Source organism: Nothobranchius furzeri, chromosome 3 (assembly GCF_043380555.1).
Source record: "Nothobranchius furzeri strain GRZ-AD chromosome 3, NfurGRZ-RIMD1, whole genome shotgun sequence".
Taxonomy (NCBI): Eukaryota; Metazoa; Chordata; class Actinopteri; order Cyprinodontiformes; family Nothobranchiidae; genus Nothobranchius; species Nothobranchius furzeri.
In genome coordinates this window covers 54,459,345-54,526,428 of record NC_091743.1, presented here as the reverse complement: position 1 = coordinate 54,526,428, position 67,084 = coordinate 54,459,345, and the positions used below count along the sequence as shown (strand labels likewise).

Here is a 67,084-nt window from a genome sequence, read left to right as displayed (position 1 = left end):
ATATATATATATATATATATTGTTTTTTTTTTCATCAAGTTGACGCAGTGATAGGTAGATCTTGTTGTATTGTTGTTGTGTCCCTTTTTTGTGTCCTTTTTTTTTTTGTCTTTTTCTGCAGGTTTAGAAGCAGACTCTTGTTCATTGTTTATTTTTGTGGACCCCCCCCCCCCACCTCCTCTCTCTCCACCTTTTCTCTTCCTTTCTCTTTCACCTCTGTCTCCGTGTCTGGTCGGAATTACAAAGCATTCAACAACAATAACAATAAAGTTTTAAGTATCAGGCGTGACATTAAAAGCAAACACTTTGATGCTCCACCTGAGAATAAATCTGTAAGGCTTGTCACCAGCATTCAGTCATCAAGTCTGCTTGCTTCACAGCCAGACAGGACACGGTAAAAAAAAAAGAAAGCATCACTTTGACTTCCCCAAACATTTGTTCTCTGAAATTGGATAAAACACTTATCTATGTCTCTTCAGGGGCACTTAGCCTGTCCACGTGATCAGCTGCAATAATCAGTGGAGCTTAAAATGTCTCTCTTAGAACAGGAGCTTCTTTCTTCACCTTCTCTGTGGACAGAGACGCTGGTGCTCCTGCAGAAAAACAGTGCAATAAATTCAACCTTGTGCTCCCAGTTCTTGCTCTTAAAAATATTGAAAACGATGCTTATGGTGAGTTGTTTCCACTAGTTTCAATAATATTTGAAATAATGCATTAATACATTGTTGTGAAAGGAATGAATCTGTTCCAGGTGTTTATTTGCAAAATCTTCCAGATTGTGCACAAACAACAAATCTTGAAGAATTTTTTAAAAACGTGTTAATATTTTTAACCTCGATTTCGCATCAGAGACGAAAACACAAGCTGGTTGCTGCTTTAAGCCCCATTCCCACCTGTACCGGGTCGGCCCGGGCCGAGTAGCCCCAGTCGGCCCCAGCCTGGCCCGGTTGATTCCACACATCCTTGCCTTAAGCCCATGTGGGCTGATTCTACCCACCAATCAGAGGCTTGCTCTAATGGAAGGTGTGAATTTGCTGTCAGCAGTGGGCGTGTTGGCCCTGGTCGGCCTGAAGCAGTACCCCTCGGGAAGAGGGCCGAGAATGAGCCTTGGTTGGCCCGGGAAAATTCCAGGCCACCCAGATATGTAAACAACCTATGCTACCCGGCCCGGGCCGACCCGGTACAGGTGGGAATGGGGCTTTAGATGCTCGCTACAGATGATCTCCGGCAGCTGATTGCAGAGCGCGTGCGTGCGCGTGGTGAGGCTCTTACATCACCTGCAGCCAGCAGCAGCATCTAGCTCGAGAGAGAGAGGAAAGGAAAAGGAGGAAGAGGAGGGGGCAGCGCGACGCACAAACCCAGCTGGCCATATTGCACACCAGCTTCTTGCAAATCGGCTGCGTCACATGCAAAAAAAAAAAAAAAAAAAAAAAAAAAAAAGCGCACAAACGCAACGCAGCAAAGCTGGAAGGATAAAGTCAACAACACACGCTGGTTCACAACGCGCCTCGGCTGAGCTGGTAAGCGTCTGGATGCGGTACATGATCATTTTACATTTTCTATCTTCTCTGTGGTCCGTTTACGTCGAGTCCTTCCTGCGCTCTGGTGGTCTCCAGGCTTTCCCTTTGGCCCACAGATCGCCGGAGACCCTCCACACCGTTTTGTTGGATTTGTGCTTTGTTTTTCCTAAATGATTCCTCCAACCAATCACGAGAGGGCCAGGTGTCTGTTATTAACGAGTAATTAGCGCTTGTTTCCGTGCAGGGAAAATGGTTAAACTGGGGAATAATTTCACCGAGAAAAATAACGGGAAGGTGGTTTCTGAGGACGGATTTGACACTATCCCGCTCATCACACCGTTAGATGCCAGCCAGCTGCAGTTCCCCCCACCTGATAAGGTGAGATATTTTATTATAATTAGATGTTTATACATATTGCATTCTCAGTTAAATGCATATATGTTTATCGTTAAACATTTAATCTGCTTATTGATTAGAATGAGATAATCTGCGTGTTACACCCTTCTACCAGGTGGTGGTGAAGACAAAGGCAGATTATGATGGGGAGAACAGGAAGGGAAAGCTACGATCTCCCAAAATTGCTGAGTTCTCCATAAGCATCATATCTGAGCGACTCAAAGTAAGAATTTAGTGTTTGCCATTTCCCTCCCACACATGCATATGCTGAAGAGCAGATGTCCTGCAGCTCAGGACACCGCTCAGCTGCAGCTTTGCATCTTTCACCTTGTTGTCTCACACTCCTTCATGTCCTGCTCATCTGGTCTGGATACACAGAAACACATAATGATTCACTTAACCCCGCCCTGAAGCTCTCACTCTGCTGCTGCCATGGCGATGGCCTCCACATCCTCTCCCTTTCACACCACCCACTGTTCACACCTATGGGTAAAACCTGAGCTTTTTGTAAAAGAAGCAGCACCTGTTTAGGTCCATGTTAGCGGAGCTCGCCTCTCCTTTTTGTGAGAACCAACTGATGACGGCACCTCTGTGAGGATTGCCACGCTTCTTTTATGAAGCTTTATTCCTGGGATGTGTGAAAGGCAGAGAGGCACGCCACTTTCTTGGAGAACACAGCTTTCCTCGGAGCTTTGAAGCCCTGCTGGCAGACCTTTTCTGTTTCTTTCATAAACTCTGCTTTGTGTATTTCATTCTCAAGTGCTGCAGGATTCAAAGAGACAGCTAATAAGTTAAACGCTTTAAAAGAACTAAATAAAAGCAAACATTGCGGACATTCAGATTCTTCAGGTTTTAAATGGAGATTATCGACTGCTTAGTTTAAAGTGGCTCATAATTTGTGGACAAAATTAGATGTGCATAATTAACTAATCCTGTTTGTTTATCCCGCCATTATTAACCAAAACATATTAATCTACAGCTGATTAATGTTTGGAATCACCATTCAAGATGGCTAGCAGAGCTAATCAACATTATTATGGTTAAAACTGCAGTTTTATGGATATTGAGCTAAACCCTGGCTGAGATTCAAAACAACTTTTTTCCTGCAGTTTTCTCCGCCTTAAAAAAAGCTCATAACTCATATGATAAATACAATGTCAACAATGAGAGGTTCTCTAATTGTCTCCTGCCCCTCAGCCGTTACTCCAGAAAAAGCCAGTAGCTGTTGTGTAATCCTCATGGGAGTTCAGAGCTCAGCTTCACAGATGGTCACACGAGCCATTCACTGGTCCAGTTAATATATTCACATTATTCAGCAGCTCGGACGGGTTTAAACTGCCGCTGTTTCATGCATATTGTTAATTTGGTTCATGTCCTGCTCTGTGGATCTATACACTAATTCTGCTTGAGTTTTAATTGTTAAGAGAAATCAACAGATTTGCATGAAACACCGACTGTGTTGATCTGATTTATTACACACACACACACACAGATTGTACAAATCTGGGATGTATTTGTCTCTTTTTGAATCTGAAAGAGTTTGTTTAAATAAATCAAATTTAACCAAATCTCCATGCGACCAGATGCGACACAGCATAGCTATTAAATCAGAAAAGGTGCAAAAACTGCAAATCTTTGATTAGTTAGATATCAATGACTTGTTTATGAAGCTAAAACCCGAATAAACATGTTCTGGGTCAGTTCTGGTTATAATTAAAGGAAAGTCTTAATGTAAACTTAATGTTTTACTTATTATATTAGAATATTAATTTATTTGTGTTAGTTAGAATATTTGACATAATTTAGATCCACCCATGCATCTTCCTCCTCTTATCCAGAGTCGGGTCACGCGGGCAGCGGCCTGAGCAGGGAGGCCCAGACTTACCTCTCCCCAGCCACTTGGACCAGCTCCTCCGGGGTAATCCTAAGGTATTCCCTGGGCAGCTGAGAGACATTGCCCCTCCAGTGTATTCTGGGTCTTCCTTTAGGTCTCTTCCCAGTTGGACGTGCCTGAAAAACCTCACCAGGGAGGAGTCCAGGAGGCATTCTAACCAGATGCCCGAGCCATCTCAACTGGCTCCTCACGATATGGAGGAGCAGTGGATCTTCTCCGAGTCCCTCCCAGATGACTGTGCTTCTCACCCTATCTAAGGGAGAGCACAGCCTCCCAGAGAAAACCAATTTTGGCCGCTTGTATCCATGATCTAATTCTTTCAGTCACTACATAAGTGACCATAAGTGAGGGTAGGAACGTAGATGGACCGGGCTGCCATCTTACCATGCTGGATGGGTTTGAGTGTCCCAATGATCCTAGGAGCTAAGTTGTTTGAGGCTTTATGCCTCTTGTAGGGTCACCCATGACAAACAGGTTCTAGGTGACGATGCAGCCCACAGACCCCGGCTTATGATGATCTCAGTATATATGGATGATGTCTTACCTCACCCAGACGTGGGTCACCAGGGCGCCGCTCTGGAGCCAGGCATGGAGGCGGGGTGCATTGGCAAGCACCTGGTGGCCGGGCTATCACCCATGGAGCCTGGCTGCGCACAGAGGAAATGTGAGTCCCCCTTGGGCTCACCACTCATGGGAGGGGCCAAAAGGGTCAGGTGCAACGTGAGACGGGTGGTAGCTGAAAGTGTGGTCTGACATTTTATATTTTGAGCCTGTGACGCCAACCTGCCAATGGGTTACCTGAAAATTAGACACGATAGTTTATGTGCACGGTTCTGATTAAATACACTCAGATCAAGGCCATGTAAAGACATGTTCCTTGAGTTCATTGGTCAACGAGTGTAGACACAAAGAACCTAGCACTAACCCTAACCTAAGGGTGTAATTTGTGGTGTTCTCCAAATAGATGTGGACCTTGAACTAATTAATCCTTTGTTGTCTTTAGGTGACCTTGCTGGTAATCTGTGCTCTGGCTTTCCTGGTGTGTGTGGTGTTCTTGGTCGTGTACAAGATCTACCAGTATGAGCAGCCTTGCCCTGACAGCCTTGTTTACATGGTAACTGTTTCAAATCATTTCAGCTTGGGTTGGACATTATGTTCTTGAAACAACTGTAGTCACCACATTTTAACTTTGGTCTGATTTTATTTCACTGAACTCATCGCCAACTTGCCTCGTTTTACCATCTCTTTCTTGAGCAGCAAGGTCGCTGCATGCCGACCGGGCTGTATGGCAGCTACCCACCTCAGGGCCCTGGAGGCAGGGGGCGCCTCTTCACCTACATCAACCACTACAACATGGCCAAGCAGACCATCACTCGGTCGGTATCACCGTGGGTGACCATCATGTCCGAGGAAAAGGTAACCCAGCAGGAGACGGAGACCGCGCAGAAGCTGGCTTAAGCAACCTGGGATTAGGAGGAGGTATTCACTGCTGCAGAAAAATTAATAATATGGTTGTGCCATTCAAGCAAACCTCGAGTCCCATCGCCTTCTGTGGGTTAAAACAAAACAAACAAAAAAGTGTATCTTGCCTGAGGTGCTATGCTGCCTTATTGATGTAGTTTGGTCAGTTGATGTGTACAGTAGCTGGAAATGTGTGGACGTGTTCTCAGCACAGTGAGGCTCAGTTTGGTGGAGTCACAACTTGTTTGAATAGCATACATCATTTATTTACAAAGTAACAGTGGCTGATATGTAGAAAATGCCACCGAATCGCTGACACCCCCCCCAAAACACACCGTCTTTGTACATACACATATATGAAGACTCTCACTTTAGTGCTCAGATCAGACCGTGAGCCTTCTTGTGTTTCACCACACACACGCACAACTAACAGCAATCACCCTGCTTTCAGTTTCTTTTCTTTGAGAGCTGATTGAAGCATATCGGACTAAAATTATCATGACACTAATCTTGTAAAATATGTGAGCTCATCTGTGCAGAAATGTTCTGATTTTATGAGACAACGAATGAAAATGTACCAGCAGAGAAAAACATTTTAAACAGTGTTGTTTTGGGTCAGGTCATTTATTAATGATTGTTTCCATCAATTAAGAACAAAACAGACTTTCCTTTGCTGGCTTGCATCATGCTTACTTTTCATAGCATAACCTCTATTGTATTGAATGTTTTTGCTAGTAAAGACACTGTACTGTGCGTTTGAATCATGTGACCACAGACGGTTGTTAGCAGCCGTCAGGTAGTGGATGTAGACTAATGTAGTGAAACAAACTGGGTAGTTGCTTGTCTTGTTGCTTTTTCTGTATTTGTCTTTTAACTTGAGCTGTTCCCAAAAAATAAACCTACATTTTTTGAACTATGTAATGATTACCATTAAAGTGCATTTGCTAAATGAAAAATGTCATGATCAACTGAAATAAAATGCTCACATTCCAAATGTCAGATTATTTTTTTTAATAATTTAGAGAAACCGTGTTTTCAGTGCTGCTGAAACAAATACATTAATCAAGGAAAGATTAAATCAGACTAGGGTCAACTTCTTATCTGAGAAAACGACGATATGCAGTGGATTTCTGCAGAACTGAAGTTTATTGAAATCCTAAACTTATAATGTGTTTAGTTTTAGTAGAACTAAAGGGGTGCACAGTTCAGTTCTAATGTACCAGATGCTATAAAACGTAAGTGCTGTAGCATTCAGTAGGATGAAATAATGTCACAGAACAATGAAAGCATCTATCACTTGTTTTCTTGACGGTTTCACAGCTGCAGTCACTCAAACCTTTATCCCTCTTCTAGTGGTAGAAAAAGGTAACTGTCCATCCTCTGGATAAATGGTGGATCTGCACACGGTTCCCCATAAATCTTACATCCACAGAAGTGCACACAAAGATTAAAGCTACCCTGAAAGCAGGGCTGTGGTTTTCCATCCTGGAGAACACAAAGTGTCCAGCGACTACAGCAGTGCGCGTCCGATCTAGGTGTTGTCATGGAGTCTTGATGGGATCACCAAATTCCCCTTGTGTTAACTGTCATACCAGTCCAGGAAGAGAAGAGAGAATGAGCACATGACGAGGAAGAAGAGGATCCAAACTCTGAAGCCAGCATTGTTTTTGATCGCCTTGTAGGAAATATAAAAAACACCAAAATGTCACTTTCTTAAATTTTCAACAGAAGCAAAACATAGATATTCATTCCCTCTAAGCTTTACCTCTCGGATATCCTCGTTGCCTTCTTTGACGTTTTCCGTCGCACCCACAACCAGCTGGTGAATACCATCTATCTCACTCTCCTGTCACAGCAAGGGGAATATAGAAAATATAAAATATCTGAGTACAAGATGTCCAACAAAAAACACAGGAAGTGTGGGGGTGAAACACTTTCTCACTTGTTGCAGGACTTTCTCAGCAAAGATCTCCTGGAGTCGTGAAATCTCCATCACACTTCCTTCAATTTGCCTGGAAAGTTAAAAAAAAGTCAAATAGAATTGATTTTAATGTTCAATTATTTATTAAACTCTTTAAAAAAGGGGCTCACCTGACTTCATCCACCAGGTTGCTCATTTCACTGACTAATCTCTGGTTTTCCTGTTCAAACTAAGTAAAAACACAACACTTGAGTCTGTGGACATGTGATACCTAAAGCACAGATTATGTTAAACAGATTTGACATCATCTGACCAACAAACAGTATGGTATGCCTTTAGCTTTTAAAGTATCAGCTACTTTTTGCCATTTTCAACACTTTATTTGACACAATACACGAGCAATTCTTATGATTAAAGCACACTGAGTCACTAAAATAGCTGTGTATTTATAAGACACATTAAAGGTGCATTACCGTATTTTCCGGACTATAAGCCACTACTTTTTTCCCCACGCTTAGAACCATGCGGCTTATAATGAGGTGCGGCTTTACTGAAGATTTTCCTTCACCTGCCAGGGCGCGCTTTAGCAGAAAGTGAAACAGGTGGAAGTCAAAAGTGGAAATCGAAGAAAGTGCTCATTTTAATTTAGCACATGTAAGCAGGCGGCACGACGAAGAACTTTTTTCAAATCCATACCCCCTCATCATGGTAACTACACGTATGAGTTCATATGATGCCGCATTTAAGCTGAAGGCCATCGATCTGGCAGTAAAGGAGGGAAACAGCGCTGCCGCACGTAAGCTTGGCATGAATGAATCCATGGTTCGGCGCTGGAGACGGCAGCAGGAAGAACTCATTCAAGCCAGCTTCACCCGGGGATGATGACAGCAACACGGACAGCGACACTGACATCGCCACAGAAAAGGTATGTGACGAAGCTCTTCTGAGGCTGTTCAACTCCGACACTGAAGAAGAGGACTTTAATGGCTTTAGTGCGCAAGAGGAAGATGAGAGCAAATGACTTTTTCTGGTAGGCAAGTGTGTTTTATTTACTAACCAGGCATGTTTTGTGTGCAGTTTTTATTTTATTATCATCCAGGGCTTATTAATGCTGTGTCAGCGCTGTTCTTTTCTTCTAAACATGCATGCAAATGACCGGTAATAACGCGTCAGTTCTGTTTTTATTTTATAACTATCCAGAAATATGAATGCTATCAGTGCTGTTTTCTTTTCTAAACTTGCAGGCACGTTCACCCGTGTTTAAAATTTGATTTGTTGAATTAAAACAACAACGAAAAACCTCCGTGTAGCGTCTTTCTGTCTAATTATCTTATGGTGTGGCCGTACATGCGCTGTGCGCCGGAGACCTGCATGTGGCTGCTGCACCGCAGCTTGTATTTGAGTGTGGCGTGTGTAGAAAACCTTTTTGTTGTTGGTGCGGCTTATATTGAGGTGCGCTCTATAGTCCGGAAATTACGGTATGTAAGAATGAAGTAAGAATGACATCCTGTGGTCAAATTTGGTTACTGCAGCCCATTTTCCAAACACACAAGTGACTCATTTCCATCTCTTGAGTTTCCCGCCACGGTTCAGCACCAGAAGATTCTAGATGACAAGCCATTGAGACATACACAATAAGTTGATACGTAGATAAATATTGTTTAATATTTTAATATTGAGTGGTTGATAATTGAAAAGGTAGATTGAAATTTTTAGAGCTAACCATTTGCTTCTAATTCTCCGTTAGGATTGTTAGCTCAATGTTAGCCTCTCGCTTTCTTTACCAGATATTAGCGAGAAAACAAAAAGATACTTTGACCTCTTAGAGGTACAAGTAATAACTTATGGGTCACTCCTGTTTGCTGGCTTCAGTTCTTTAAAGAGCAAGTCACCCCCAAATCAACTTTTTTTGGCTGATAAACTATATAAACGAGTGTCTAATCGTGCTGCAGACACGTGTAGTCAATAATTTGGCACTTCAGTGCATCATAGTTAAAATTTAAATATTCTACCTAAAACTGTCAGTGTTGTGCCGTCGTCGGGTAAAAACTCTGCACTGTATTTGAATTTAAATCTGCCTCCGCTATTGGCTAAGAGGTATGCTATGATGTAAACTGGGACATTATGATGTCACAATGCTGTCGTGAGTCTGTGTGTGTGTGTTTGTTAGCAGCTCCGCCCTCTCGGTCTGCCTGGCAACAGCATTTGTTGCATTTTTCAAACATGAAGTGGGAGTGGAGTTAGACTCTGGTAGGGGGTGACTTGCTCTTTAAACAACTTTGGGGCTTTTTGCCTGCCGGTGTTGAATTACAAATGCTGGAGCTGCAGCGGTAGCTCGGCACAGGCTCTGCAACCTTACGGCCTCACAGATAGTAAACAAAGACTGTGCCTCTCTTCAGCCTTATTAAAAGGAGAAAACCTGACAATCCTCCAGCTACCTGAGAATGAAATCTGTGTCCATGTAACCTTCCTGCCAACATGATTAGGACATTGGACAGTTCTGTGATTATTGCATTGTTGAATTCTTACATATTGCTCCTTTAACCCATTTTTCTAAATTTAATGACCAATATCTGATGTTGCACACCATCTGAATCTCTTCAGGGGAGAGCTCATCCTCCACTCGGCCCTCCTCCCACAGGTTAACAGATCCGCTCTGGACCTCTGACACATTCTTCTCTGCAGAAACAAAGAAATACCAATTTAAAAAAATCATAAAGCAGAAACACCTAGCAACAGAGAGAATTTTTCAATTCTATTTAGCGGATGTGATTTTGGCCAGGTATTTTTGTGTGTGATCTGATTTCTTCCCTGTATCTCAAATATTAGTAAAGTGTGAGTGTGAATCTTGGTGAAACTGTGAAAACAAAACTAACAACTAATGGTGAGCTGAGTAAAGTTCAAGAATCAAATATATTTGTGATTGCAAAAAAGAAAAGGTAAACAAAATTTTGTTATGCATGAAAACAAAAGTTTATTATGTATTTTTTTAATATCTCTTATTCTTATTAGTCATTGTTTCACCAACATTTTTAATTGGGCTTTATTTTACAAAAATAAATGCAAATTAAAGATGGTGGTATTTTAATGGTGTTTTATTTGTTTTAAGGTTTTAAGACAACAGATGGCTGTGGATGTCCGGCGGGTGCTTCTGGAGGCCCTGCCCCCGCCGGAGGATCCACTGCTGGATGGCCTCTCGGAGCCTACGAGCCTGATCCAGCCAAACATGAGAAGAGGAGACGATGGATCCGGAGATGACCCCTGCAGGCAGGCTCAGAGGCCCTTCCCCTTTAGGGAGGGACCTTTTTGTTTTCACCTAGTGTTGCGGTGAGGAGGGTAGTGTTGGTGTCCCTTTGGGCACCATCTTGGGAGCAATTTGGGACATTTCTTTTTTGTAAAATGTAAAAATGTAGCTAAAACCAGCTAATAATATTTCACAGTATAGACACTGCCACCATATGACGGCAGGTTCACTTTTCCTGGAGCTTTAAGAGGAATAAAGTCCAGTTTTCTGAGGGCAAACACACCATGACTCACCAGAACTTTCCTCCTTTACAGTTTTCTCCTCTGTGGGCTCTACTTCTATTGTTTTCTGAGTTTTCTCCACCCTTACTGGGTGCTCTGGCACCAGTTTTGATCTGAAACAAAAAGAAAAAAAGTAACAGAAATCATATGAAGAGTCTCTCAACAAGTTGAAGGTGAGGCCAGAAGATACTCACAGTCTCTTCTTGTCCACCATTCTCTTGACTCTAATGGCTCTCTGCTCCGAGTACAGATTACAAACGTCTGAAATCACAGGTCACTGGTTTAGTGACGAAGCATGAAACAAATGTGAACTTTTACATAACATGACATCACCTCTCAGATACATGTCTATGATGTCCAGCACTGCACCCTTATGCTCCTTCATCTGGGCTGAAGTCACCTGTTTCTCCACTGTGAAGATGCAAATAAAATATTTATTTAATAACGAAGTCCAGATGCTTTAAAACATTAATCGAAAGTCTGGTACTTTCTAGTTTTTACATCTGAAATAAACACACACCTTCAGTGCGTAGCTGCTTGATGGCTTCCGAGCAGGTCCTCATGAAGATCTGAGCATCCTGGTCGATCTGGTCTCGTTCATTTTCCGTCATGCGATTATGATCGGATGAGATGAGACTATGAAACACACAAAAACCATAAAACTTCTCCTCTGCTAACCTGGGTCAGGGTTGCAAAAAAAAAAAAGGACCAAAATATTCAGAAAAGGCCTCACCCTAAACATAATTCAGTTCTAATTGTTTTCTACACACCTGAACATCCTGCATCGCGGTTATGTTAGGATGAGCATTGCATCCTTGTGAGCTGACAGTAACACAGTAAGCAGGTTTAGATTTAAATGAACCTGGATTACACACACAAAGAATCCCCAACAAAGAAAGCAGTGTAAGTAAACATCCCTTAAATAAAATAACATTAAAATATTGAACATGCAAAATAACATAATGCTGATTTTGGAAATATTTGTCTTAACATGAAGTTGTAAAAATTAGGATTCATGTTTTTAAATTTGCAGACTGGTAACAGTAATGTGCCCTAAGATCCAGCAGAGGGCGATGTGATAGTTCCTCTCCCACACTATTATGCAAAGCTGAAGGCCATTTATGTTGCAGTCTTAACCCAAGGTTATTTTTTTTATTAATGTATGATTTCATTTAGTTCAAATCTATTTTCCATCATGAAAAATGTTGGCTTAAGACTTTTTACTTAAAAAAAAACAGAAGAAAGTTGAAAGAAAAGAGCACCTAATGGTTGGAAGTTAAATCCCTGGATTTGTCCAAACACTTCATGCTACAGCACATCAACCACTTTCATCTCTAATATTTCATTAATGTTCTCCACTGAGGATTTATACACAAATCTGACAGAAGCGGGGGGAGCTGATCTGAACTGCCACACCAACAAAACACAGAGAGCCCCTTGAGCAAAGGAAGGCCAGGATTAGTCCCTGGGCGTGATTTGTTCTACACTTGGTTGCAGCTCAATTATTCCAGACAATTAGACTGGAGCCTGCCTCAACAGACCACCCTACATGCCGCTGACCTCGTGCCAGCAGCCATCACATGCAACTCACGCAAAGAGCATTTGATAATAACCTTGACCTCTGACCTTCTCTGTTTTCTTTATAATCCCATGGTCAGTTTAGAAGCGCTCTGTTGCTACTGTTGATGACTCTTACTCTTTGGAGGGACTTACGTTCCAGCACTCACGTAATCTTTTCGATGTTGCAGCAAAAAGTCTTTTAGCTTGGTGATGTTTGTGATCTGTTGAGATAGAGAGAAAATGCATGACTGGATTTTCTTCCTTTCACATCACTGCATCAATTTAAAGCAACACAGAGCTTTTAACACTTTAAGCTGTTGCTTTCAAACTGGTTTCAGTGATTCTTGAGCCAGAAACTTGAGCAAGTTCACACTGGGTAGCATTCTCCTGATCAGAAACTGCACTTAACAGTTTTGTGGTTCGATAGATACACTGGTGGGAGGTCTCTATCTGCTTTACAGCAATAGCTGCTTACTGTGCCGGTAGCTCATATGAAGGCTAGAGGTTAGCTTCTTTAGTTTGCCAACTGTTAAAAATAGCACAGGAAGAAGAACAAGAAGAACTTTTTTATGTTGGCATTGTGGTGGATCCTGGAAGTAAAAGTAAGGGAGTAATGCCTTTGGAGGCAAAGCTAAGAGCTAAAGCCAGAGTGAACATCAGTGCAGCCTAAACGAGCTAAAGGAGGCTATGAAATCATGGACTGATGGTAACCTGGCTTTGATGCAACTGGATTTGTAAGTCATGATTTTTTTTTGTCAAACAGTGTGGATTTTTTTTTATTTTGTGGCTTATTTTAATATTAAATGGCTTGTGTTAGCAATAGCTCGTTGTTAGCGCTAGCTACAGTAAACAGTAAACCTCTTTAAAACAGTAGAAAGGGGAAGCAGGAAACATATTAGGTGTTGCTTTAAAACAGTTCCGCTCTTTCAAACAGGTTTAAGAAATTATATTAACGGTGTAAACAATTTCCTTCCTTCTGCATTCAAACTCAAACATGCTGAATGTGTCCTTTAATGCATACCAGATCTGACGGGTAATCACATTTGGTCAATCTGACATCTATCTGTATTCTCAATATTTACTTAAGACGACGCATAAACTCCCCGACATGAAAAACCCAAACTAACAATTTCCTTGCGGAACAGCTCTAATAAATAAAAGTCTGGACTGCTGCACACGTAGGACTGACAGCGCCATCTCTAAAAGGCTTTAAAATCACAATCTGTTACTATTTATCACACAGAAAATGTCCAGGTTCATGAGTGTGTACAGAGGAACCAGAGGAAACTTGATTCAGTCCAATATTTACTGTTGCAATTTGGTCAAATATTAAAAAAAGCCCAAATTGCTTCCCAGTCCGCGGAGCTGTGCTGGCAGGACACGAGTATGCATGAGTACACACACAGTGGGCTCTGTTGGATCCGGAACACGAAAGATCTCAAGACAAGCCTCGGATTGAAATGTGACACAATGACTTTGACTGTGACAGAGACCACGAAGCGTGGGGGATTATTTGTATGATGTCTTCAGCCTTTTTCGCTCTAACAACCTCAATTATCAAATTGCTTTGGCTGCAAGTAGTAACCTGGCACCTACGTTTAATGCTCTCTAAACATTCATCCATCATGACTCAGTGACTTAATGCAGTTTTATTAAAGCTGATGTCTGAAAAAAGAAGAAAAAAACATTGTTTTAAATAAACAGATGAAACAAATTTGTCTGCTTAGACAGATAACAGAGGGAAAGGGTCAGTTGGGGTGAGCCAACCCTTGTAATAATACTATTAATGCAGGTCAGGAGTTAATTTAGCGCAATAGAGATTAGAGGAGTTCTTATAGTTCTGCCTGAAGGATTTGGAGCTTTTCTAATATATCGTATTTTCCGGACTATAAGTCGCACCAGCCATAAAATGTATAATGAAGAAGGAAAAAAACATATAAGTCGCAGTGGACTATAAGTTGCATTTTGGGGGGGAAATTTTACTTTTCTTACAAAATCTGAGACCAAGCACTTCACATCGCAAGACAAGTACCGGTCACAATAACAGAATAAACAATCAGGGCACAGCAGCGTGCCATGTTCTCCAGCAGAGGATTGCGGTGTTTCAAACCCTCCCAGCGGGCGGGGAGAGCGCCCGCAGCACCCTGTCACAGGCTGCAGCAGGTGATGGCAGTGTTTGAAACCCTCCCAGTGGGGCAGAGGAGCTGAAACCTGGACCAGAGCCGGCCCGCAGCAGCGCGCAATGGTCTCCAGCAGGTGATGGCGGGGCAGAGGAGCTCATTCCTGGTCTGAAGCCGGCCCGCAGCAGCACGGTATACATTATTTGGTATACAAGTTGCTCCAGAGCATAAGTCGCAGGACCAGCCAGACTCTGAAAAAAAGTGCGACTTATAGTCCGGAAAATACGGTAATGGAATGAAAAATAACATTTTAGCAATGACTGACTGCTCCAGCTGAATAGGAGAGTGTGATATAACCTCAGACTAATATCATGTAGGGGTGTATATTGGCAAAAATCTGACGATACCGTATATAACTCACTACACTGGAGACGATACATATATTGTGATACTAAAAGCCAGATGAAATTAGCAATTATAGGGCTGCACAATACATCACAAATGTAACATCCAGATATCAGCATGCGCAATACGCTTATCGCAAAGAAAAAAATAATAATTATGCAACGAATGTTTAGCTTAATGTTTGCTACACATAACGCATTTTCTCACTGAAACAAAAGCATGCCGTTTTTGACAAATCAAATAGAGCCCTTCACTCATTTGGCCAATCGGGTGTTCTCATAGGTTAGATGCCCACCCTCTAGGTGGACGGCACTTAAAATGGATGGCTAGTAAACACATGAGTTAGCTTCGTTCTGCTCTTTCTGCTGATTCTACTTTTCCCAGGATCCACTGATTGCCTTTTCTTGTTAATTCTATTTTTCCCTTTCCTCACATCTTTTAAAAACAATTTTTTGCATTTTTATGATTGTTAGTCATTAAAAAATTTTCTTTGCTTTGACTTTTAGTTGAGTTAAGTGTTAGTTTATTTATTGCAAGTCATATCGTCATCACAATTCTAATCACTTATCGCACATTGCAGGTTTTCCTAATATTGTGCAGCCCTATTAGCAACTCAAGCCAGACGCTTCCAAGACGGATCCAGTGTGATCACGAAATGTCATTGTTCTGTCAGAATGAAGGCTTAAAAGTGCTGCCACCTAGCAGTCAGAGTTTGAATTACACCACAAAAGAAATACAGTAAATGTTTGCAAGTAAATTCTCTATAAGAAATCAATACACATCCTAAATATCGATTCAGTTTCACAACATGAAAAATCACAATATTTCAGAGTATTGTTATTTTCCTTAAATCTCTAATATTGTTTTTCAAGGAAATTTGTAATATTTATGACAAAAAAACTTTAACATGCTTGTGTTGTGATGTCATACATGTATTATAATTTACATTGGTTTTATTGTGAAGGATTCCATACTTAAGAGGTCATTTGGAATTGGAACTAGTTGAATTTTACTTCATTTAACAAAACAACAAAGTATAATGGTTGGCACTGAATGTAATAATTTTTTAAACTGAAGTTGAAACTTTCTTGTTCTTAAAGTATGACAGAAACATTTGTGTTTTGTAAAGTATGCATAACGATGTAAAAATAGATTCTTGTTATAGCTTGTCCTCTCTGTACATCATCCTCAGCAACATTACTTCAACTCTGTCCCAATAACAGCAGGATTATGACTAAAATAACACATTCTTCCCTTTCATTTTTAGCAAATGCCTGTTTCACTCACATGAGTAAGGAGCAAAATTCTAATAAAAATACCATGGCTTCCTAGGACTTTATCTTTTAATCTATTTTTATTTATTTACAAAATTTTAGGAGGATGAGAACCACCATTTCGTTTTTAAATATATGATTTATGCTTTATTTAATGCATGCTTTCTGCTAGTCACTAGCACCTGGAATAAGCTAACTTTTACACACAGTGTAATAATTTCCCAAGTAGCTGCTGCACCTTGTTGACCAGCAGGCAGTGCTAAATCCTCAGTGGAAGAACTTGCAAAATCAGACCGCAAACATGAGCGCAGAAAGTGTGCATGTGCGTATTGTGTGTATATTGGGTAGTGCTGGGCCTGCTGCTCTGGGGTTTGAGCCGTCTCCAGTGTGTGTGTGTGTGTGTGTGTGTGTGTGTGTGTATACATTGGAGCTCAGATTCCCAGCACAACCTCAAGGGTTTGCAGGGGGTCAGTGGGATCAATTGCTCTTGTAACTTAAGACCTTAAAGAGCAAGTAATTCCTCAACAATGAGGAAGGGGGTGGCCTTGTGCATGTGGCTAACCATAAATGTGTGCACCTAAGTGTGTGTGTGTGTGTTTATGAACAGCCGCTGTAGGTGGGTGTGAGCAGAGCTTGCAGCGGAGGCAGGAGGAGACAGTCTGCCGGGCTATATCTAATCTCGTCATCATCAAAGACCCCCACTTTAACTCCTCACTTTCTCCTTCCCCCTGCAGCCCCGAGTGAGCCCAAACAAACCATCAGGAGGGATTATTATGAGGAAGAAAAGGGAAAAGGCTTAGCCAGCAGATTTCTAAAGAGTCTGGATGGCTCTTTGTTTGGGTAAATCCAGGTAAATGACAGAATTGGATGATGACTGCATTGCTTCGGTATAAGACCCTGCCTGTGCGTCCTGACCGTGGGCTATCCACACTGACGCCATGCTTAAATACACTGGCCTGAGTTGCAGGACTGTGCAACATGTTGACTTTATTATCATGCTTATTTGTGACTCACTAAACAACTGCATTTGTCATCTCATGTCTATTAGGCTAGAAGCCTTCAGCCAGTTCAAACACAAAGAATTAAAAAAAACAATCTATTTAAGAATATTCATCCATGGCATTCTGATTCGTGTGAACACAACAGAATGGAGGTAGACCCTACCTTTATGTTTAATTAGCCTTGATGAATACAAACTGGAAAAAGCTCCAAATCCAGCATCGCACCGGGCTGCAATGGTTGGTAATAATTTGGATACATTTTCAAGGTGAACTGAACAGAACTGGTATGTTAGGTCAAGGTTAAGCTATAATAAGTTGTTTCACCATTGCAGTTCAGTAATAAAAATGATTACTTGAGCTACAATTTGTTTAACGACCACTTCGCTAAGTGGAGAGTTGTAGAATATACGTTAAAGTCCCATTAGTCATCATCACACCCTGATCTCACTCATACCACTAGGCCACTGAGCAGGTTACAGTCACATGCAATGACTGAATATTTCAAATCAAATCAAACTTTATTGATAAAGCACTTTTCCTACAAGGAATGCAACTTTAAGTGCTTTACAGATTAACATTACTCTGCATAACCCTCATTCCCATCCCTCCCACACCAATTTAAAAGCATTTGCACAGTCGTACCATAAGCCCCCTCCCCACCCAGGCACTGCCCGGAGAGCACCCAGGCAGCAACAATCGACAACCGCCCCCGAGGCACAGGGCCCCATGGAGGAAACGCTGGAAGAAAGATTAATATAAGATGAAATATAAAAATAACAAGAGTTAATATAATAGTAAAAGTAAGTAAATAAATAATAAATAAAATTCTAATAAATATTAAAATAATATGGATGTAAACTAAAACTGTGACACAATGTCATCAACTAAAATATGTAAAGCAAGTAATCAAACTATAATAAATAATAATCAGTTAAAAGCTAAGCTAAATGGGTCTTGAGCCTGCTCAAACATGAATGTTCTCTGCGGCCCTGAGGTTCTCCGGAAGACTGAGGGCCATAATACTGAAAAGACGCCTCGCCATGAGTAACCAGGAGACAGGTGCCAGATGAGTGCAGAGGCCACGAAAGTCCATGTGGTAAAAGCAGTTCTGAGAGATAAAGTTAAAGTCCCATTAATTCATCCCACACTGGTGAAATATTCTCCACATTTGATCAATCCCCGTGGGGAGCGGTGAGAAGAAGAAGAAGAAAAGATCTCGAGCTGCAGCTGTGCTCGTGAACCATTTGGTGGTTTAACTCCCCAATCCAACACCTTAAAGCTGAGCGTCAAGCAGGGAGATGTTGGGTCCCATTGTTAACCAAGGTCTTTGGTATGACCGGACCAGGTCTTGAACCCCGGTCTCCCGGTCCCAGGGCGGACACTCTACCACTAGGCCACTGAGAAGGTCATAAAGACACTTAAAAACAATTAAAAGAACCTTGAAATCTTAAAACTGATCCTGAAATATACGGGAAGCCATTGCAATGAATATAAGACTGGTGTAATGTGCTCCCACCTCCTGGTCTTCATCAGGATATGTGCTGCTGAATTTTATAAAAGCTGTAAACCTGAGATGCACTTTTCATTTTGATAGAACATCTGTACATTCTGAATGTTCACATTTCCTGCAACAAGACAGTGACCCCTCCTTTCCACCAGCTTGGGGACCGGATGCAAAGGCCTGGCAGGCTGGATGTGGTTCACTGCTGTGCAGCAATGCTAATAATAAAGCCTAATTTATACTTCTCCATCAGCTCCACAAGGGAGAGACACGCACGGACAAAGACATTTTGCTCTGGACTTCTTCGTCTCCTGGGGAGTGTTGCAAAGCAATTCCCCACCAGGGCAACAGAGGGCGTAGTACTGTTCTGGGGTATCCTGTCATGTATTCGGTCCAAGATGGTGCATTTGTTATTGTGTTTATGTTGTGTTTTTTGTATTTAAGAGACTTTTTAACACAAACAAATTTGTCTCTCATTCTCCTCCACCTCTTCATGCGCTCGCCACCTCTAAACCCACGTTTCCTGTCATTTCCATCCACAAATAAAATGCTTGCTGCTTATTTTTTCAACCTTCCAGTCATGGGTGAATAAAACGTTCATAATTTAGAGGTATTCTTCAAACTGCTCTGTATCTGCTGCTAGATATCTTTGGCTCTCTTTATGAAGAAGAAGAAGAAGAAGAAGCAGACGGTCTTTTATATAGTGCCTCTCAAGATAAAAATTGCGAGGAGCATCAAAAAAAAGTATAAAAAGATTTTAAAATGATTAAAATATGTTTAAAAGGAGAAAATAACAAAAAATATGTCAGGAAAGGGAGAGAGAAAATGAACAAGAAAGAGGGAATTCAATGGATCCTGGAAAAGGTGGAATAAGACTAAGGAGAGGGTGGTGACAAAGGTCACGCAAAAACCAGCTTGAACAGATGAGTTTTCAGCTGCTTTTTTAAAGGAGACCTCTGAGTCCACTGATCTCAGGCTCAGGGACTCAAGAACATGCAAACATAAATTTTGTTCTTAAAATTGAATCCCTGCTTTATGAAAATCTCCTTAAATTCAAATATTTTAATTTCCGGAACATTGTTATTTTGTAATGAGCTGATTTCGTTAATTCAAACAAAACATGATATGTTTAAATATTCTGGAGCTAGAAACATAATTGAAATAAACGTTAAGCAGATGAATAAAAATCCAACTAAATGCTTTGAAAATCCACAAGCGTGCAGAGTTTTCCCAGGGAAGAGGACTTCTAATAACACAACATAGTTTTAAGAGCTGGCTGATGGCCACACTTTTCAGGCTTTCAAAGAAAACACTGTGAGAAGGAGCAGATTTCGGAATATCAATAATGATGGCACAATGGGGAGCCAAGCACTATTTTCTACACCCAGTTTAACAATTTCAGAGTGACCTCTTCCATTTAAAGTTGAGAAGGGCAGCATGCTGTGGGGAGTGATGAGGTGAGCTGTGAAATGGAGATCACAGCGGTCAAAACCAGCCCCTATGAAGTAAAAGATTCCCCCGTCCAAACCCCATGCTGCAAACACTGGCTCTCTTATTAGCCAATCAAAACCCTTTTTCTTTCTTAAATCGCTTTGAAAGAAGCTACATTTCCCTTCTCGCTATGCAGATTTAGTTGGGAGGGGGAGAGGGGAATCTCAAAAGACCAGTGTGTATTTGTCAACTTTGATGTTTTCTTTCTATTTTTGTAAAGCTTCAATGGAAACTTGGGAAGGAAAGTAAGTGGGAGAGTTATGCATGTCTTGAAGGGCACCCACATCTGTTGTGCATTAGGTGCTGACCGTCAACATTGTTACTGGGGACCTAATTTAATATTTTCTCTGTTTTGATCTTCCACCTTTAATCACTGGCTCTTGGGAGGATCGGCTTTCCTCAAAAATTGTTTGAGAGCCGAAAGAAAATGTTATTGTAGCATGTTTATGGAATCATACATGGGAAGAGGCGACTTGGGCAAAAAGGAGGAAAAAAATGCTGCATATGTCAGGCTGTACACAGAAGAATGAATAGTAGATTTGGGGAGATGTGGATGAAAACCGCGACATAACTTTGAGCAGTCAGGATATTCCAGATGCGCAATTTCAATTTCTACATAAACCTTTTTCTGAGATGATATCTGCAGCAGAGGAGACAGCAGGAGGAGAAGGGGCGAAGCATGAGGCAGGAACCACAGGAGTTTGGGTTTCCTTGGAATCAGCAGCAGTGCTTTTATTAAACCGCCATTTCCAATATCAATGGAACAGAACATAACAAAAACCTGGTTGAGCAGAAGTAAGAGCCACTAGGCTCAAGTTTGCTTCAGGCTGATGGTTGGAGCCATCGGGCACCACTTAGAGCCCTCTTACCCCATGGGGAACATAAAGTGCTTCTTCAAGTTGCCTTTGAAGACGTCTCTGTTCATGATATACAGGCACATTCTTTCCAGATCCGATGCTTCAGCACAATTTAGGAAAGAAAAAGGACAACAAATTGAAGTTTATTTAAATTAATACTAATAACTTTATTTCTGTATTTACATAATTTTCTTAATTTATCTACCAAAAACCATCACATGTTCAGGAAGTACATTGATAACAAACATGTTTATATTACGATTAAATTCTATAATTGTCGCTAGTACATCCTCAATTTGTGGCTGAATTAAATGATGCACATTCCTGTGACAGGGCAGATGGCTGGTAGCCTGGCCTGCCAGATTCATCCTCTGTTTAACTCTACACAGAGAACTACTCTGGTTACTCACAGGCAGAGAGGCACATGAGGGGGGCAGGTTTTCAAACTTTATAAAATTAGAAAATTTTAATAGCAACACCCAAAAGTGTTGCTCAGCTTGAAGTTACACATCTCTATCTTCTGGTGTAAAGCAAAAACTTCATAACGGATTATATTTGCAGCTGTGGCTTCTAAAATGCAGCAATAATGCGACTTTGGTGCTTAAAGGGTTAATTCTACCAGTATTCTCAGCAGGCCTTTCAGTTATAAGCCTGTACATTTACAATTTATTATTTTTATTTATTAATAATTTATTATTATTTATGAGTGGGTTCAAGTGAAACGTTTTATTTTGAGTTTTATTTTATATGGTGCTTTGTTATTATGTTGGTGCTAATTTTTTTTTATATTTTTTAAATAATTGATTTATTGCAATGCCTTGATTTTAGTGAGGTTTGCACACATTGAAGCAATAAATTCAAAGCAATAAAATAAAATAAAATAAAATAATATATATATATATATATATATTTCACTTGACTCCGGGGTCTACTGTCAAGCTCCAGTCTAAAAGCTGATGATAGTTTGATGCTTTGCAAAGTCATTATTGAAAAGAAAAAAGTGTAAAGACATCTCATTGGTAATGCAATTCAAGTTTTTGGCTCTTGTGTATTCAAAGCAATTAATAGTTTCAATGTGTTTGTTTCAGCTTTGGCACTGTCTTATGAAAATTAATTCTTATCAGTGTAGGAGATGTGTTTCCCACATAAATAGCTGATGAAGGACTATATTATTTTCATGATGTAAAACACTGCAGACAGAGTCATGGACCATTTTCTTACTTATTTTGTGTAATAAATTACATATTTTATTACATAAAATAGGCCCCCTCTTGTGTAGCGGAGATAAAATGGATACATTTTAATTTCATATGTGAGGCATTTTTATTTTTCTTCTCACACTGAACACCTATGTGTAAAACTTAATTTTTAAAAATGGAGATATTTTTGATGTAGTGATTTACATCAAATTGTTAAGTATCTTAATATTGTACTGATTTTTCTGTTGAACTTGTCAATATCTAGTACACACACACACACACACACACACACACACACACACACACGATTTTATTTGTTGAAGTTATTAATTTCCTATAAAATGAATCATTTTAGGAGAAAATATGGTTAAGTCAGAAAACATGGAATATAGAAAATAAACAGAGAATAGAAGCGTTTTGAAAAAAGTAAAATAGATTGGGTCCTACGGATCAGAGCACATCCTAGATTGTGAATTACATCTAAGGACTGAGGAAGATGCTGGTTTTTTTACACTCATCAAACCTACAGATGACTGATTAGAAAGGTTGATAAAAGTTACTCAATTTAGAAAAAATCTATATTAGGTTTAAGAGTACCTTTGATTGAAGTTGGTTTTAAAAAGCAAGTTAATTGAATATGGCAAGTTAAACACTCTGATTTGAAGATGATCACGAGTAAAATGTATCTCAGAGTCACTAAATCATATTAAATATTCATGCTATCTTGTTTAATTACTGTTCTTGAGATTTGTATTACAGCTATAACTTATTTAGGCCACTTCTTTTTTTTAAATTTTCACTTTAAAATGTAACATATTTTATTGAATTGGCCAAAATGCAAAACAAACTTGAACGAATACCTATATTATGTGCATTTTAAAACGTTTCAACTGGCTTTATTCAGGATAAATATGAATGTAGCATTAGCTGCCAACTGTACAGATACCTATTATAAAAGTTTCCGGGTGAAAAGTTTACCCTCTGCTTTAAATAAGAGGCGCTTGCTGCCTCTCAGAGTCTAGTAAAAGAATTCTAGTCGTTAGTAAATTTTGTTTTAAGAAGCCATACAACGATTATCAGGATCATATGGAGGCTGTCAGAGCTAGTTTCGCTAGCTGCGGTAAAACACTCACCACTTCTTTAGCTCGCGGTGAGAAGCCGCCCTTCGGTTTGCTTTTCTTAAAAATCTCATCTTTTGTAGACTCAAAGCCCACTCCTATAGCCTTGTTCCTGGTTTTGACTGTCTTCACGCTCGCTTTGAAAAGTAAAGTTATATCCACTGCCATGCTTCTCTGTGTGCAGCTGCACCACGACACGGTAAACAAACTGACACGTCACCGAACATGATGTCATTCTCCTGCGACGCTACAGGTTTTCCCTGAGCTGGAGAAGAGAGCTTTAGAATTTAGGTTTGGACTGTTTCAGCAAATGAAAAAGATTTTGCTTCTTTATAATAATCACATACGGTGAGCCTTCCACCTTATATTGTTTAATTGATGTTTGTTTTTTAAGGGAATAGTTTTTATAATTGAGAAAAACCCTTAAAATTAACAATTTAAGGTTAAAAAGTATTAAGAGAAAGTCTTTTTAAATCATGGTCATTTTGAATATTATCCTGTATATTTTAAATGTTATACTGTTTCTCTATTTATCAATTTCATTACATATAATAAATGTTTCAATACCAGGCTTTTGCAGAATTTAATAATGCATTTTTATAGCATGCTGTTGAAAAAAAGTGTATGGGGAGGAAAATTATCAGAAGGTGTGCCTGGTGAATGAGGGTCAGGAAAAGCTGATAGAATTAACTTGTTTTTGTGTGTTTCCTCGAGGAATAACCCTGCAGTCTGTTAAAGGGATGTCTAACGAGACCTGAACAGGACTGTCTTCTTCTTGCGCCGCTAATGCAGAATTCATATTGAACTCTGAGCCCATTACTATATTTTTACAAGAACTAATATGACATTTTTTCTCAAAAGAAGGATTTTCTGCTGAACAATTCGTGACTCCAACAGTTGTTTCCGTTATGAACCTGTCAGCAGGACTCTTTAGTCTCTGAACTGATGGAAATTCAACAACACGGGTGACAGAATTTAATATGGATATCCTGAACTTACTAATAAAACTGTGGAAGAGGATTAGGGCAACTGAAAAGAAAGAGAAATCTGACTTTTTTCTCAGATTTATGACTTTTTCCCCCTCAGAATTGTCAAAGTTGGAAATGTGAGAATAAAAAACTTTAAATTCTAAGACAAAAGCTAGAATAGTCTTTTTTTCATTTTTTTCTTTTCAGTGGCCTTAACCCTCTTCCGTATTAATCAGAATGTGATCGGTTTAATCAATTTCCCTCTGGGATTAATAAAGTATGTTTGAATTGAATTGGATAGATAGTGAGAAATTACTGCAATATAATTGCAGTATTATTGTAAAAAATGTAATACATTTTATACATGTTAATATTTACAGTTGTGATTAAAATAAAAATGATCACACAGTAGAGGAAAATAATCACACAAAACCAAGCTGTGATGGAACACATTAATCCAGATCTATCAATTTTCATCCGCTCATCCAGGGTTGGGTCAGGGGGGCAGCAGCCTAAGCAGAGATGCCCAGATTTTCCTTTCCCCAGCCACTTGAGCCAGATCCTCCATGGGATTCCCAAGGCATTCCCTGGCCAGCTGAGAGACATGGTCTCACCAGCGTGTCTTAGGTCTTTGCTTGGGTCTCCTTCCGGTTGGATGTGCCCAGAAACCCTCACCAGGGAGGCGTCCAGGAGGAATCAGATGTCCGAGCTGAGCCACCTCAACTGGCTCCTCTTGAATCCAGATCCAATAGAAGTTTCAACAGATGTCACTAAATCACTCACAGCAGAAGTTATTGATCCTTCAGTTGCTACCTTCACTGGTTCAGAAGAACATATGAAACACTCTGCACAACACTGCAGGAACAAATGGATTTGGAAATGTTTGTTCTAAGACGGCAAGTTGCAATTTTCCAGCTTCAGCAGGAGTATTACACTCTTAAAATTAGGCTGACGAAGAAACAAATGGCAGAATCTTTCCAAAAGGGCTAATACTTTGTCCTTTTGTGTCAAATAGTTGTTGTATTTTTCAACAACTGATTTAACCTTTGTATGACACATATGTGTGTGTGTGTAAAATCTGCCAATGTAAGCAAAGCTAAACATCTATTCGGTAGACAACATTTCTGCAATATTTCTCATAAATTTGTTTATTTTTAAGAGGCTTGTGTTGGTACCGGGATTTAAGCAGAGTGTTGAATAAAAGCCTGTTATTTGCTCTGTGGTTTGCTCATTTCCTTAGAAAATCTTGTGCCAGTCTGCATTACAGCTGAGTGCTGCGACCGTCTCTGTTTTCATGCTCTTTCAGCATTACTAATGCCCTTTTTTCAGACTCTCTTAGCTTTGAGTTTCAAAGAAAGCTGCTTTTAAGTACTGAGGTTAGGAAACACATTAAAGACTGATTGCTTTTATGACACAGAATGTGTGGCGAATAAATGAGTGCACTGGATTTTATACCAAATATTTTTTTGCTGATACTCATAAATGGACTTCTTCACAAGCCTGTGCTTTCTTGGTTGAACAACTGTTTATTTTTGTTTTATTTAGTAGAACAGCTTGATGTCCATCGTGCATAAAAGCCAAGACTTGTCTTGATACTATTACAAAGTTTCTAAATAGTGAAATAATTCATCACCACATCATTCAAATATTAGATGGTCTTTCATCAAGAAAATTGAATCTCGCTCTTTTAAAAACACATTTGTGTTAAAGAATTTTATATTAATGTTTTGGCTTCAATATAAGATTACAAATTTTATAAACTTTTTTCCACACGGTTTCCAATATTTTTCTTCACTTTTTGACTGAAAAGCTCTATTTTAGCTGTCTTTAGAGCATTTTGTTCCAAAAACACACCCAGTCAGCTCTGATTTGTCAAATCAAATAAAAGTTTATTTCTATAGCATTTTAAAACAACAACCTATTGACCAAAGTGCGTAACAGAGATTAAAATCACATCATAAGAGAGCATAAAGAACATTAAACTGGCTAGGAAGCAGCAGGAAATAACAAGTGGCGTTAGTAGTCGAGCAAATGATAAAAAGGAACATTCGAGAATAAATATAGAAAAGAAGGAATATAGAAACTGACATAGAAAAATAGATTTACAGGGACAGTGTCACACTCTAAAAAACAAGAAATAAAAGTATGTCTTTAAAAGTGATTTAAAAGCAGTCAGCTCCGAGCTAGTACTAGCACACTGTTCCAAAGTGTTGACAAACACTTCCTTTGTTTGCCAGAATGCGAGCAGGAGCATTACGGACTGCCTGAGTGTCAAAATATAAGAGTACACATAACATGCATGTTTAAAGAGCAAGTCACCCCCAAATCACTTTTTTTTTTGCTGATAAACTATATAAAGGAGTGTCTAATCATGCTACAGACACGTGTAGTCAATAATTTGGCAGTTCAGTGCATCTTGGTTAAAATTCAAATATTCTGCCTAAAACTGACAGTGTTGCGTCGTCGTTAGGGAAAAATTCTGCACTGTATTTGAATTTAAATCTGCCACCGCTATTGGCTAAGAGGTATGCTATGATGTCATCTGGTATATTATGATGTCATAACGCCATTGTGAGCCTTTGTGTGTGTGTGTATTTGTTAGCGGCTCCGCCCTCTCTGTCTGCCAAGCAACAGCATTTGTTGCATTTTTCAAACATGAAGTGGGAGTGAAATAAGTCTATTGTAGGGGGTGACTTGCTCTTTAAGTAGTGCCAAACCAGCCATTAAGTAAATGTATGTGATATAATTAACCTAAAACGTTGTAATTAACATGTAATATACTATGTAATAGCTCTAAACCACTCCTAATTTTGTTACATTGCTTCTAAGGTACCAAATTTTTGACACATCTTTTATAGTGTTCTTGATCAATGGTTCTTCACACTTTCTCAAAGTTAAAAAAAATATTCTGGGACTTTAGCTGCTTTTCTACTTACTTTCTGTCCAGTCCTTGTAGATTATGCATTCCTTATTGACATTCCTACACACTATCTGTTCCTGGATAAAGACCAAGTGATGATATCCATTCCCACTGTCCCTGACAGATGAGCCATGTTTCGTAGTGTCCTCTGGGCAGTCCACTTAACTCCCTGAAAAGGGCCTTTACTCTCCACTTTCTCTTTGTTTGGACTATCATCAGACCTGTCAGTCTTGGCTCCTTTATCTTCACAAGAATCATCTACTGTTTGACATTGGCTTAATTATTTCAAAAGCCCTTATCTTTGGCTAGCCTAAGGGTGCATCCTTTTTTCCGACTAACAAAAATGATCATAACTCTGATCTACTAATCGTTTGTTCTATTTGGATTGTTTATTAGCACAGTGGAGTCTGCAACCAGAGGTAACAATGCAACAATATCAGCAAGAAGTGGTCCAGCTTGGAGATAGGCTCCTTTGAAGGTAGTTTACTCTGTCTTTTGAAACTCTCCACTTGAAACAGTATGCAGGAATGTCATGCAGCTTGAACTGATGGTGAGCAATTACATGGGAGGAGGCTGCTGCCTTTGAGGTGGAGGCTTACGTGCCACACCCTGCAGGCTTGCACATCAAGACTCTGGACACGTCCCAAACTGTGTGAGGACATTCTCTCATCTTTGAATCTTTCTACTTATGAGATGGTTTGTCACAATCTGGCCGACTGCAGATGTTGAGTTAAGTCATTCAGTTTTCTTTGGTTGGCATAGAAAAAAAACAAACAAACAAAAAAGAAAGAAAAAACAAAGATGAAAGTTCTTTTAGTACCCTGAAGAAAATTAGAGTCAGAACAGATTTTTTGTTGTGCAATAATAATAATAATTTGAAGTTCTTTTTTGCCTCATGATGTCATGTTGATTGAATTACATAAAACTCAATGTGTGTTATTTCTGTTTGTTGTCAAACAAATAGTGATTAGGCATAAGGATAATCCTACACATGTGGCTGTGTGTTTGAGAAACTGATATTATCCAGCATTTCTCTGCACTATGTCCGTGGGTTTGCATGTCTGAGACTATTTAGATGCTAATTTGTTTCTTGCCCTTAAAATAATCAAGATCCAGTTGTGCATTCATCTCATGCAAGGTCATGCACTTGTAGGTTTTCTGGAAAATCAATCAAGGAAAATTTATGCAGCATTGGGCCAACAAAGAGCCACTCATAGGTTGAGTACAGACGCTGTGATCACAAATTGGATTTTCCATAATGTAGTTGCCGCTACAAATGCTTAATTTTATTTAGGATAGAAAGGGCATTGCCAATCACCAACAAGCTTCAGGCACCGATTCCTGCTCAAGGGATTAACCACAACTTATGTTTTTATATTTCTGGCACGGTGATGGGCAAGGAAAGGAAACTTTCCAAAACACAAGGTTACAAGGCAAATTACTCTTAACTTGGACTGAACCATTCAATTTTCTTATTATGTGTTGTTTTATTTACTCTATATGCGAAAAAAGAAGTTATTTCATTTTTGGCTCGTGTGATTTTCAGATGTAATACAATAATGCCATGACCACATGAAGACAGTCATGATTTGAACATTATGGATATGCTTGACTTGATACTTTCCACAGCTGACCTCAGAAATGGACAGCAATTGCCTCGACCAATGAAAGGGGATCCTCTTTGTAATTAAAGCCAGTAGAAAATTGGATCATTTTTTGCCTGGACTGCTTTCACATTCCAACCTAATATGGCACTGGAAGCGTTTGAAGTTGCTGTCCTGGCAGTTCTAAATTATACCTTTCATCAGCCAATCATAAGAAAATGGCAACCTGACAGTCCCAATCACAACTTACTGTTTAGCTGGAGTCCATGTAATCAAGTTGCGAGCAAACAAAACCTCTGACAAATCAACTACGAATGCTAGACTTACCATTTCTTCATTATAACTCATAAAATGTTTTCCTTTTGCAGTCTAAATTAATCTTTTCCTTCATCCACCAAAAGTTGAACATATGCAATTATCTTTTTACGTTTTCCCCCAATGATTACCTTCTCAGTGAACCATGTGTAATGCTGCTTGTTCTAATCTAAATTTGAAGTCTTGCATGATATAAACCAGCGCTCAAGCAGGAGATTGAAACTGGCATTCTTGTAAAAGGTTTCTTTTTTTAAGGGTTTTGCATCTGTCTGAAGATTTTTATATGGTGTAAGTGCAACGTCATGGGCCTATATTAGGCTAGGGACCTTAATAAAGTATAAATTACACATGAGCACTCGCACCAGACCACTGTGTGTATCTTCTACACTGACATCCAAACTAAGTGTGTTTTTATACACAGCTAAAAGGAACAGTTTACACAGTTTGACATGATGCTCTGTTGTGAATAATAGCTTACCCTTTGTATAAAACAAAGTATTTGTCCCCTTACAAATATCTTATTTTGTTTACTTATTTGTCACAATGAAATGTTTCAGATCAGCAAACAAATTTCAAAAGAAGATAAATAAACACGAAGAAATACAAATCCTATCCAAGGCAGCCAGGCCCAATGGGAAAGATTAACTGCCTCATTGTTAAGCCACACATTAACTGTTGTCTCTTTTAGAAAAGACACCGTGGCAGCATCAGGGAGCCTTAGGTCATGTACAAGTGGTCAGACCATGACAGTAATGTGGCGCAATTGTGTCATTTTTACAAAAGATTATGCAACAGTGGTATAAAGCAGGGATGTGGGTGTCTCACTGCTGCCGCGGACTTCTGTTTATTTTGGACATAGTTGTTTTTGTTGCAAATGATGTCATGTTTATTTAGTTTTTTGACAAGTCGTTCATTAGACACACTGTGGTGTCTTCTAAAAAGGGCCTGGGATTGGCCACACCCAGACCTGATATTAGAATAAGAAACCAAAGTCAGTTTGGAGCACAACCATCAAGTGGGACATGTTGGTGTGAATCAGAAGGAAGCGTGAATTTGCAGTTGTGTACTATTGTGGAATTCACACAGAATTTCTGTTTTTTCTGGAAGGTGTAAAATAACACAATCTCTGCCCTGAATCGGCTGCAGGTCTTCCAGAACGCTGATGCCAGGTTCTTGACAAACACGCACTGAAGTAGCAATATTACCCCTGTCCTGGAACTTCTTCACTGGCTCCCTGCCATTTTCTGAGTACAGTTTAAGTTATTGACTTTTGTATTTAAAGCACTCAATGACCTGGCACCTCCCCATTTCTCTGACCTGCTCACTCATGTACCCACGAACATGTTGAGGTCGGCTGACCTCCTGCTGCTTTGCACGCCCTGGATGCGATACAAATCATGGGGTGAATGAGCATTTGTACATGCTGCCCCAAAGCTGTGGAACTCTTTACCCATTAATGTTCGGCAGGCTCCGTTATTGGCAGTTTTTAAATCTCGTTTAAAGACCCACTTCTACGATGTGGCTTTTAGACAGTGACTCATTTTAGTGTTTTATTGTGTTATTGGTTTAATGTGTTCTTAGTATTCCTCATGTTTTATCTGCTTTTGACTGGTGTTTTTATCTTCTGTTTTAGTTGCTTAGATTGGTCGTGTTTTGGTTTAGCCTGTGCAGCACTTTGGGCAGCTCCCATGCTGCGTTTTAAATGTGCTATATAAAGAAACTATGGTATGGTATACAGCCCCTTCCACACAGGTTGGTTTGAAAAGCTGTTTTCTCTTAACCCTCCCACTGTCCTAATGGGTGTGACCCCGCGAGGAAAGTTAACCATTGAGCAGAGTTGATGGTTTATCCCTTGGGTCCGTGTGGCAGGAGTGAGCACCACCTCACTCCTGCCACACGGACCTCAAGGGATAAACCATTAATCCTGCTCAATGGTCAACTTTCCTCGCAAGGTCACCCATAGACAGTGGGAGGGTTAATAAATGAAACCATCATTGGAAATTTGAATTTTTTTTCACTCAGATTGTCTTTGTTCAATGTTTTCAGATCTGAAACAAAAAAGAAAAAAAAAATCATCCATCTGCAAGGAGGTGGAATTTTTCCATGACGCTGAAGCTCTTTGAATGAAATAATGTTAAAGAAACAGTGATTAGTTCTTTCTGGATAAATAAGCTAACAGCTAGCCATAGATTTCAATGTAAGTAACCATGCAATAATGCATTTTCAGATGTGTAAAATCAGTTTAAAAAATAGTATTACAAAAAACTACTGTGACATGTGGAGTTTTGGATTATTTTAAGATGGCAGAAATCTACTTTGCAACATGCTTTGATTGGCTGTTAGCTCGTCACTCTGGTCAGAACTAGGTCTTGGGTTCACAGTTTTTCCCACCAACAAAATGTTTCATGCAATTCAAAATGACAAAAGAAGTAAAGGCTCCAATCCCCCTAAACTTGTCTTCTACGCTAACTTTGACTGAAAGCATGAACAGCCTCGGTTTAACGTTAAGCCTGTAGATGAACGGGACGAATCATGTTTGCTTGTCACCACTGTAACGGACAGCTGCAGGGCTCTGAGCTTAAGTTCAGTGAAGACTTTCTTACATTTTCTTCTCTGCTGCCCAATTATGACATGGCACAGCTAACACAGATGACCACATTCACACTGACACAATGCTCCTACAGGAATAAGAAGCTCAATAGCAGCATTTACAGAGTGGGACACTCCTTGAGCTGTCTCAGACTTACAGGACAGCTGTAAGACGGGAAATTACAGGTAACAGCTCAGGTCAGCAGGTTCACTGACAAAGTCTGTTTTACATAGATGAATAAATCATGGCAGCAGAGGTACCAAAATACAGTGTGCTCAGTGGAAAAAACAGTATGGAATTTCTGAATAACTTTGCTGATCTACTGTGAAAATACAAGTCCTCCTGTACGATGGTTGACCTTTAATGTCAGTTAAATGTGTGTTTTGCCGCTGAGAGACTGTTGGCTTACAACAAAACCTTAAAACAATAGTTGCTATTATGCGTCGTCAGGAACTTCAACTGTACAGATGTGAGTTTTTGACCCAGTCTTCCTGAGGGACGCTGAAATGAAACATAAACTAATTTGTGTTTTGGCGGTTTCTGTCATTCTTAACCTCAGTCTTTGGCTAAAGCCGGGGCTTTATGAACTTATAAGTAGGCAAAAGGGGATCAAGGCAAAAGACACAAACAGATGAATGAAGCCATATGGAGCTGATGGAGACCAACTCATCTTACGATACATGACAACGTAGCACACAGTCCCACCTCCCCCTGATTCTAATTCTGTCTCATATCACTGCCCTTCACGAAAGACTGCAACTGGAGAAGGTCAGTCGATGACTGGGGCCAAGAACAAAGTGATTGGGATTTTCAGAAAATGCACACAGAGACCGAGGAGGAAATGGTTTTGCCGCCAAACATTCAATTACATGTAATTACAATAATTCAACCCTGGGGGATGGTTTATTCCATTTTATTATGAGGTTTGCTCTTTCATGTCTCGTTTGGAAGAGGAAGAGGGGAGCTTTCTAAGTAGTGACAGGGACTATCTGAAACAGATACTTCAAATATGAATGCTTTTATTCTTTCTTTTCATCTCCAGCAGAAAAATGAAAAGAATCACTGTTCAAACAAACCCTAACTCTGAAACATGTCAAATAACTGGTAGTATCACTAGTCAAACAGAGGGCAAAAAGATGCGGCTTGATTTCTGAGAGATTTTAAAAGACGCACAAATGATTCGAAGCAGGGACATTTGACATTTTAAGATTATAGTCGAAAACCCCTGAATCCCATCAGGCAATTCCATAATGCGAGCACTTTTTAACCTCTCACGGGACTTTTCGGAAGAAGAAAGTGACATTAAAGTTTTTAAATGTTATGAAAGTCTATTGATTAGCAAAACAATGACAAACTCACTCATTCACTAAATCTGTTTTCCTCAGTAGGGTCACAGAGTGCTGGTGTCACTCCAGCAGTGAGAGCGGGGACACCCTGGACAGGCACAGTCATCACAGACCTACACAGAGACAACCAGTCCCACTCTCACACCAATGACTATGTTTACATGCAGCCAATATCCGGGTTATGATCGGGTTAAGGTCGGCATTCGGGTTTCTGAGTTGATCAGAATAACCCGTTTACAAGCATAAATCGAAAGAGTTACCCCTAACTTGCACAACCCGATTTTAATGCGAACGTTGGGGTAGCGTCAGGACGTATGGACTACGTCCAGACGCAATACGCGTCATTTCCGGTTCTTCTTGTTTCGGTATCCATGAAAACAACAACATGTTTCCCAGTTCGGAAGAGATAGCGACCGCGTTTGGTTGCGCTTTAGTTTCCTCGTCACTCCAAAAGTGAGGTGCTGTGCCGCGACTCGCCATGTTGCTCCCAACTTGTTGTTTACTTCCGGTGTTCTGGCGCATACAAGACGTCTCGCTACTCAAAAGACCAAGATTCCTTGCGCACAGAGCGTGCGCAGAACACACGCTTTGATGGGGATATCCCGATATGCGTTTACACGACCAAACATTCGGGTTAGAAAAGGGCTACCCCAGGTGTAGTAACCGGGTTTTAAAAAAATCGGTTATGAGCATATCCGGGTTTTTGGCAGTGTTTACAAGGACCTGCGGAACCAGGTTATTGTGAATATTTGGGTTTTAAAAGGGTTACTGGCTGCATGTAAATGCAATCATTAATTCTTATTTTTGATTAGCCTCATGGAGAAACGCTGATGCAAGCAACATCCGGTGAGATACCAAAAGTGGCACATACTCACTGGTTTGTATTGTGAGGTTTCGAACAGGATTTAAAAAAAATTACCCACAAAAGATGTACTCAGGTGGCATGGGAAGATGTTGGGCTTTTCGCGCTTGTACTAACAACCAGAGAAAATTAAAGTTGTAGCTACAAGAGCGATATTTAGAACATGCAACTCCAGAGTGAGAGAGTGTGTGGTTGCGAGCGTCGGTACGGTTTTCACCACCTCCCCAGAGATGAGGAACCCAGAAAGATGTGGCTGAAAAATCCTAACTTGAAAACACCCACAAACTTTATTTGTGCATTCCTTTCATTTTATTGTGAAAACCTGGAGAGGATCACCCGCATCCTACTTTTTTGTTGGATATGACAAACCTCCGGAGAAGCGGCTCCAACAGCAGTCTCAGCAACAACAGGTATGATTTCATGTGTACAGTTTTCTGAATAGTTATAATTCGTTTAGACTTTCGTTATTAACCTAAAAGTGCCATCCTGCTGCTTGTATTTCACCTGATGTAGAAACTACAACCCAAAAGTTGGTGTTGATGGATTTAAGGCTCTGACTCGGCTTTACGTCTGCTTTTAAGAAAATCAGATTGTGTCCCACCTCTTTCAACAAAACATGCCCAACCTTATTAATATGTTGGTATTGATCAGCCAAAAGCTTTGTAGATTATTTACTGCCTCGCTGTTGGATGCGACTGAGTTCAGAAAGCAGCTAAAATGCTACAGTACGTTAGCTTCCGCCAGACTTTAAGATCGTCCCTCCACCTCTCTGCTTCAGTAGGCAGAAGGAGTGTAACGGTGTCCCGTTTGAGCTGTGAAAGCTGGTGTTCATGCATGTTCTCAGTCTCTAAAGGCCCATAAGAAGAAGATTTGCATGCACCGTCAGTCAATGCTCCAGAGTCAGATATTCACTTCAAATTTCAGAAGGTTATGAAGGTCGGTGGGATTATTGGTTTAGAACTCACACAGACTGGGGGAAGAAGTTGTTGAGCAGTCTAGTAGAGTGGGTTGTGATGCTCCGGTACCTTCTCCCAGATGGTAGAAGCTGTTAGAGATTGTGGGAGGGGTGGGTGGAGTCCTTCATGATTGCGCTGGTTCTGCTGGAGCATTGTGAATGGAAGATGTCCAGGATGGAGGGGAGAGGGGCACCAATGATCTTTTCAGCTGTATTCACTGTTCGCTGAAGGGTCTTCTGGTCAGCGGCACTACAGTTTCCGTACCAAACAGTGATACAGCTGGTCAGCACACTCTGAACGGTGCCCCTGTAGAATGTGTTGAGAGTTGGAGGGAGGAGTCTAGCTCTTTTCAGCTGGCGGAGAAAGTGAAGACGCTGATGGGCTTGTTTGGAGAATGACATGGTGTTGGTAGTTCAGGTAAGATTCTCTTGGATATGCACCCCAGAAATTTTGTACTTCTGGGGTAAACAAACGCGGGACCAGAAGTTGCTTGCATCTTACACGCAAAGCATGATGGGATGCAGGAATAAGATGGATTGGGATTCCAGATAACCTGGAAAACTTGTTTTTGGTGTGTGGGTGGAAGCTAGATTTAAAGATGGCAAAATATTTACCAAACCTATTTTAAAATATTTTTAAGTAGATATAAAGATTAGTTCTACTTTCACCCACTGTTTTCACATTTGACCTCACTTTTAGCATGTTTACATCAGACTAGTATGTTCAGTTTTTGAAGGGCGAGTAAATATTTTGGCTAACTGAGATTTTATCTTGGGACTATTTCTGTTTAAATGAAATAAATTTGTCAGAACTGAGGACCCATTTGCTTCTTCATCCCTGAAACGTCTAACAAATTTATATCTAAGTTAAGGGCACTGAAAGCTTCAGGTGGGGCAGAGGTAAGACCAGCAAAATGAGATTCGGCCAAAATACTTCGGTAAGTGAGTGAGTTAAGTACATTTTATTTATATGGCACTCATCACAGACAGAGAATGACAATGCACTTCACATAGATTAAAAACAAAACAAATCATAAAGTCATAAAATCACAATGATCTTAAACAAAATAGAAATAAATTAAAATCAGACAAAACAAAGTCATGAAATATCATACACCAACTTCAGTCAACCACAATCAAATAAATCACTGTTTCCTGTTGTAGGTACTAAAAGAGTCTGAAAATCTACTTCTGCTTTTACTACAGACAAAAATGTTCAAAAGGATGTTGTATGAAGGAGAATACTTGAGTTTAAAATATCTTTTAGGTGATTAAATATTCTGTTATTTGTTCTGTGCCTCAAATCTAGTTAAATGAATTCAAATGGACCATTGTATTAGGGCATTTAGGGTAATTGCACAGACCCATCAGATATTGCATCGTAGACTTAGGAAAACAAATGAACAGAAATGAAATAATCCATCCAACAGTTTTATTGTGCAAAATAGTAATCAAATACTAATAGAACATCCCTTTATTGACCCTCAGTGGGGAAAGTTTGGTGTAATAGCAGCAAATCAATTTCCCTCTGGGATTAATTAAGTATTTCTGAATTTCAATTGAACTGAATTGAAATCAGATTCACAACATAACAATGAAGAACAAAAAGTAAAGAAGACTAAAAGACTGTGAACAAAAATAATATAAACAATGAATATTTAGAAGATTCAATTGAATGTATCACTTTAACAACAACAAAAGTGTGTGTAAAAAGCCTTGCCGAATTTTACAGGGAATAAAATCTCTTAATTATGTGCTTTAAGGTGTTTTTATAGAGAGATAAAACCTTTTGAAAGCATCAAATTTTTTCAAAAGAGATATTGTCAATTTGGGATAAATTTCCCCAAACTGAGATTATTTACACACGTTCTGTCATTTAATGTAAGCATTTGTTTTTCCTCATGCAGTAGACTTATTGTAACCTTCAGCAATTAGAATAGTGAATAAAAAAAATTGAGTTTCCAAGAAGAAACAGAACAGACATACAAATGTGCATCCGCGTACTGCACAAGTGCTGAACATAGCTCTGATGTTAGCATTAAAATGTAAATTGCTGTGGACTTAGTTTTACTGCAGAAGGGATTATATACTGTAGGCTACTAAAGCTTTTATTTTTATTAAAGCTAAAATCCAAAGTATTTTTATCCAAAAGCATCATCTAGGGGCTTAAAATGTATTGCACCCTAAGCTGTAACGTTTCCTGCCAAAAGCTACACCTCTCGTCTGTGAGTGTGCAACTCTAGTCAGCCAACCGAGCTAAAACACGTTGATTTTTTATTTTCATGGTATGTTATTCATTCATATATTTGAAAAACTTACTTGTCCATGTCCAGAAATGTTGCTAACTCTGCATCTGTCTCCAAACTGACCTGTGTTACAGATGGTCTCTTTTTGTATGTCTTTAATGTTTTTAGAAAGTTTCTCCATGTAAATCAAGACTTTTGAGAAGACAGAGTCCCAGGTGTGGTCAGAGAGGGGAAACGCTGAACCAGAACCTAATCAGGGGCGTTTAGGCTCGGCTCTGCAGCCGGAAAGTCACTGGTTTCAGCTAAGACCATTTTTGAGAACCCAGTTCTCAACAAACACACACTTTTTTCCAGGGCAGTCCGTCACACACTTGAAACATTTTCTGTTTTCAGGGTTTTAAACACATTCATCACAACACATCACAATGATGTCTTCTGACTTTCTGCTTATCCATCAGAAACGTTCTCATCATCATTTCCACCTCCGTAAATGCTCCTCCTCATCTTTCTGTTGGGAGGAAGAAATGATGGATGAGCGTAACGTCTCTACACAGCTTGTCCTGATTACCGAGCAGACACATGTTTAGACACAACCATGTCACTCTGGCTCAGGCTTCCCCTTCTTTCCTATTTCACGCTGGTCTCTGCAGGATAAAATCACCACGGGAGATCTTCCACAACAGAGTGTGGAAGATATTTAAACAGGCCAACTTTAATCATTCTCCACTGTGATGGTTAATATCTTATGTAAATATTATAATTGCCCACAAAGTTACAAAAAAAGTGGGCCGTGACCTTGTTCAGCATGTGGAAAGACATGATATAATTTAGCCTTTAATAAACAAGGTTCAACCACTTGTCAGTGCACTGTAAAAAATGACTGTGAATTACACAGTAATTTACTGTGTTTCTGTAAAGTAACTCACTGTGAATGTATTTAAAGTAAAATACTGTATAATTGACAGTAACTGTTGCAATACTGTATAAATCACAGTAATAAATGCTATACTGTAAAACTTCACAGCAGACCAAGTTCTACTGTAGTAAGTCACAGTAATATAATCACTACTGTAAGAAACAAAGCAAAATTTTACAGTAGAGTGAAAATACTGCATAAATTATGGTAATACATGCAATACTTTAAAAATTCACAGCATACCAAGTTCTACTGTAGTAAGTCACAGTAATATCATCACTACTGTAAAAAACAAAACAGGACTTTACAGTAATGGGAAATAATTGTATAAATCACTGTAATAAATACAATACTGTATAAATTCACGGCAGATCAAGGTCTACTGTAGTAAGTCACTGTAATATCATCACTACTGTAAAAAACAGAGAAAGAAATTACAGTGGTGTGAAATAATTGCATAAGTTATAGTAATGAATGCAATACTGTAGAAATTCACAGCAGACCAAGTTCTACTGTTGTAATTCACAGTAACATATTCACTACTGTCAAAAACAGAGAAAGAAATTACAGTAGTGTGAAATTACTGCATAAATTATGGTAATACATGCAATACTTTAAAAATTCACAGCATACCAAGTTCTACTGTAGTAAGTCACAGTACTATCATCACTACTGTAAAAAAACAAAACAAGACTTTACAGTGATGTGAAATAATTGTATAAATCATTGTAATAAATACAATACTGTATAAATTCACAGCAGATCAAGTTCTACTGTAGTAAGTCACTGTAATATCATCACTACTGTAAAAAACAGAGAAAGAAATTACAGTGGTGTGAAATAATTGCATAAGTTATAGTAATGAATACAATACTGTAGAAATTCACAGCAGACCGAGTTCTACTGTTGTAATTCACAGTAATATAATTACTACTGTAAGAAAAAATGCAAAAATTAACAGTAGTGTAAAATTACTGCATAAATTATGGTAATACATGCAATACTTTATAAATTCACAGCATACCAAGTTCTACTGTAGTAAGTCACAGTAATATTATCACTACTGTAAAAAAAACAAGATTTTACAGTGGTGAGAAATTTCACAATGACTTATTGTGTACTGGATAAAAACATACTGCAGAAATTCACAATAATAATATAAATTCACAGTAACATGTGTACCATAGGGAATTGCAGTACCTATTACAGTACTGTAGAAATTCACAATAATATATTGGAATTTAAAGCAACATATTATTTATTGTTGTACTAACATGTAAAGTACTTTAAAAGCGCACAGTAACCATTACAGTATACTGTTGAAATTCAGTTACATATTGTGCACTATAGAAACCTCAACCAGCTGTAAAATGTCACAGTAACGTACTGTCACGTACTGTGTAAAACTACAACCAAAGGTAATTTCAGAGTGATATCGTGTACTTCGGGAAATCACATCAAGCAACATGATACTGTAAAAATTCACAGTAATTGTTTTAATTGTACAATGTATTTTTAAGTAATTATAGCAACCAGTGCATTACTGTAAAGATTTGCAGTAACATCATATATAACCAATGGGTATAGCCTCTCCCTGGGCTGCCACCTTACGGTGGTGGAGGGGTTTGAGTTTCCCAATGATATAGGAGCTAAGTTGTCTGAGGCTTTATGCCTCTGGTAGGGTCATCCATGGCAACCAGTTTCTAGGTGAGGGATGAAAGAGAAGCCTGAAGACCTCTTATGATGAATAATTTCAATGGAAACTGTGTTCCCTTGCTCGGACGTGGGTCACTGGGGCCCCCCTCTGGAGCCAGGCCTAGAGGTGGGGTACGTTGGCGAGCCCGGCCGGGCACAGCCCGAAGAGGAAACATGGGTCCCCCTTCCCATGGGCTCACCACTCGTGGGAGGGGCCAAAGGGGTCAGGTGCAGTGTGTGACAGGTGGTAGTCGAGGGTGGGGGACCTTGGTGGTCTGATCCTTGGCTACAGAAGCTGGCTCTTGGCACATGGAATGACGCCTCTCTGGTGGGGAAGGAGCCAGAGCTGGTGTGTGAGGTTGAGAGATTCCAACTAGATATAGTCGGCCTCACCTCAACGCATGGTTCTGGTTCTGGAACCAGTTTGCTTGAGAGGGGTTGGACACTCTACCACTCTGGAGTTGCTCCCACTGAGAGGCGCCGAGCAGGGGTATGCAGGGCATACTAGTTGCCCCCATCTTGGTGCCTGTACGTTGGAGTTTACCCCGGTGAATGAGAGGGTAGCCTCCCTCCGCCTACGTGTGGAGGGACAGGTTCTGACTGTGGTCTGTGCTTATGCACCAAACTACAGTTCAGACTACCCACCCTTTTTGGAGACCTTGGAGGGGGTGCTGGAGAGTGCTCCTTCCGGTGACTCCCTCATTCTGCTAGGGGATTTTAATGCTCACGTGGGCAACAACAGTGAGACCTGGAGAGGTGTGGTTGGGAGGAACACCCCCCCCCCCCCGATCTGAATTCGAGTGGTGTTTTGTTATTGGACTTCTGTGCCAGTCATGGATTGTCCATAATGAACACCATGTTCAAACATAAAGGTGTCCATATGTGCTCTTGGCACCACGATACCTTAGGCCTCAGCTCGATGATCGACTTTGTTGTTGTTTCATCTGACCTGCAGCCACATGTCTTGGACACTCGGGTGAAGAGATGGGCGGAGCTGTCAACTGACCACTACCTGGTGGTGAGTTGGCTCAGATGGTGGGGGAGGATGCCAGTCAGACCAGGCAGGCCCAAACGTATCGCAAGAGTATGCTGGGAACGCCTGGCAGAGTCTCCTGTCAAAAGGAGCTTCAATTCCCATCTCCAATTGATAGAGGCCTCTTCACAAGCCAACAGGCAACGTTTCAAACAATTTGGTTTATTCCTATGGAAATGGCGGCACTTGGAACCCGAAATGTGGTTGTTAGAAGCCCCGCCTTTCAGGAAGTAGGAGCCCGGTTGGGACCGAACACACATCTACACACTCGTCTCGGGGCTCTGAACAACATATTTAATTTTCAAACCCAAGCAACTTTTAGAATTATGTTGTGTCCATACATTTTTTCTAACCCAGAAGGTCTGAAAGGCCAAAGGCTTGAGATCTTCTGATTTTCTGGATTTCAAATGGCCAATTAAACTAACCACTAGGATAAGGGTTATTATTCCATAAGATTATTGTAAAGCGACCCCTGGGGATCATCTGACACGAGTTTTGAGTCAGTGGGGTCAAAGGTGGCTACATAGTGGCCAAAAAGCAGTTGATTGAAATTTTAAATGACAAAATGGAGGGAAAATGAATAACTCCCAAACTTTTTGACCTAAGGAGCTGAAATGTTAATGTCTAGATTGTGGTGCTCGAGCCATACACTGTGCAAATTTTTAGACTCACAGCACCTTGGGAAGTGTCAAAAGTCACAGAGGTCAGCAATCAGAGTGGCCTTTTGGCCTGCTTTTGTCTAACAACTCAACACAACTCACGCGTTGAGATATAAACATGAAATCTGAGTATTTTGCTTATCAAACGGACTTTACCCGCATATCTCGGTGAAGTTATGATGGGACCTCTAGGGGTCTGCTAAACTTTTTTACTGGTTTTATATGTTTTTATTTTTATTGTACAGCACTTTGGTTGCATGTTTCATGCCTGTAAGGAGCTTTCTAAATACTGATTGATCGATAAGATCATTCTAAAGCAACCCCTGGGGATCATCTGACCTGAGTCTGGGGTCAAAGGTTGCTGCGTGGCAGCCAAAATGTATTTCTTTGAAATTTGAATTTAGAAAATGGTGGGAAAATGAATAACATTAAAACTATTTGACCTATGAGGCTGAAATTTGTGTAGAATAGAATAGAATAGAATAGAATAGAATAGAATAGAATAGAATAGAATAGAATAGAATAGAATAATCCTTATGTCCCACAATGTGGATATTGAGTCATAGCAGCTAGTTTGTAAAGTAAATGTTTTGCTCCAAGTTAAATATTCAGATTACAAACTAAATATGTTGGTGTGACCTAATTATTTAATTTGTAAAATAAACTTTTAAGTCTAAATTAAATATTTGGCTTGTAATATTAATATTTAGTTGGAAACTTTAACATTTATAAATGTATGAATAATCATGGTGAAAATATTACTTAGAAAAATGAACCACCTATTTTTACCTTCTGCTAGTTTATCTTAATTGCTGCAAAAATTATGTTTGATTTTAAATGGCACCACACAGATATGTACAGAAATACAAATTATTAATACTTTAAACTATCATTCACAGCATTTTAACCTATTAACATTTTAATTATATTTCAGTTGATTGCATTTTACTTCTTCCACCAAGTCTCAGAATTAGTTTTCTGAATTATATCGTACCAATTATCATTTTTTCTACAGTCTTTGTATTAAACCCAGTTACTAGGAACTACTTTTTCTTCTGCTTTCCACAGAACAACTCATTAACTATTCAGGAAAACGGTCAGATCGGACAGATAATGATATTAACTGCATTTTGCGATGTAGGTGATGACTAACATGCAGTTATTGTGTTATTTATAAATGGTGTGTTTTTACTGGTAATTCATCTCGAGTCCCAGTATTCATGTGCTCATGCCCGGGAAAGCACCTGGCTCACGTGATCACCATCAGTGAGCGGTTCACTAGCTGTAGCCAGCGCCGTAAGAACGCCGCTGCGCCGCTCATTGGTCCAGCCGACAATTGCGCGGCAGTCCTTGGCGGTGTAACCGGTTCTAACCGAACAGCGGCAAGAAAGATAAAGAACTGGAGGAAAGAACTTCAGCTGCAGGAATAAAGGGATTCGCAACATTCTCCAGTCTGCTGCAGGACAACGAAGACTGTTTTCTCGACGTAGATGCGTGGAGCATTGCATGTAAGTGTCCTTTCTCTTTACTGACTTTTAGTCTAACATTGCTTGCTCATAAGACTAGTCACCGATATTTGAGGAAGGAAAAGTTTGAGTAAACTGCCGTTCTGGTTCAAAATGTCTTACACGTGTACTGTTTGTAAATTCAAAACTGTGTCAACTCCCGCATTTATTCGACATGTTAAAATGCACAGCAATGTCGCTAACATTAGATTTCACTGTGGCTATATGCAAATTGTCCTTCTGCTTTTTCAACAGTAATTGCTCTTCAAACGCATATGTACAGAGTCCATAGCAAACGCAAGGACATGCTTTGACCTGCAAATTTGAGGGGTGCACACTTTATTGCATAATGAACTACATATGGAAAAGACTGCACTGCAAAAACTGATTTCTAAGAAAGTAAAAACACTCATTTTATGATCCAGATTTTCTAGTTTTGAGTAAAAAAAATCTGCCAGAGGTAAGCGGTAAGAGGTAAAAAGTTGCTTGGCTAGAATTTGTAAAACTAGCAAATAAATTGATTGTTTTTTGACTTAACTTGAGCAAAACCTTGCGAGATTTCATAACTGCTGCCTTTTAACCACGAACTGCTTTAAATTCCCTCCAAATTGATGGTCAATCGAAACAATGGAAAATTTGCAATAAGTACTGGAACAGAGCACGTTGCTATCTTTTGCCGCTGACCGCTCCTGCATGTCGCCTACCGTGGGTCGAATCCTTAATAAACACTAGAAATCCAAGAGGCCTTTGCAGCGCTTTGCTGCCCGGGCCTAATTAAAAGACAACTTACATGTGTTTTTCCTTTTTATTTCTTATTCTAATGCTTTGCTGGAGTATTAGATCGAGAGCAAAAGAATGTGATCAAAGCATCCCTAGTTGCATTTTGCGTTTTGTCCTGTTCTCTCTGAGCCTCAGTGCATATACCAGGGACTGTCTTCTACATTTGCCAATTGTAAAACTTAAAAAGGAGTCTGTTAAGCTGTGTTAAACACAGTTTACTGTGTTTTTATTTTTTATTTTTTTGTAAAAAGTTTAATTGTGCATTTTGTTCATCTCAATTCATCAGGTTACAACAACTCCTGCTGATGCAGAGGAACAGTTCATCCTCCCAAGCACCCCAAGGCTCATCGCACTTGGTAAAACTGTCATTTAGTAAAAGCAGATATAGAGAAAAATAAATCTTAAGTTGACATTAAGACTAGTGAGGAAGTGTCATTACTGCAGTGCCCAGGGAGAACATTCCAACACTGACTTGGTTGGTTGGGGATGAGACAATGATCATCCCCAGCCAACCTCCTGCCCACTCAGCCACTGCAACACTTTGCCAGGAAAGAGGGTTTGCGAAGCAGATCGCTCACGAAATTCGTGCGCTGCCTGCTTTTCCTCTGTTCACATCAGGCACAAAGTTTTCCTTCGCAATCAACAAGCGCTTCTGCTCAGCTGTTGCATTTCTTTTTTTAACTCTATGTTTACCAGGTACTAGCCCCCATTTACTGCTCTTTTCCTGTTTAAACACACCCCTGCGTCACCCTACCTATTTTTATATCTTCGGAAACTGCGCCGGTCCTGCTCAGCTCTTGTGTAATTAGACCAATTCCTTTAAAATTGGGTTCGTAAATAACTTGGTGTTTTTGGTATGAAACAATGCTACTGTATATATTTATCTTTGAATTAAACGTATTTGTTTATCTAAGCAAAACAGGTTCTCCCCCTCCCCATAGTTCAGCCTACACTGCGGGAATGGGTGTGTTTAATTTTCATCTCTAGTCTGTTTAGATACACAAATATGATTGCATTTATCAATCGGTGTTTTGTTTGAAAACTAGCTTTATTTTGTTAAATTTCATGGCCTGCCTCTTCTGTCTTTGACTTCCTGTCAGAACTGATGCAGCTCCCTTTCATAAAAAATAGAGCACACGCCAAAACAATTGCCACATGGCGTGAGCCTTCCCAGTGCTTCGCAGCTGCTGTGAACGACACCATAAGTCAACAAGGGCGCCGAATAGAAGCGCTCTTTGTTCCACGATGCTTAGCATCACTTCTGTGTCTGATGTGAACTATGTATCAGACATTACTTATTTGTAATTCAATTGTTGTTTTATATTTGATTATTGCAGGAGACACTATGTGGTCTGCGAACAAGTGGATGCTATCCATAGAGGGCAGAGTTGTAATCCCACTTTTGCCTCCCATACCGGATTTTACAACTGCCTTGGCTGTCCTGTTTGCCAGTTTCTATGTATTCAACATAGAATATCAGGTGGAAGCAGTCACAACACTGGAATTCGTTCAGAGGTATTGCTAATAACATTCTAACTTAACTTTGAGCTACAATTAAATTCAAGTTTATTTACAAATATTTAGAAAAATCTTAGAACTCTTCATAGTGCTGAAAGAATAGTAATTTAAAATTAGAACAGTCGGACAATATCTAAAATCATTTGCTCATACAAATATGTTCATTCAGGACAATAAACGCTGTAAGTCTAAATATCCAATCGGCGCCAAAATCATTACTATGTTTTAGCTGCACCTTGACTCTAAAGCTGCTATTCGTAATCTGCAAAATAAACTAGCTTACTCACTCAGAACTCTCACCCCTCCCATCAAGTAGCAGTCCTAGGCCATGCCCCACTGAGGAAGTGCGGTGATGTTCTGCTGCAAAATGTGCTACAAGCATAATGAGTCATGGAGCCACGTACATGCAGAAGTCTGTTTGTCGGGTGGGATTGTTTAATCATTGGTTTTGGACCAATCCATGTTTTTGGCTGAAGTTTAGACAAAATAACCACTTAATTATTTATGTTTTTCTTTAATCTCCACAAAATATTTCTAAGAATGTTGTGTTAAAATGTTAATAGGCATGAAAAAAATCTGTTAGATTACTTATTTTGCAGATTAAAGATAGCAGCTTTAAATTTCTTATCCTTTCAAGTTGATTTCTATAAGCTTTTTGATCTGTTCTGAGAGGACTTTTGTTATGATGATGTGCTCACCAAACTGTCCATAAGTTATATTAACCTATATTTTCATTTCTATTAGGTTCCTTGCCAGGATCAATCCAAATTCCATCAAGTGCACAGCCAAGGTCCAGACGAGCAGAAAAACTGGCAGAACTGTGAAGAGAAAGACAACGGATATAAATCCACGCGTCGTTTCATTCATGAACGCCTTCTCTGCATTTGACTGGCAAAACAGCTAGCTTAAGGTGAGGTTCTGATACTGGTCACTACATCTACGAAGATGGGTTTGGTCTTTATTTGTCAAAAGTAGCGTAAACATATGGAGCCCATAAGGGGACATGAGCAACAAAAATATTGTGCGTACCAGTAATTTTCTCGTGCGCACAATTTAATAACTTGTGCGTAAGAGATACTTTATCATCAGCTAATAAAAGTTAAAAGCCAGATGTTTTTGTCAAAAATTGGAATAGACTTTAATCATGAGTTGTAAGATCCACATCCCTACTGGCTATATTATTAGAATTATTCTCACAATCTATGACCTAATGCTTGGATGTGACCAGAGGGCTCATGCTGTAGGCTATGTGCGTTTGTAACAGATCATAGTCTTGGATTTGGAACTACAAAAACAAAGAAAAACGCTGAAATGAGGAAAAGCTGGCCAGAGAAATGGAATGTGCAACATTCCTTGGCACCCCTGGCTACTTTATGCAAAGAAACTTCATCTTCACTCATCACTACAGTTAATGGCATGCTACACTTGTAACGGGGTTGGGCGATTTGTATAATTTTTCCAACCTCCAATTGTCAGTCCAATAACTGACGATAGACGATACATTCGCAGATGTGTCTCTGAGCAACATAATCATGCACCGATTGAATTGCGAACAAAAAAGAAGCCCAATCATGGATATTTTAAATGGAAGCACAGCACATAGATGTTTGATGGAAGAGAAATTTATATTCTTCCTACTTATTGTTTAATTTTGTATCTGGTCGAGTGTACGTCACAACGGTTGTTATAAACACGTTTATAGTGTTATAAAGAAGCCTCATCTTTGTTTCCCTGTGGCGCACACCATTGTGGTATTTTATTTTACTTAAATATTTTCTTGTTTTAACATAGGCGTTTGCACCTGGGCGCATTAGTGACTTAGCAGGACAAAATGAAGGGAGTGAAGCATCCTGTCAGAGACATTGAGGATCTTTGTGTCTCTGGGAGGAAGCGGAGCCACAAGTGAGCCTCGTGAGGAGAATGGCGAACCTTATTGCAAAGCCAAATGCTACGGCTTTTTACATTACATTAGTGGTTATTTTGGTCTTGATAATGTCGACAATAATATCGTTTATTGTCAATAATTTGTTGAACAGCATTCCAGGTCAAGATGAACCTTAAATTAAATGAACCATGCAAGGAGAAATTCTTGGGGAAAAGATTTTTATTTTCACACAGGGATTAAGGATGGGTGCCGAATAGAGTTGGCTATCGATTCAAATTTCAAGAGTCGATTTGATTAAGATTCTCAAGATTTAGAACCGATTATTGCAATTCAGTTCAATTTGCTATATCCATTCAGGTCAGTGAACTCTTCTTTTTTTTTTTTTTTTTTTGCTGTTATCTGACTATGTAGTTGTGCAGTATATTAAAATAGTAACATTCAACAACAAACTAATGAAATATTAGCAGTTTAAAATGGCTGTAAGGCCCAATCTCTCTCTCTCAGAATGTAACTTTTCACAAACAAGCTGTCTGAATCAGCAAACTGAACCAGGAACAGCCAACAGAAGATGTAAGATGTACACACAAATGCATCAATGGAACACAAACCTAGGGCATTATGAACAATAAGAAAGTAAGAATCCATCCAAAAGCTATGTGCACACACACACAAACACACTTATTTTTTGATTTTTATACGGGCCTCACTAAACACAAATGCTTTTTAACCATATTTGTCAGATAAATTTTTTGGCTTGAACAGCTTCAGGGTTGACCTTCCCTTAAATGTAATCATTTGGTCCAAGAAAATGTCCATGTCTGGACCACAGATGGCTGGGATACGTGGAATATTCATTTGTGTTGCGCTCCTTGACTTCCATTGACTTCACATTCCCTCTTCATCTGTCTTAATTAGCTGAGTTTTTTATTGTGATTGTTTTATTTTCAGGACGTTGCTGTGGAGCAGCCCTACAGAACTGATGGACTGGGTGAGGGACCCTAAGAGGCAAGAAGTCTGTACCTAGAGTACACATTTTTTTTACATCGCGTTATATGGAAAAATAGTGTTTTTTTTGTTGACATGTCAATGCCACTGTTTTGACTGTTTTAAGGTTAATGAGGTTTGTAATATTGCAATATGTTCACAACATGTTCTAGAAACACGATGGTGATCATGTATCATTATTTATCTGGATACTTCTATCCATTGTTTTAAGTAGTTTTTGTGTTCTTTGAATACACAAATGTTCACAGCATGTATACAAAAATGTTGACATGTTATTGCCTGTTTTTATAGATATGGCTATGGCTAGTTGTATTGTAATGTGTGTACAACATGTTCTAAGAACTTAATGATGATTATACTTTTTTGCCAATGTTATCTGTGGATATTTATATCCATTGTTATAGAAATAAATGGGCAAATGTAACTTTTGTTGTCCTAATTTATTTAGTAAGATACAGCATAACATAAATCAAAAGAACACCTGCAATATTTTAACTTTAAAAGACAGTAATGCAATTTTTACTATACAGTTAAAGTACTATTTTTAGCCAAAAATACTAAACTTGGAATTTACTGTTATTTCATTTATAGTTAAAACACCAATGGTGTAATCACAAGCGCAGCAATTGAAAAATTAAATTTATTTTACAGTGAAACATGGTAGCAAAATTAGTTAATTTATAATTGCAGTAATCCTACTGTAAAAAGGGAAATTCATGCAGTGTTTTGAAGTACGGTTACAATAACAGTACTTTTACATAAACAGTAAAGCACTGTGTGTAGTTACAATTAATTTTGCAGTTATCCCAATATTACTGTAATATAAACAGTAATATATAAAATGTACTGTGTTAGATTTTGAAGTTAAAATAATGTATACTATAACAAAACATACAGTAAATGTTAGTTACTGTGTTCAGTTCTTTAGTTACAATACTGTATTTTTTTTTACAATAACTTACTGGTTTATTACTGTGAATTTTACAGTGTGTTTGTTATTTAATTTTCATAGTTACAATCACGTTACTGTAATATATACAGTGATACACAATATTTACTCTTTTTAATTTTACAGTAAGTCACTGCCATAACACATACAGTAAGTGTTAATTACAGTGTTCAGTTCTACAGCTACAATACTGTATTTTTTTTTACAATAACTTACTTGTCAATTGCTGCCGGTTAATTACTGTGAATTTCACAGTTGGCTTGTTATTTAATTTTACAGTTACAACAATGATACTGTAATATAAAAACCAGTACATGCTATTTACTGTGTTATATTTTACAGTAAATAAATAATACTGTAATATTACATACAGTAAATGTTAGTTACTGTGTTCTGTTCTACAGCTACAACACTGTAATTATTTTTACAATAAACTTACTTGTCAATTGCTGCCGGTTAATTACTGTGAATTTCACAGTTTGTTCGTTACAGTGTGTCTGTCGTTTCATTACGATCTTAATGTTCTCATCAGACGTCAGAATGCTAACCAAGCATGAATTGTTAATTTGCTCTTTCCATTCCTTCTTTCATTTCCCCTCCTTTTCCTCTGATCACTGGCTTCCCTCTCCATTGTAGGAGCAGCAAACTGCATTCAAGCCAATTAGTAAAGCCAAACATAAGAACAACCAGTCTCCTGGGCTAATGGACCAAGTCTCTTCTGTAGTAAATACCAACTGATTCTTCAAAGTATTGTCATTCAGCAGGGCCCTGCTGGCTCTGGTCCTTGTCACAAAAAAGGGCTTCCTTTGAAATGGCAGGCTCTACCCCAAACCACTGCATGTTTGAGATGGCGACAAAGGCTGAAAGGACAATCTCAATGGCTGATTTGGTCTGATAAAGGCAGATTACAGCTAACCAGGGTCATTTAATCAGATTAGAGGTTTGTGTTTTATTGTGTACCAAAGACAGGTCATGTGGCATATGAAATTAAATCCCACCCAGTCACAGAGGGGAAGTAGCAAAATGATCCGAGTTAGAAAGGAGGAAAGACGTAAACAGCAGAGCTAATGTGGGTGTAACATGGCAGCTACAGATTTGTAGGTGGTATGTGTGGCAGCTCTATTCCTAAAATCCAGAAGCTGAAAATAAGATTTCCCTGGTGAAAAATCACTAGAGCAGCGATAGGAGGGTTTCCCTTCATGTGCTAATTCCATGTATAATATTTCAACTGCTTTATACGATTCGAAAGAGAATATTCAGCAACTATTTTTGATTGGATGAGTCAAAAGAAAGCAAAATCTTTCTTCAGAATAACAAATAAAAAGAATCATGAGGAACATTACGTATGTGTGTGTGAGAGTGTGTGTGTGTGAGTGTGTGTGTGTGTGCGTGTGCGTGTGTGTGTGTGTAAAACGTGGCTTGTTTTCTTTTTTAGCCATACTTTTAATCAGTTTTATTTTACCTTCACTTTAAGTTTTATTAATTGTTATCTTTTTAATAATTTAAAGCCACTTGTGATTTTTCTCTGAATGATGCTAGCCTATATAAAAAACTTTCTTCTTCTTCTTCTTCTTCTTCTTCTTCTTCTTCTTCTTCTAAACACATCAGGGGCAATTCTATGGGGTGTTCAAGGTGGGCCAGTTTCACCCCAACAGCCAGCTTGGACCCCTTCCCGTGACCCTCTGCCGAGGGTGGAGCCTAAACATGAATAATTACTGATTTTTGTGATAATTTAGCTTAATGTGAGATGTAGAACTAAAGCATGTGCATGGATTTATCTGAGATAGAAAATTCTTTGACAAAAATTTTAATCTTGTAATGGAGATAAAAAAAACCTCAGATAATGCATTTTCTAGCAAAATAGATGTATTTTGAAAAAAACTGAAAATCTGTTTTATCTAAAGTAGCTGTAACTGAAGCAGATACAGCTTGCACCTTCTGATAATACCGAGGTATTTGAATATGTCTTAAGCCGGGTGTACACTGTGCAATTTTTGCACTGTTTTGAGCTGATTTTCCTCTCATGTGAGAATCTTTGAGGTCTGCTGGCCAGAGGAGACCAGAGACTAGCTTCCAGGAGCAGGGCCTGATGACGAGACTAGTTTCCAAGTAAACTCAAAAATTGTTGCTCAAACAGGAAAATGCATAAATGCAGCCAAAAATGGGATTGGTTTTTTTTTCATAAGGAAATAACAATATCACATAGTAAAAAGCTCCAAAAAGTGGATTTTCCATGATACGGCCCCTTTAACTGTTGAGTCATAAACTCTTCCAGTATTTCCCTGAAGGGGAAGCAAACTTTTATAGCCTGCAAAGAAGCGTAATCTAGAGACAAGCATGCAGTTTAAAAGAGTGATGATTCAGGCGTCAATCCTTTGGAGTTCTTTGTTTCATGTGAAAGTCAGCTGGAGAGAGAGCAAAGAATCCCAGTCATGTTTGTTGGTATGGGAAGACCCTGACGCCAGACTGAGCGTCGGTCCCACTGTCCGTTCTGGACATGAGAAAAACAGAGGAACACGAAGGGATGGGAACAAAAGTAGGAATGGGGCAGAACAAAAAGAACCATGAAAGGAGGGGATGGAGGGAAAGTACGTCAAAATGGGAAAGACTGAGGGTGATGCGAGTGAGACAGAACGACTGGAGGAGGAGGACAGGTGCCTGAAGGTTATTCTGGAGACAGAGCTTGGGGTGGAGGAGGGTGGATGGAGCAGATCCCTGCTGAGTGTCCGTCTTGGCCTCCTTTCTGCTCCAAAGGTGATCAAGACTTTAAACACTAAATATGTTGTTTCTTTATGTGTAAAAGTTTTAACATTTTCTCTCCTCCTTAATCCTTCAAATGAAGATAAGCTGAACACGTTCTTTGAGCGTTCTTGTTGAACCCCATCCTCCCCACTCCTCCGTGCTTTCATTCCACTCTTCTCACGCACATTTCTATCCATTTTCACTTCAAAGCCCCTCCATTATCTGTCATCTCTGAGGGCAATTAGGAACGGGGTGACTTTGAACGGCAGGCGCTGCATTATAACTACTCATCCCCTGTCATGAGGGCTTTTGTTGGGGGCTGCCCACTTTGATGGAGAGGATTCTGGGACCCTGGTAACCCCCGGCCTGGTCGCCCCTCCGCCCTCTAGCCATCCAACATTTTTGACTGGTAAACTGTGGAGTAACAGGGTGTGTAATTAAGTGGCAGTCAAAGCAGGTCCTGTTTAGATGTGTGACAGGCTTGGCGCGGTTCAGATGGCAGTTTGGGGAGGAGGGCTGCAGGGGGTCACAAGGCTTTTAGGGCGTCGGGGAGGGCGGTTCTGTGATGAATGAGAATAGCGGGAACACAAAAGTTGGGCTGTGGAGCACAGAATGGAAAAGCCCACTTTCTGGGAAATATTTACTCAGTTAATCAGCTGTCTGTGAGTGTTTTTAGTAGGGGTGGGAAAGCTGAAAACTGATCGATTACGTGTTTATACGAGTGCGGGCTTATCCAAGCAAACACAAACGCCACATTTAGCGGAGGTCTTCAGATGAATCTGCTAGCGTCAGTGTTTCTGCAAACTCATACTTTCAGTTTTGTTATTTACGGCATCTCTTCCTATCAGAGTGAAGCTGAGGCGTAGCGAAGCTGTCATCAAATTAATGCCATGTTATATTCCTGTTACTTTTTATAACAACTTTTACTGCTCCTCCCTGGCGGAAGTAGACTTTCACAGAGCCCCTCGGCGTGTGTGTTGAGTGGTATACGACTTCTTTTAAGGATGGTGGTTTTATTTAGCTGCTGAAATCCTGAAACGAGCCAAACGGTCACGTTCAAAGTGAAGACAGCTGTGGCTGTTCCTTCAAAGAGCGTGAATGGAGATACAGTAAAGGGATGTTTCTCACAATGTTTACAATGAAATTCTACATTTATTTGAAAAGATGTCTTCAACAACATTCAAAGCGTGCCATGTTTTCTTTCTACTCCTCTGGTATAAAATCCACAAAGCACATGCATTGTCTCATATGTGCACCTTTGTGTGGAATGCGGCGGTTGCGGTAGGAGGGGGCTGATTTAGCCGTGCTTTGATGCTCCCTCTAGTTAGTCGTCTCCCACCGAGCAGTGACATCCTGTCAGCATGAAGCCTCTTCTCATTCCTCGGGTTAGTCACTACATGACCACAAGATGTTTGTGTGTGTGTGTGTGTCTGTGTGTGTGTGTTTGAGAGAGAGATAAAGGGAGTTATTAAATGCTAGAGAAACAGTCACACATTTCCTGAACCTAAGGAATAACTGGATTACTCTCATAAAACCTGGGTTTATATTTGGGTGCATCTTTTATTTAAACTGATTATTTAGGATCAGTGGGACCTCATGAACATAAAATACAAACATTGTTTTTGAACAGTCAGCATAAAAAAATTAAAGTTTTTTTTAATGACTGCCCATATCATCCAAATAAATTATAGTAGTTATAGTGTGATGGGTTAAAATGTTATATTTACTGTTTACTGTGTTTACCAGTATGTATGATTTAATGAATAATAAAAAACGGGTTAATTATTGTTTGTTTACATTCGCATTGCTTGTCAGTACTTTTTCCGTTATGCATCTTAAACTTCATTACAATTTAGTCGTTGTAGTAACAAAGTGTGGCCACCGGAGGGAGTCTTGCGCTAGTGAGCCTTAGAAGAGAGCACGGCCTTCCTTTACTTGTACTGTAAGATGTAACCAGACCAATTGAATGTTCGGGAATGCACAATGTGGTATATTCGTTGTTTACTATGTTTTGGAGCTGTTGAATAAGATTTAGCCACCGTTAGCTGCTAGCCCGTAGCTGATGATGCTAACTAGCTAAGAAGACGAGGGTCGGTACTTTTCACTTGTTTCTTTGTGATGACTCTGTATGTATTTGAGTTGAATTAAGTCATTCAATACACGTTTGAGCAGAGGGAATGACGTGTCCGTGTTTCTTTTATCATTCACTCCCCTTTTCAGGAGTTCTACAATAGCATTTAAATACGATAATTACGCACATTTTTAACCTTAAAGTTCTAGGTTAAAACACCCTGTTCAAGTTGACAAAAGTGCAAAACATGCACCTTGGTCAGCTTTTATCACATTTTGAGGTTTTTCCCTCAACAGCAGGGGTATTCAATTCCAGGCCTGGAGGGTTAGTATCCAGCATGTTTTAGTGGTTTCTCTGCTCCAACACACTTGAATCAGTGGTTGAATCACCTCTGCTGCAGCTCATCAAGTAGATGCAAATTAATTGCCTGCTGATTGAAATCAGGTGTGTTGAAACAGGATTAAAACTAAAATGTGCACGTGAGTACCCCTGCTCTACAGACTGAGCATTAAGCATCTCTGTGAGGATTTTTGTTGGAGTCAACCTTTTCAGACATATCTCATCAAACACTGTTTGGATGAAACGTTCAGGAGGTAATCATGCTGTGCAGAGTCAACCCCAATGTGAGATTTTAAATTGAAACAATGATTTGACCACAGGTTTGTGCAGGGTCTGGTTTGTCCTAAAACCCAAATAAATTGGTTAAGTTGTTCAAAAACTAAAGTGTAGGCAAACCCACTCATCAGGTTCAAAGTGATCAAGTTTGCTGTGGTGCAGTTTTAGTTTATACTTTGATTAACACTGGACGTGCTGCTGCACATCCCACAATTAATGCACCAAGTTAAAGACGTGCATATGAAACAATATATTTTAATTACAGATGTAATTTTTATTCTCAGTTCAGAGACGTTGGTTTTGTTTCTGCAAGTGAGGGTCTACAAGTCTGTAAATGTGTCCTAAATGAAACATTTTACCATCTCGCCATCTGCACTTCCAGGTTTTCTGTCCCCTAAATGTGCTTACGTCGAGCCCCAAAGTTTGCTTAAAGTTGTGTACATTTTTCCACCATGTTTTTCCACTTTGCATGGAAAGTTGCTTATGCAGTTTTCAGACCCTGCTTTGTATGTATAGGCAAGCTTTATTAATGAGGCCCCTGTTATGTAATACATTTAGTTAACAATAATATTTTTCTTTGCTTATGTTGTAGGTTTGTCAGCAGAAATCCTACCCAAATGTTCAATGCTTCATCTTATTTCTATTACCTTGCAGCTCAGGATTTGAGTGTTTCTTTATTTAATCTTTACGCATTCTTGGAACAATATAAATTTTTTTTAATATTTCATTAGCATCACTTATTATGATTTGTACTCCTTTAAGTGTACTTTAGAAATTGTTCTTGATTAAAAAAACAAAACTTCAGTTTTTAAAAATGAGTTAGTGCCTGTTAAACGATGAAAGACTAAAACAGCAGCAGTATTTGGCTTTGTTTTGGTTTGCGGCCTCACCAAGATGGTGTTGCCCCATAATGCATGGTGCTCTGTCACTGGTTGGAAAGTTCTCAGTCAGACACTTTTATTAATCTGAATTCATTCATCCATAGCCTCCTTGTCCACCATCACTTGTAATAACATGGCAATGTTGAACAATGAAGGATGAATTATTTTCTTGACAAATTAATATGAATTTTAAATATTATTTTTTGGACTTTTAAAATAATTTTATCATTGGCATGTTTGAAAAAAAAAACCCACAAGAAAACAAGTGTGAGAGAAAAACTGAAACATTAACATGGTTCTTCTTCCTGAACGTTAGTTGTTTAACTCTACTAAGCATTCATCTCCCAGAGGCTTGGAGGAATTTGTTGTAATTACATCTCCACCACATTATAAATAATCATCTGCCTAATAAAGCAATATACACAAGCCTGCAGGGCCTTCGACACTGTCACTTAGGTGTGATCTGGAATCAAAAGTGAACCCAGGTCTCACGGCACCTTAATTGTACAGTGGAGGGAGCCTGTGGGTGGTTGAGGTTTCAAATAGCTTTAATTGGTGCTGAGGTAACAAACAGGTAACAGAACCGTTGGGAAAATATAGCCCGAAGGTCAACAACAAAAAACGGTGAGAGTGTTACAAGAGCAAAACAAGGCCTCACTGCTTCGGAAAATATTGTAAATGACTCTGTGTGTGATTTAATGGTTTTCTACTTAGGTCAGATAATTATTTTAATTCCCCTTTTCTTTCATTTCTTTCTTTCTTTCTTTTTTGTTTTCACATGCACAATGTGCTCTCTGTTGTGTGATGGGAAGGGGGGGGTTACACTCCTCTTTCAACTCACACACTCCCCCTTTCAACTCCCTCATCCCCAAACACAAAACTGTGAAGTCCTAATGAGTAATAATCCCTATTCCTGCCCCGGCTCAGAAGGGAGAGTCAAGCAGCGTCACTGACCCAGGTTTTCGACAGCACGTTCCAAAGATTAAGCAAACACTGGTAATTGCCCTTGAGATCAGGTTCTGTTTTGACTGATGTCGCCCCATGCCGCCCAGTGTGCATTTGATCTGCAGTGGGATGGCAGCAGCGCTCCTCGTTTACTCCTCACATCTCAGCTCCACGAGGAGGGACGGCCTGCCGTCATCATGAGTGAGTTTGTGGACATTTCCTGCAAAGTTTCTGTTTGCTGCTTATCCGTGGCCATCCTCTGATCAAATTGTCGAGAGTTGTTTTTGAAAAATGGACCAATAATCCAACCAAAAAGTCCTGCATGTGCCAAGTTTTAAATAAAGCCAAGTGTTCGGTAACACACTGACATAACTAAATACATTTCTAATCAAGTGAAATTCAGTCCAAAATCTCACCCCATGGTGATTTAGGAGGTTTCAATGGAAAAATAGATGTTCAATTAGATGCTTTCATGGTGGATATTATGCTGATTAAAAACATTTCCTGAGCAGTTACATTGATGGAAACAAATCATGTCCAGACGACCACAAGGGCTGGCTAAAGGGCAAATTCTCAAAAAGTTAAGTACAAAAAATGTAGGAAGATTTTTAAACATCTACACAACACACTAACTTTTGCTTCATTGCCATTTCTAATAACTCTCAGCTAGAAACTATCAGATCTAGACTTGGTGCACACCAAAACCCAGTATTCAGTTTATTTTTGGCCTGTTTTCAAACAGACGTCACAGAAACATGACATGCCTGACAAATGATTGCACAGATGAGCCAGAAGCTCTTTGCAGTCAGTCATGACAACCTCTCAGAGAGTTACAGCTGACCTTGTCAGCGGGCTTGGATCAAACCAGTCAGGAGCACTATCGTGTCAGCCGAGTGTGACCTGAAAAGATCAAACCAGAGGTGGGGTTAATGCCTGCTGGAGCCATCAGCCTGCTTTTCATTTTCTACCTGCTGAATCATCTCAGTGTTGATATTGAGGGGGAAAAAAGTCAAGTTTTTTTTCAAGTAAATTTGACATGTCAATTATGGTGGATTTACTGTTATTAGGGTGTTTGCTCCAAATGAATCCACCCTGTGAGCTGCTGGGATTAAAGGTGCATTTGACATTTCTTCTGGGATGTTTGATGAAGGAAATCTGTAAATGTTTGTTTTCATCTCCATGTAGGCACACAGTTTGGCTTTCAAAATTAGATATCTTAACAATGTGTTTTATGTCAAATTTATTTATAAAATTCACTTATGCATGAAGACTCACTGGCCACTTTATTAGGTACAACTTGCCAGGAACTGGTTGGACTGCTGTTTGTCTTCGGAACTGCTTAAAAGAAATACTCTGACTTTTTTCTTAAGTTATAACAGCCTTTTGGTCGATACAAAACATGTCCATGAAGTTTTTTGCACTAAATCCCTCTTCCATGAACATATTCCAGCAGTTTTATTCTTGACATTTTCAGTACCCTCCAGAATTAGTCGTTTCAGGGCTTTGTTACTTTAAAGTGACAGTGTGTATTTTCCCTGGCGATAGGGGGCAGTACATACCTAAATCATTGCAAGCAAGCAGTATTTTTGTGTTCAAGTAAAACTTTATATACGGATGGTCATTAGGGTCAAAAATCCCTGGGAGCACAAACTCCAGTAAAATAACAAGAACATCACATTCCCTTTCCTGGCAATGAGTGAAGAGGTAACTGTGTAAAACAACAACATTTATTAATGCTAAAAGTTTTGTGACCATTTGTTACAAATCAGTAAATGCATTCTGTCCTCACGGGCTAGCAAATATGGCATCCAATATGGCGTCGCCCAGAGACTTAGACCCATGTATTTTAGAACAGATTTTTATGGTTATATGTTAGTATGGAACTGCAAATATTTTTCATCAATTGGGCATCTTTAAATTCATTTCAACATTATGATGGATATTACCAGAGACAATAGTAAAAACTACACACTGTCACTTTAAGAAAACAAGCTGCCTGTTAAATTCAGAATAGATTTTAAGATCTTCCTTCTCACATATAAAGCTCTTAATAATCAGGCTGCATGGTGACGCAGTGGTTAGCACTGTTGCCTCGCAGCACGAAGGTTGCAGGTTCGAAACTCGGCTCGGCTGCGGCCTTTCTGCGTGGAGTTGCGTGTTCTCCCCATGCATGCCTGGGTTTCCTCCGGGTACTCCGGTTTCCCCCACAGATCACAACATGCCCTATAGGTTAGAAATTGTAAGTCGCTTTGGATAAAAGTGTCTCCTAAATGAATAAACATAAACATAAAGGATCTTCTGACATCCTTTAACTCTGCTGTCAGAGACGCTAGGGTTTCCTATTTTTCCAACCTTGTGTCCCAAAGCAAAGGGAACCCCAAGGTGCTGTTTAACACCATTAGCAGCATTGTCTCTGTGAGGGATCAAGCTGAATGAGTGGAGGAACACAGGCAATTTAATCCATCACAGTCTCTCCTGCCTCTCCAACAGCCTCCATCCACTCTGTTGCAGACTGTGAGAACTTTCTGTCTTTCTTTGTGGACAAAGTCAATAAGGTTAGATCTAGCATCTCTCCTTCAGCCTTATCGCTGCCTCTCCCGACTCCAACCAGGCCCATCATCCTAGATAGCTTTGCTCCTGTTTCTTTGCCTGAGTTAACCAAACTAGTTAACTCTATGAAGACATCTGCATGCCCCCTCGACATCTTACCCTCATCTTTGTTTAAAAGTGCTTTTCAGTCCATCGGTCCCAGCGTGCTTTCTATAATTAATGCTTCTCTGGTTTCTGGTCAGGTCCCTGCTTACTTTAAGAACGCTGTAATCGACCCGCTTCTTAAAAAAACGAGTCTCGACCCCTCTCTCCATAGCAGCTTCAGACCCATCTCTAAACTTCCGTTCATCTCCAAGATCTTGGAAAAGGTTGTGGCTAAACAACTCACAGCTGCTCTTGATGAACATAACATCTATGATTGCTTACAGTCAGGTTTTCGTAGAGCTCATTCTACTGAAATAGCTCTTCTTAGGGTCTCTAATGACCTTCTGACTCACAGTGATGCAGGGGACTGTTCTGTTCTGGTCCTGCTGGACCTGACTGCAGCCTTTGACACTGTTGACCATCACCTGCTACTGGAGAGACTGGGTAGGCCTATCAGGAACTGCTCTGGAGTGGTTCTCCTCTCATCTTTCTGAGCACTCCTTTTCTGTGGCCGTCTCCAAGTTTAGGTCCTCCACCACCTCCCTTACCCATGGTGTCCCACAAGGTTCTGTGCTGGGGTCTCTGCTCTTCCTCCTCTATCTGCTTCCTCTTCAGCACATCCTGAGCTCCTTCAAAGGAATCTCCTACCATCTGTATGCAGATGACATCCAACTATACATCTCCTTTAAGCCCCATGAGATGTCTAAGCTGCAGCTGTTACACACCTGCTTGGACTCTATCGAAACCTGGATGGCTGGGAGCTTTCTACAGCTGAATGAAGATAAGACTGAGATCCTCATCTGTGCCCCAGACAAGCTGGTTCCCTAAGTCAGAGACTCTCTTGGTCAGCTTGCTTCTCACACCAAACCTTCTGTCAGGAATCTTGGCGTGACCTTTGACCCAGCTCTCACCCTGGATTCTCATGTCAGTTCTCTTGTTTGCTCTTCCTTCTTCCATCTCAGGAACATTGCTAAGCTGAGTCCAATTCTGTCCTGCTCTGAACTTGAGACAGTTATCCACACCTTCATCTCCTCATGCTTAGACTAATTCAACTCCCTGAACTGTCTACAGGTGGTTCCGAATGCCTGTGCTCGGCTTCTGACCAAGTCCTCCAAACACACCCACATCACCCCGCTTCTCCTCCAGCTTCACTGGCTGCCAGTCAACTTCAGGGTTCATTTCAAGATCCTGGTTCTGGTCTATAGCGCCTTACATGGACAAGCACCATCTTACATTGGTGATCTTAGTCCCTACACCCCCAGCAGGTCCCTGAGGTCCAGTGAGCAAAGCCTACTGGTTGTGCAGTGCACGAGGCTAAAGACCAAAGGTGACAGATCATTTGCTGCTTTGGCCCCCAGACTCTGGAACTCTCTCCCCCTGAGCCTGAGATCAGTGGACTCCTTTAAAAAGCAGCTGAAAACTCACTTGTTCAAGCTGGCTTTTGTATGACCTTCTTCACCACTCTCTCTTTATTCTGCTCTCCCCACCTATTCCACCTTCCTCAGGATCCACTGATTTCCCTCTTTCCTATTCACTTTCTTGACATTTTTAATCACAATTGCCTATTTTTTGCTAATTTTAAACATACAGGTGCTGGCCAGTAAATTAGAATATCATCAAAAGGTTGAAAATATTTCAGTAATTCCATTCAAAACGTGAAACTTGTACATTATATTCATGCAATGCACACAGACCAATGTATTTCCGATGTTTATTACGTTTAATTTTGATATTTATAGGTGACAACCAATGAAAACATCAAATCTGGTATCTCAGAAAATTAGAATATTCTAAAGGCCAATGAAAAAATGTTTGTTTCTCTAATGTTGGCCAACTGAAAAGAATGAACATGAAAAGAATGTGCATGTATAGCACTCAATACTTAGTCGGGGCTCCTTTTGCCTCAATAACTGCAGTAATGCGGCGTGGCATGGACTCGATCAGTCTGTGGCACTGCTCAGGTGTTATGAGAGCCCAGGTTGCTCTGATAGTCGTCTTCAGCTCCTCTGCATTGTTGGGTCTAGCGTATTGCATCCTCCGCTTCACAATACCCCATAGATTTTCTATGGGGTTAAGGTCAGGCGAGTTTGCTGGCCAATCAAGGACAGGGATACCATGGTCCTTGAACCAGGTGCTGGTGGTTTTGGCACTGTGTGCAGGTGCCAAGTCCTGTTGAAAGGTGAAGTCTGCATCCCCATAAAGTTGGTCAGCAGCAGGAAGCATGAAGTGCTCTAAAACTTCCTGGTAGACGGCTGCATTGACCCTGGACCTCAGGAAACAGAGTGGGCCAACACCGGCAGATGACATGGCACCCCACACCATCACTGACGGTGGAAACTTTACACTGGACCTCATGCAACGTGGATTCTGTGCTTCTCCGCTCTTCCTCCAGACTCTGGGTCCTTGATTTCCAAAGGAAATGCAGAACTTGCTTTCATCAGAAAACATAACTTTGGACCACTCAGCATCAGTCCAGTCCTTTTTGTCCTTGGCCCAGGCGAGACGCTTCTTGCGCTGTTTCATGTTCAAGAGTGGCTTGACACACGGAATGCGACACCTGAATCCCATGTCTTTCATGAGTCTCCTCGTGGTGGTTCTTGAAGCGCTGACTCCAGCTGCAGTCCACTCTTTGTGGATCTCCCCCACATTTTTGAATGGGTTTGTCGTCACAATTCTCTGCAGGGTGCGGTTATCCCTAGAGCTTGTACACTTTTTTCTACCACATTTTTTCCGTCCCTTCGCCTGTCTGTTAATGTGCTTGGACACAGAGCTCTGCGAACAGCCAGCTTCTTTAGCAATCACCTTTTGTGTCTTGCCCTCCTTGTGCAAGGTGTCAATGATTGTCTTTTGGACAGCTGTTAAGTCAGAAGTCTTCCCCATGATTGTGGTGCCTTCAAAACAAGACTGAGGGACCTTTTAAAGGCCTTTGCAGGTGTTTTGAGTAAATCAGCTGATTAGAGTGGCAGCAGGTGTCTTCTATATTCAGCCTTTTCAGAATATTCTAATTTTTTGAGATACCAAATTTGGAGTTTTCATTAGTTGTCACTTATGAATATCAAATTTAAATGTAATGAACATCGGAAATACATTGGTCTGTGTGCATTGCATGAATATAATGTACAAGTTTCACGTTTTGAATGGAATTACTGAAATATTTTCAACCTTTTGATGATATTCTAATTTACTGGCCAGCACCTGTATTTTAACCATTTTCTAAATTCTTTTTTATGTTTTTACTTTTTTTTTGTGAAGCGCCTCGTGATTTTTATCTTGAGAGGCGCCATAGAAATTATATTTTCTTCTTCTTCTTCTGGTGGTTCCCAGAATATCTAAAAATAGGACGGGCGGCAGATCTTTTAGTTATCAGGCTCCTCTCTTGTGAAACCAGCTCCCAGCTTTAGTCCGTGAGGCAGACACCTTGTCTACTTTTAAGACTAGGCTTAAAACATTTTTATTTGATAGGGCCTATGGTTAAAATCTGATGTTAGCCTAGATCTGGACAAGTGGGGCAGTAGAGGGAGGTGGAGTGTACAGTCGATAAAGACGGCTCTCCCTTGCCCTGCCTCCAACATGCCTCCATCTAAAAGGCTAGGTTATCCAGAGTTATCTCTGTAGTTATGCTGCTATAGGCTTAGACTGCTGGAGGACACACTGACCACTTCCCACACTCTACTACTTTCTTCTAGAATCTGCTCTTTAACTGTATTATTTCCTGCTATTTCAGCTGTTAACTTTATTTTTTCTCTAAGTGTTTTTCTCCCCAGAAGAAGCTACAATGATGTTTTGCTGAGCTATGGTAGCCTCATGGAGGGGGACATAGTCTTGAACACTGTTGCTAACCATTTAAACATTCTCCCTCTCCTGATAATAACATTTTACTTTCCTTGACATTGAATGTGCTACTACTAGTTTACCCTTTAATTATATATTCACTAGGATAAATACAACAAAGTTTATCTCTCACCAAATAGAATATTTACTAAGAAATCACAATGTAACCATACACTACTTGGTATATATGTTATGTGTGTGTTTGTTGGTGTGTGTGTGTGTGTGTGTGTGTGTGTGTAGGGGGGGGGGGGGGGGGGGTTTGGTGTATGTGTGTGTCTGCTCTGTCTTCTTGATCTCCAGTGAGTCATGGTGGATGGCTGCTGAAGCTTAGTTTATGCTTGATGCAATCACTTTCCGCTTGGTGATGCGGCTCGCGGATGGAACGTGCTTCACAACTTGCAGCGTTTATGGTTCATGCGGCTCGTCTCTGCGGTGAGCCAATATTCTCCCAAACTGAATGGGGCAGCATGGAACTCTACAGCATGTATCCAACACTACGCCATAGTAGAAGTAGAAATTACTGTTTACAACATTGCATTTCATCATTTTTAACAGCGTCCTCCTCTTTTCCGACAGTGCGAGCTATTTCTCTCCAAGAATTATTAACAACATGTTGATCACGGTGATCTCTGAGAGCTGAATCATACAAATGTCTGTATTTACGAACCTCTGCCATACTAGTTCTTGCCGGTCCGCCATGTTTTTCCACGTCCGACCATCCACGTGGTTAGAAATTTTCCTAGGTGTGCGTTGCGGAAATTTTGGGCCGTGCAGAGGCGCAGTGGAGGGGCGTGGTTGTTAAAATGACGCAATTTCGCCACGCGGAGCCGTGCAGACCTCACGGACGCGTCAAGCATAAACCAACCTTTATACTGAGCCAGGATCCTCTGGAGGTTTCTTCCTGTTAAAAGGGAGTTTTCCTCTCCACTCTTGCAAAATGCTTGCTTAGTATGAGGATTGCTGTAAAGTTATGCAATTTGCTGGATTCCTTATATAGGAAACTTTTTTCTGATTGGCTTAATGAACTGACCTGTATTGCAATGTTTATTATGGAAAGTGCCTTGAAACAACTCTTGTCGTTATTTGGCACTATATACGTAAATAAACCTGAATTGAATTGAAAAGCTGAAACTGGCCACACCCACCCCGCTCAGTTAATTATAAGCTGAGAAGCACGTCAGAGGCAGTTCTAAGCTAAATCCCCCATTTGTAACATCACCAACGAGGACTTATGAAACAGCTTGTTTTAGACACATAATTGCTAATAAACACTGACAGAAACTGGATGGATGGATTTTTTTTTCATGTTCGGAGTTTTATAGAGGCAGTAGAGACATACATGGCAGCAAACAATGATGCAAAAGGGATTTTTGCACATGTCCTGTTTAACTCTTGACGTGAGATTGACTCAACAAGATGCCGGAAACATGCCTGAGAGGTTCTGATTCTTGCTGACATGACAGCATCACATGGATTTGTCAGCTGCTCATCCATGTTTTGAGTATAAACAAATTGCTGCAATTTCTTTGGCTGGTTGGGTGTTTGAGGTGACAAGCAATTTAACAAGTATACCTACCTACCATATCTGTTTGTTTGTTTATTTATTTGTTTATTTATCAAATATAAAGTGTGAGTGTATATGTGTGTGTGTGTGTGTGTGTGTGTGTGTGTGTGTGTGTGTGTGTGTGTGTGTGTGTGTGTGTGTGTGTGTGTGTGTGTGTGTGTGTGTTTGTATAGATGGATATAGATATAAAAATATAAACAACTTCCAAAACCAGTTTTCAGTATCTGGTGTTGTATTTTAAATTTGCATGATTGGATCAATTAGTTGATAATGTTAAGAGTGTTTTTATTGATTTGATGATTAAGTTGTTAGTGACTACATGAGCAGTTGTGCTCTGAAAGTTATGAGGAAGTCTCAGGCTCTAAATGGGCATAATGACAACCTGCAGGCAAAGCTAATACCAATAAAACTGCCCGACAACGTTACAGGAATGTTGCCTGGATTAATGAAGCCTACCAGGCTCTCTTCTGTCTGGTGCCAAGGCACATGTGGAACCTCTAAAAGGCTGTGCTTTCTGGTGGAGTGAATTACCCCCTCAAACCAGTCACACCGGGATATCAGGATGCAGCGCTGACTGAAGTTAAAAGATCCAACGCAGGACACAATCCCCTAAAAGCATTACTGTATACACGCAAGCTCACGGGGATTGCTTGTGTACGATTAAACGTAAATACACAGACAGGAACTTGGTTTGCTGGGAGATCAGTGATGGAGTAAACACTGAGTCAAAGCCAGATATGGCAAAAGAAAAAGAAAAAAATCTCAGATAGGTCAATCCAATTTTCTGTGCAGCTGAAACGATGCATTGTTTAGACGTGGTAAATCATGCATTTGTGGAGTATAAATTTAGTGTTTAGAATCGCTTACATTGTGTTTTATGTTAAATGAAATATAATAGGGAAGTGCAAAGCAAAGTGAAACCAGAGGAATGTGAGAGGCCTTGATTTAGTAGACACAACAGAGAGGCAACATGATGAAGAAGACCCGCAGAGGGAAGGAGGGAGGGAGGATGAGGGGTATCCTTGCGTAATTGGTGAAGAGACATGGGGGCCAATTCAGGCCTTGAGCTGATATTAAAGTGACCAAAGAGACTCCAGACACAACAGGAATCTAAACACTTCTGGCTCCACTGAGGAATGAGCATCCTACACCAACTTATCTCAGACATCCCTCTGCAAACTGGGTTGCCAGTCTGGCTGCCCAATAATCTCCCAGTTTAGATATGGCCTGCTTTAATTTAAATGTCTGTAGGTGGTGAAACTCAGTCCATAAAACCCTTCAAGTTTTTAAATCCAGTTTACTGTAGTGACAAATGAGTCAACGTGCTAGCAAAGTAATTGTGCAACACACCTTAATGGATTACAGTATTCCTTAATGATGGTCATTAAGCTCATTTAGAGACTTTTTGAGTTTTTACATAAACAACCAAGCTGCTGATGTGATAATAATGAACAAAAAACTACTTTGGCTTCTGGCTTTTAACACTGACAATTTTAGTTACCAGGCAATTGCTGTGTGTCAATATATTTATATTATTTTATCTTCAGGTTTACATGTCTAACACACACATACACACAGCATGTACAATCGTGGCCAAAAGATATGAGAATGACACAAATAGTGATGCAATAATAACCACTAATGCTTGTATCCAAAATGCTCAGTTGTCCCCGTCCAGCTTTAGATTTTATTTCTAAATGAGACATAAAGACTGTGACACATGAAGGTTTTCTAATCTCAACCCTGTGGGGTTTTACTGACCACAGTTTCTCACGCAGTCTCACACATCTATCAGATGTTTCCATCCTTCATACTCCTCAAAGTCTGTTTACAGTGCTGCACACTGTGATTAACATGTGGCCTCAGGAGGATTGTTTTATTTCGTTTTTAAATTACATGTTCAATTATTCTGCGACACACTTAGGACGAGGGGCTACTCGTGTGCGCAAACGTCACGGTGTATTTTAATCTTGAAATAATAGAAGGTGAACTAGGAAGTTTGGATTGGTTTTAGCACCCCCTAGTGTCTGTTTGTAGAATCAAAACCAAATCTTATCTCCCCGCTGTGCGTTTGTCTTTTTAACACCTTAATCTAACAGCTGAAATGTCTCCCCAGCCTTCATTAGTTTCTACGGGTGTGGCTCATCACTAAATTAAACAAATCAGCTGTGTTCATGATCTGAAACATGAAAAAGTTGCAAAGTATCCCTTTAATGTAAAAGTCCTACAAAATAACAATTGGCGAGTGCGCAACTGCACATGTGCGCTACCAGTTTGGTCATTGTGAATTGATCTTATGAGTGACTAATTGTGGCTGTGTGTCTGTGTTCGCCCTGTGACGAACCAGCGACCTGTTCTGGGTGTAACCTGTCGCACACCCAGCAACAGCTGGGATGAAGTTTGTGATTTGGAACGTAAAAGCGTCAGCTCTGCAGCATTAGTGAAGCGATGACTGTTGAAGGGCTACAACAGAAAAGCTTGTGTCTGAACAGTAGTTGCAGGATCAACACCATGTGTTTACACCAATGTTACACACAGATTGTTGTGTCTGGTATTATCGGGAGGCTGGAGTGAAAACGGAATGCTGGAACATTCCCCTCTGGATGTTTTGACACAGTCTCAACGCCACAGTTTAGGCTGGATCACGTAAAGGGGAAACAGAATTGTTTTCTTCTAAACGACAAAGAAAACGGCTTGTAAGCATGAGAGGTACAACAAAAATCTGTTAGGCTGGTTAGACAGAGCAT

General features: G+C 39.9%; 2 protein-coding genes and 1 long non-coding RNA gene across 6 annotated transcripts; 2 read left to right on the top strand and 1 right to left on the bottom strand.

Moving 5' to 3' along the window:
- The first annotated feature begins 1,382 nt into the window (after nt 1–1,382).
- Nucleotides 1,383–5,501, top strand: nsg1 (neuronal vesicle trafficking associated 1). The gene is made up of 5 exons (XM_015959435.3): nt 1,383–1,520; nt 1,765–1,898; nt 2,032–2,139; nt 4,814–4,924; nt 5,068–5,501. The coding sequence occupies exons 2-5, from the start codon at nt 1,770–1,772 to the stop codon at nt 5,266–5,268; spliced, it is 549 nt and encodes a 182-aa protein (XP_015814921.1). The 5' UTR covers nt 1,383–1,520; nt 1,765–1,769; the 3' UTR covers nt 5,269–5,501.
- Nucleotides 5,502–6,398: 897 nt separating this feature from the next.
- On the bottom strand, nt 6,399–23,472 carry stx18 (syntaxin 18). Of its 3 annotated transcripts, XM_015959433.3 has the most exons (12): nt 23,259–23,452; nt 20,939–21,026; nt 12,431–12,498; nt 11,238–11,353; nt 11,051–11,128; nt 10,912–10,978; nt 10,730–10,830; nt 9,780–9,871; nt 7,363–7,421; nt 7,214–7,283; nt 7,037–7,117; nt 6,399–6,946 (listed from the first exon to the last, which is right to left on the bottom strand). In XM_015959433.3, the coding sequence occupies exons 1-12, from the start codon at nt 23,315–23,317 to the stop codon at nt 6,851–6,853; spliced, it is 975 nt and encodes a 324-aa protein (XP_015814919.3). In that variant the 5' UTR covers nt 23,318–23,452; the 3' UTR covers nt 6,399–6,850. The 3 variants fall into 3 exon arrangements, with proteins under 3 accessions (XP_015814919.3, XP_015814918.3, XP_015814920.3); XM_015959432.3 differs by lacking the exon at nt 20,939–21,026 and having other exon boundaries at nt 23,259–23,472; XM_015959434.3 differs by lacking the exons at nt 12,431–12,498; nt 20,939–21,026.
- Nucleotides 23,473–43,955: 20,483 nt separating this feature from the next.
- Nucleotides 43,956–48,469, top strand: LOC139068985 (uncharacterized). Of its 2 annotated transcripts, none has more exons than XR_011520216.1 (3): nt 43,956–43,993; nt 44,975–45,152; nt 45,900–46,303. It is a non-coding gene; the product is annotated as an uncharacterized lncRNA (long non-coding RNA). The 2 variants fall into 2 exon arrangements; XR_011520215.1 differs by lacking the exon at nt 43,956–43,993 and adding an exon at nt 47,989–48,469 and having other exon boundaries at nt 44,687–45,152; nt 45,900–46,065.
- Nucleotides 48,470–67,084: the final 18,615 nt, after the last annotated feature.

Excerpts from the sequence above, each read along its gene's own strand:
- nsg1 (XM_015959435.3), top strand. The coding sequence starts at position 1,770 with ATGGTTAAACTGGGGAATAATTTCACCGAGAAAAATAACGGGAAGGTG. Across the intron at positions 2,140-4,813 it reads TCATATCTGAGCGACTCAAA|GTGACCTTGCTGGTAATCTG; the intron begins GTAAGAATTTAG and ends TGTTGTCTTTAG. Across the intron at positions 4,925-5,067 it reads CTGACAGCCTTGTTTACATG|CAAGGTCGCTGCATGCCGAC; the intron begins GTAACTGTTTCA and ends TTTCTTGAGCAG.
- stx18 (XM_015959432.3), bottom strand. The coding sequence starts at position 23,411 with ATGGCAGTGGATATAACTTTACTTTTCAAAGCGAGCGTGAAGACAGTC. Across the intron at positions 10,831-10,911 it reads ATGGTGGACAAGAAGAGACT|ATCAAAACTGGTGCCAGAGC; the intron begins GTGAGTATCTTC and ends TTTTTGTTTCAG. Across the intron at positions 6,947-7,036 it reads GCAACGAGGATATCCGAGAG|GCGATCAAAAACAATGCTGG; the intron begins GTAAAGCTTAGA and ends ATTTCCTACAAG.